The 65,079-nt window shown below is 51.3% G+C and overlaps 1 long non-coding RNA gene across 2 annotated transcripts; it reads right to left on the bottom strand.

Moving 5' to 3' along the window:
• Positions 1-4,469: 4,469 nt before the first annotated feature.
• LOC141046593 (uncharacterized) lies at positions 4,470-29,754 on the bottom strand. 2 transcript variants are annotated; one of them, XR_012219616.1, is made up of 5 exons: positions 29,494-29,754; positions 15,685-15,737; positions 14,457-14,551; positions 14,257-14,375; positions 4,470-4,841 (listed from the first exon to the last, which is right to left on the bottom strand). It is a non-coding gene; the product is annotated as an uncharacterized lncRNA (long non-coding RNA). The 2 variants fall into 2 exon arrangements; XR_012219615.1 differs by lacking the exon at positions 15,685-15,737 and having other exon boundaries at positions 29,494-29,718.
• Positions 29,755-65,079: the final 35,325 nt, after the last annotated feature.

Below are 65,079 nucleotides of genomic sequence, written 5' to 3'. Positions count from 1 at the left end.
AAGTCTATGGGTGCACAAAAAATACGGATTACACACGGACCACACCTGTGACCTGCGAGAAATACGCACCCGGTGTCCTTTAGCAAAGCCGGCAATTCAGTGCGCTATACAGTAAACTCACATTGACAGGTTTAATAAAGAAACGAAAGAATAGATATATACACATAGAATATATATACATTCTATGTGTCTATATCTATTCTTTGGTTTCTGTTAGAAACCCTGTCATAGGCATCCATTATATGTCCATTTTGCAAGCCTGCGAGAAAATCTCGCCATACGGATTACATACGGATGCTGACATGCGCAAAATACGCGACCACACCTTGATTACGGATGACATACGGAGCACTGTTTAGGGGCCATTCATCCGTATTACGCCTGTAACATACTGACCGTATTTTGCGCAGGTTAGTGTGACTCCGGCCTTAGAGCTTAAATAGAGCAAGAAGAGGGCGTTCAAAAGACGTTTGCAAAATAGTACATACGATTGGAATATGCTTAGCTGTCAGCAGTCCTTATCTACGTTACCAGAGAAGCAAAGATATGACATTTTATTTGCACGTAAGACAAGGAAAGCCAGCTAGCGTTCACAAAAGTAACACCCAAAGGTAACCTCCATATGTTCACAATACGTCAGCTGAAAAGTTTCTAAGCAAAATAACGGCATATATGCAATCGTGTGTGTGTGTATATATATACAGTGTGTGTGTATATATATATATATATATATACACATACACTCACACACATACACATATATATAAATACACATAAAAGAAAGGACTTTATTACAATTATTATAACATTCCCTCATCTTGTAATAAAATCATTTATCTGTACACATTGGAGACAGATTTCTTTTTGTCAGATTTCACAGAAGATCTTCATATAATCTAGAGGGAGAGTAATATGTTCAGTATATTTATCATTAAGTCCCAACATTTTCATTCTTTCATTGGATTCCAAAAGTCTGGAGAGACCCCATGTTTGGACTCCAGGTAAGAAGAGGTTGTTACTGATGACATGAACTTAGATCTTCGGTTCCGTTCTGCGTGTGGCTTCTGCTGCGGCTGGCTACCTGCTATGTTCTAGTTCCCCTGCACAGTACTTGGCTAGGATTGTCTTTGTGGAGGTCGCATTTGTAAAGGAGCCAAGCGCTGCTCCCACAATCTGAAAGTGATTGGATATTGTAGCTGCCCCACAGAAATAATTATGACCTCTCCATAAACATGAACTTACAGAACCAGACATGGTAACATACCATAATTACAGCAAAATACATATAAAAAGGACATAGTGACCACTATAAATAAATAATCATACAAAAATGATAAGGATAATAATAATAAAGTGCATAATATATATGGGCTGAAAAATCAGCTACTCATAAAGTGCATAAAAAATGCATAAAAAATATTTAATATATAAATCCAAATCATATATACCCGTAATGTGTCCAGGCTCCAGGAAACAGTGGAGTCGGTATAAAATGGACCGACTCCGACTCCTAAAATATATAAATTGGGTACAGTAGTTCAATGCAGAATGTGCTGAATATTTTTTCATAGGAATTTGGGAAAGTTATGAAATGTCCTATAAATGACTGTTCTATTCCTGATCTAAGGCTACATTCACACACAGCGTTTTTCCTGCGTTTTTTGAGGATACATTTTTCAGTTGCAAAAGCAGATCACCTTTTTAAAAACTGCATCACCTGAAAGGTTTTTGAGCTCATAGATAATGTTTTCAATAGCAAAAGCAGATTAGAAATCTGCTCTATCTATCCATTTATCAATATCTGTCTATCCATATCATATCTGTACCAAAAAGAATGAAAGCCGGCCCGGAGAGCACACAGACTAACACAACTTTTTTAAGCACCAGTCAGGTACACCTCATAGCTTCCCAAAAGGCCGCCCAGGACAGGCATTGCTCGTCTTCAGTAACACATCAACATCAACTGATAGTTGGAATAAATAGACTGCATTCATCACCACATCTTCTTAAGGTGCTGGCTTTATTTTCAAGTGTAGGGGTGTGAAGTATGAGGTTCTGCAGCAGCTGAGGTGTGCAGTATGAAATTCTGCGCAACAGTATGAGATTCTGCCCCCCCCCCCTAGGTTTGATCCTGGCTACGCCCATAGTGTGAATGTAGCCTGAGGATCTAGGCTTTATCTTAGCCGAGATAAGTCAGTGTGTGAGTGTGTGTGTGTGTATATATATATATATATATATATATATATATATATATATATATATATACACACATACATACACACACAGTACAGACCAAAAGTTTGGACACACCTTCTCAAACAAACCGTTTTCATGACTATGAAAATTGTAGATTCACTCTGAAGGCATCAAAACAATGCATTAACACATGTGGAATTATATAATTAGCAAAAAAGTGTGAAACAACTGAAAATACTGTATGTCTTATATTCTAGGTTCTTCAAAGTAGCCACCTTTTGCTTTGATTTCTGCTTTGCACACTCTTGGCATTCTTTTGATGAGCTTCAAGAGGTAGTCACCGGTTTTCACTTCACAGGTGTGCCCTGTCAGGTTTAATAAGTGGGATTTCTTGCCTTATAAATGGTGTTGGGACCATCAGTTGTGTTGTGCAGAAGTCTGGTGGATACACAGGTGATAGTCCTACTGAATAGACTGTTAGAATTTGTATTATGGCAAGAAAAAAGCAGCTGAGTAAAGAAAAACGAGTGGCCATCATTACTTTAAGAAATGAAGGTTAGTCAGTCCGAAAAATTGGGAAAACTTTGAAAGTGTGCCCAAGTGCATTGCCAAAAACCATCAAGCGCTACAAAGAAACTGGCTCACATGAGGACCACCCCAGGAAAGGAAGACCAAGAGTCACCTCTGCTGCGGAGGATAAGTTCATCCGAGTCACCAGCCTCAGAAATCGCAGGTTAACAGCAGCTCAGATTAGAGACCAGGTCAATGCCACACAGAGTTCTAGCAGCAGACGCATCTCTACAACAACTGTTAAGAGGAGACGTTGTGCAGTAGGCCTTCATGGTAAAATAGCTGCTAGGAAACCACTGCTAAGGACAGGCCACAAGCAGAAGAGACTTGCTTGGGCTAGAGAACACAAGGAATGGACATTAGACCAGTGGAAATCTGTGATTTGGTCTGATGACTCCAAATTTGAGATCTTTGGTTCCAACCACCATGTCTTTGTGCGACGCAGAAAAGGTGAACGGATGGACTCTACATGCCTGGTTCCCACCGTGAAGCATGGAGGAGGTGTGATGGTGTGGGGGTGCTTTGCTGGTGACACTGTTGGGAATTCATTCAAAATTGAAGGCATACTGAATCAGCATGGCTACCACAGCATCTTGCAGCGGCATGCTATTCGATCCGGTTTGTGTTTAGTTGGACCATCATTTATTTTTCAACAGGACAAAGGCCTCAAACACACCTCCAGGCTGTGTAAGGGCTATTTGACCAAGAAGGAGAGTGATGGGGTGCTACGCCAGAAGACCTGGCCTCCACAGTCACCAGACCTGAACCCAATCGAGATGGTTTGGGGTGAGCTGGACCGCAGAGTGAAGGCAAAAGGGCCAACAAGTGCTAAGCATCTCTGGGAACTCCTTCAAGACTGTTGGAAGACCATTTTTGGTGACTACCACTTGAAGCTCATCAAGAGAATGCCAAGAGTGTGCAAAGCAGTAATCAAAGGAAAAGGTGGCTACTTTGAAGAATCTAGAATATAAGACATATTTTCAGTTGTTTCACACTTTAATTATATAATTCCACATGTGTTAATTCATTGTTTTGATGCCTTCAGAATGAATCTACAATTTTCATAGTCATGAAAATAAAGAAAACTCTTTGAATGAGAAGGTGTGTCCAAACTTTGGTCTGTACCGTATACATGTACATGTATACAGTGTATTACAGATTTACAATTTATTAGTTTTTTGTGTTCTAAAGTTGTATTCCAATAAATAGATATTATGTTCTATCTAAATATCTTGATTATTGGATCATAGAAATGATTAAATGTCTGATGTTCACATTGTACTACAATAAATGTTTCACTTAAATATAAGCAAAATATGTAGGAGTCGGAGTTGGAGTCGGTGTAAGGGAAATTGAGGAGTCGGAGTCGCAGGTTTGGCTTACCGACTCCACAGCCCTGCTTTCTAAGGTCGTAATGTGGCCGGACAGATCGGAACCACTTTTATTGAAATGCTTAGGAAAACAATAAGAAATGAATAAGAGCAGAGGAAGCCTCATCTTTTCTTCCTGCGAATTTTGGTCTTTATATTTTTCTTCAGCATTGTGGTCTTCAGTTTCTTCAGTTTGGGACGCTTGGCCGTCTTTATTTCCTTTAGACTTTTCCGCTTCCTTTCTTGTTTTGCTGGTTTCGCTTGCTTATACTCTTCTGACTTTGTCACATTTTTATCTTCTCTTTTGGAGGTCCCTTCAGTTGTCTTCTGAAGTTTCTCTGTCTTTCGTGTTGATTTATTGTCTTTTTTCGATGTCTCGCCATCTTCTTTCTTCTTGTGGTCACCTTTATCTTTTTTTAATGGATCTGACATGTCGGAACTTCTGTTCTGTTTTCAGTTTTTCCTTAACCTCCGTCATATTCCGATCTTTGCCCAGCTTTCCTAGGTCTCCATCATCCACCTGCCTGTCATCTTTGTCGTCATCTCTCATTTTTGCTCTCGTCTTCCTCCCCAATATGTTGGCCAGGCCTTGAAATGTCTTTTTACTCCGAGTATAGCTGTCATCATCCTCGCTGTTATCACTATCCTCATCCTCTTTTTGTGTTCTCCAAAATGTTCTTAGTGGTGCTCTTCTGAAAGCAACTGCTATATAAAGTACAGTGGTTAGTTTTACAGGTATATGTAAAGCAGAGCCCCCACCTTTGTTTTAAAGGGTTGGACCATAATCACAACTTAAAGGGAATCTGTCACCCCTTTTTAGTGATATCATGTAAAGATATTACCCAATTGTGCGTCCCATAAGGATTCTATTAGGATTTTTTATTCCCCCCGACCCCGCACCTTTTGATGCAAAAATACCTTTGTTATCTTGGTGGAGATGTATGCAAATCGCCTCGGTCCGGTCCGATGGGCGTGGCTTAGTCGGCTTCTTTCCCCCCTCCTCGGCTTGCTGAGCGTAATCTTCATCTGTGAATATCACAGATGGCGTTGTTGCGCATTCAAAAAGGCCTCCGGCACCTGCGCAGTATGCTTTGCCCAACTGTGGGCGAAGCATATAAGCGGTACTGCGCATGCTCCGGTATTTTTCAGTGGTCTATGCCCCGGAAGTCTTCACATGCAGGACACACTCCTGGGCATAGACCGCGCTGGACAAAGCATACAATCGTTACTGCGCATGCGCCAGTATTTTTCAGCGCCGTCTATGTTCGGCTTCCGTCAGGGTACGCAGGGCTTTACTAGGCAGCCGACGTCCTGCATGTGAAGACTTCTGGGGCACAGACAGCACTGAATAAATACCGGCGCATGCGCAGTAACGATTTTATGCTTTGCCCACAGTTTGGCAAAGCGTACTGCGCAAGCGCCGGAGGCCTTTGCAATGCGCAAGCGCTGAAACAATATGTAAACGCAGGAAGAAGAAAGAAGAAATGCGTAGAGCAAGACAGGGAGGGGGGGAACAGGAGAATATGCCCCGCCCATCGGACCGGACCGCGGCAATTTACATACATCTGAACCAATATAAAAAAGGTATTCATGCATGAAAGGTGCGGGGTCAGGGGGAAGCAAAAGTACTAAGAGAATCCTTATGTGACACACAATTGAATGATATCATTATAGGATATCTCAAAAAAGGGTGACAGATTCCCTTTAAGGGCAATGGTACCAAATACTAATGAAGTGTATGTAAACTTTTGACTTTGCAGTATGAAAAATGCCTTAAAACATTCTATTTCTCATTATTCTGGCATTTGGCAAATAATAATTATGGTAATCCTAATTGACCTAAAATGGGAAAGGTTGGGGGGCGTGGCCTGAGCGGCATGTGAGGAAGACGTGTGCCCGCTGAGCTCCCGCATATACCTGCTTAATTCAGCCGTTTCATCCCCACTGCACGGCTAGTATAACCCCTGGAGGCTGCACCGGAGACGGTAGACACCGCGGGGCACCGGAGATCGCTGCTTCACCCCAGGATATGGGGAAAAGAGGTCAGAGAAGGGTGGCAGGAGAGGCCGGAGCGGGGAGCTAAGATGGCGCCGCCGCCGCAGCGCGCGCCTTAGAGGAGGCCGCAGAAGACAGCGCGGCTAGGAACAGGCAGTGGCGGCCAGGCTGCAGCGCTTTGCCCGCACGGCCGAGGCAGAGCAGGAGTCTCTCCAGGACTCTGATATGGACCAGGAGACTGTGGCAGAGGACATGAGCCCGGGAATGGGGGAGGAGGAGGAGGCTGCCCATGCCAGAGTGCAGGGGGGGAAGGGAGCTGAGCCTAGCTGGAGTGATCTGGTGGAAAGAAATAAACAGCACCTCACAGCCTTGCAACTACAAGTTCCAGACGAGCCCACCAACAAAGATGTAATGCTGGCAGTGGTGCACTGTGGGACTGCGATCTCACATGTCCTGACACAACCGGGCTTTCTGCAGGAGTCCATGCAGACTGTGCGACATGAACTGCACAGTGTTAGAGACAGAACAAGCCAGCTGGAAAAACGTATGGGTGCTGTGGAGAATTCGGCCTCTGACTCAGGACAGCATTGTACAGAGCTCAAGAAGGACATGGCAGCTGTCTGGGCTAAAACTGACGACCTTGAAAATAGATCCAGAAGGAATAATGTTCGTATTGTGGGCATGCCAGAGCGCTGTGAGGGAAAGGATCCTACTGCCTTCATTGAAACATGGCTTAAGGAAAAAGTAGGTGAGGACAATCTAACACACCTATATGCAGTGGAAAGAGCACACAGAGTCCCGACTCGGCCCCCCCACCCCTGGTCATCCACCAAGACCTGTGCTGGCTAAAATCCTCCATTATAGAGATAGAGACGTTATCCTTAGATACTCAAGAGAACACCCTGACCTTACAATAGAAGGATCCAGAGTCTCCTTTTACCCGGACTTTTCGCCGGAAGTTCAGAAGATGAGAGCGAAGTTCACAGACATCAAGAAGCGTCTGAGAGCCTGTGGCGTCAAGTACTCCATGTTTTTCCCGGCTAAACTGCGTGTTGAGGCCTGGAATAAAATCCACTTTTTTCTGGACCCCAGGGAAGCCGTGGACTGGTTGGACCTTAACGAGCGACAGTTGAGGAAAGAGGGGAAGGAGCAGGAATGTGGCTGATGGTATCTTGGCTCGCTCAGTTATTATGGAGCCTTGCGGTTGAAGTCTGCGGTCCTGAGGCAATGGACTGCCTAAGAAGTTATATTTTTGTTTATTCTTATATTACTCTGTTATATGCTGTTTTTTTAAGAATTTGTGGTCCTTATGGGGCCTTAGTCTGAGTACGGATAAGGGAAAATGTAAAGTGCTGCGGGGTTATATCCTGTCAAATGCGGGTAGTGAAAAGGAACTGAAGCGCCTGCTGAATGGGGTGGAAGGGTTCGACAGCACCCTTACTTGTTGCACCCTTGGTTCAGCCCAAGGAATTGTTGGAGGGTGTTCTTTGGGGGGAGGGGGGAGGGATTAGGTTCAAAATGTCCTTTGGCATACTTGTACATTTCAATATTGGCTATGGTACGGCTGGGGGGGAGATGGTAGGCAATATGCTATGGTACGATAATGGCTGACTTTAAGATACTTAGTTGGAATATCAGGGGGTTAAAGTCGCCGGTAAAACGACAGGCCATATTCTCCTTCATAACGGACCAGAAGCCGGCGGTTATTTGTTTGCAGGAGACGCATCTCACACAGGAGACGCTGGGAATCCTGGATAAGAGATGGGTACAGGCGGGCTTTCACTCTACTCATTCCCAATACTCTAGGGGGGTTAGTATACTGATTCACTCCAGGACTCAATTTAAGTGTCACCGGGTGGTGGTGGACACAGAGGGGCAATTTGTTCTTTTATCTTGTACAATCTTTTCTACCCCACTGGTGTTGATATCTATATATATATATATATATATACCTCCGCCATATAGCAGTAGAGTTATCTATAAGGTTCTTGCCATTCTGAGAGATTTTCCGGGGGTTCCGCATATGGTGGTGGGAGATTTTAATAATATTCTGGCTTCACACTGGGACAGGGGTAGCCATGAACCTTTGAGGCTGGGAGGTAATCTTACGCCATTTGGGGTGTTCGTGCGGGAGATAGCTTTGACCGACTTGTGGAGATGCCGTAACCCTGGTGTCCGTCAATTCTCGTGCTTCTCCTCTACTCACTCCTCCCTGTCTCGCATCGATCTGGCCCTGGGTGATGATCTTATGCTGGGAAAAACTTTAGAGGTTAAATATCTGGCGCGAACGGTATCTGATCATTCGCCTGTTTCAGTCATGCTTGGGGGGGGGGGGGGCGGGAACAGGAGGAGTGATAGACCTCTCTGGCGCCTCAACCCGTTTTGGCTGCAGCTAATCGATAAGAATAACGGCTTTATCCCTGAGTTGCAGGAATATCTTAGTTTTAATAGAGGCTCGACTTCTAGTGGGATCGTCTGGGAGGCCTTAAAGGCGTACTTAAGGGGAATGTACATACGAGAGATTTCTAAAATAAAGACCGCCTCCAGGGCAAAATCACAACTTGTATTCAGGGAACTGGAAGATGCGGAAAGGGCCCTTGCAACACAGAGCACACCTGCCACTCGGAAGCGGTTGGGGGAGGCGCAGTCAAAGGTGACCAAACAGACATTAGAGGCGGCGGCGCAAAAACGGCTGTTTCAATCTACTCAATATTTTGAGAGTGGGGAAAGTGTGGGGCATTTGCTTTCTGTCGTGACATCGGCACAGAGAGGGTCTGCGACTATAGAGGGTCTTCAGGATGTGAATGGGCGACTACTCACTGACGCACCGGGGATTTTAAAAATTCTGGAGACTTTTTATGCTGACTTATATTCCTCACATGCTAGGGCCCCGACAGAGGATGTTGTTGCCTTTTTGGAGGCTGCCAATCTCCCAAGGCTGACTCCTGAGGACAGACAATTTCTAGATAGACCTCTAAGTCTGGACGAGTTGGAGGAGGCTCTGGAAACCATGTCCAATGGTAAGGCACCTGGGGTAGATGGGTTGCCAGCTGAGGTGTACAAACGGTATAGAACGGTGTTGCTCCCTGCTCTGTTGACAGTGTTTAATGATAGTTTGGAACGGGGTGTTCTCCCACCGTCTATGCGAGAAGCTGTCATTGCCGTGCTGTTGAAGAAGGATAAGGATCCAACTTTGCCCGCGTCGTATAGGCCCATCTCCCTGTTGACGCTAGACATTAAACTTTTAGCGAAGGTCCTGGCCATTCGACTCTCAAAAGTAGTAGCTGTGTTAATACACCCCGATCAGACGGGGTTTATGCCCAACAAATCGACGGCTATGAATATTAGGAGATTATGCCTGAATATGCAGGTGAGGGCTGATAATGCCGGGAAGAGGGTGGTTCTGTCCCTAGACGCCGCTAAGGCATTTGATAGTGTGGAGTGGGACTATTTATGGGCGACGCTTCACTGTATGGGCTTTGGCCCGGGCTTTATTGGCTGGGTCAAGCTCTTGTACTCTGAGCCGAGTGCTCGGCTGAGGGCTAATGGTCAGTTGTCTGACCCTTTTTCACTTCATAGAGGAACAAGGCAGGGATGCCCTTTATCCCCGCTGCTGTTTGCTCTCGCGGTGGAGCCATTGGCCTCGAGGATAAGATCGGATGCTGGCATAGAGGGATTCCGGTATGGGGAGCATGAGGAGAAGGTAGCATTATATGCGGATGACCTGTTATTATTTTTAGCGGACGCGGACAGATCATTACAAAACACGATGACACTTCTTGGGGCGTTTGGGGAGGTCTCGGGTCTGGTTATTAACTGGGAGAAGTCTGCGCTCCTCCCACTGGACTCAAGCTCCTGCAGTGTGGTAGGTGTGCCGGTTGCAACGTCCCTCCAATATTTGGGCATAAGAATATCCAATAAGCTGACAGACTATGAGAGCCTAAATCTTGTTCCGCTGTTGGACAGGATCAAACAGAAGGTTAAGGCCTGGGCAAAGTTACACCTCTCTGTTGTGGGAAGAGTGAATCTGTTGAAGATGGTAGTTATGCCGCAACTCTTATATGTCCTCCATAACTCCCCTGTCTGGCTTCCCCAGAACAGGTTTCATAAAATTAATATGATTTTTAGAGAGCTCATCTGGCAGAAACAAGGCGCGAGAATTAAACTTGAACACTTGCAAAAACCTAAAGAAGAGGGGGGACTTGCGTTGCCCAACCCATGGCTTTATTTTCTGTCTTCCCAATGCCAGCATGTAGCGGGAGGAATGGAGGGCGAGTTGGTGGATTTGGTGGGAGGTCAGAAGATCCTTCAATTCCTAGTGGGGCGGGGATCACTGGTGTCGAGTCTGGAGTCGGGTAGATTTCGATCCCTTGCACCCAGGTTCCCTACGGTGCTTCTAATGGTTAGGGTATGGGATAAGCTGAGGCAGCTGAGAGGAATACGTGGTCTTACAAAGTGCTCCCCCATATGGGACAATCAGCATTTGCCATGCATGAAAACGCTCAGAGGCTTTGCTCACTGGAGGCGGATTGGCATATGGTGGGTGTCGCACCTGGTGGAGGGGAGGGTCTTTAAAACTTTTGAGCAATTGGGACGGGAATTTCCCCTCCAACGTTCTATGTTTTATCAATATTTGCAGCTGCGTCAAGCATATATGGTGCAGAGCAAAAAAGTTGACCTAACCGTACACCACGACGTCATTGTCCATAGGCTTGGTATGCAGGGGTCCACCAGGGGACTGATTTCGATGGTGTATGGTGGCTTACTTGGACAGGTCCTGTCAAGGCATCCTATTGGTGCACTGACAAAGTGGGAACAACAGCTGGGTACGATATCAGCGGAACAGTGGGACTCGATTCTACAGATGATTCCCAGATTGTCTCTTAGTGAGCCTGGCCGCCTGTCTCAGCTATATATCCTCTATAGGACATACAGGTCTCCCGAATGGTTGTTCAGTAGAGGGTTACGGTTGGATTCGAGGTGCCCCAGGTGCACGATGGATAATGCGGACATTTTACATATGATGTGGACATGCTCTTGCCTGCAAATATTCTGGATCGTGGTCCTTAGCCTTATACACTTGGTCACGGGACAGGATATTCCCAGGGACCCCACGATTTGTGTTTTGGGTTATGTTGATGAGGTGGGAGGGGATCAATACCTTAAAAGTGCTGTGGCCAGAATGCTATTTGTGGCCCGAAAAGCTGATAGCTTATCACTGGATTTCTGCCAAAATCCCCTCAAGAAAAGAATACATTAATAGGTTGAACCAAATATTATATAGGGAAAAGTTTGTGTACCTCAGGAGGGGTGTGCCGCATATTTTTGGGAAAATATGGGAGGGATGGTTGAAGGTTCCCGGCCTGGCTGCCTCAAATCTCCTAGATTAATGAGTGGGCCCTGGAGGTGGTCTCCTGTCGGTTGCTAATCGTCATTTCTCATATGATATGGTTGTGTGATGGAATTGGGTTTATTCGCTATGTACCAGTCCATATGCCATCGGACAAAGGGAGGGGGGTGTTATGGGGGAAGGGAATGTTTGACAACATGTTGTAAGTTGTACATGCCTGTCATTTCTAAAACTTTTAATAAAAACTATCTGATTAAAAAAAAATGGGAAAGGTTTAGTCTGATTTCATGTCAGATATTGAGAAAAACATGCAGATGTGTATTTTTATATAGTGTATGTAGACTTCTGGTTCCAACTGTATCTCTCTACATTGGACACAGATCATAATATGTCTTGACCTTTTATCAGCACCTGAATTACATCCTTCCCCAGTGATGACATCCCGTGGGCTGGGTTGTCAGATGTTCTCAGCCCTTCATGATTTTATGAAATTCCCAACTTATGCGATCACTTCACTTCTTATGATTGCACGCCCATCCTTTTGTTTTCAGCGTAGATTAGCCGCTACCAGAGGAGTCTGTTGACAGCTCTCTCCATTGAAATAACAAGATTGCTAAGCCGAGTGCTTATGTGTATGGAGGAATCAGGAGAGGTATCTCTCAAACTAACAATTAACTAATAATACAATGTAATTATTTCAAAATAATTAATAGAACAAGTGGTTTCTCCAAAATTCAGTATAAATAGCCACTTTTACTGACTACTCCATTCTCAGGATTATTCTCCCCTTTAGTAGCAGAGCCCCTCTGGCTGTTATAACCTGCGGCAGACACGTTACAAGTGCTTCTCGATAAATTAGAATATCATCAAAAAGTTAAATTCAGATCTTCAATTCAAAAAGTGAAACTCATATTATGTAGTCATTACAGAGTGATCGATTTCAAGTGTTTATTTCTGTTACTGTTGATGATTATGGCTTACAGCCAATGAAAACCCAAAAGTCATTATCTCTGTAAATTAGAATACTTTTATAACACCAGCTTGAAAAATTATTTTAAAATCCAAAATGTTGGCCTACTGAAATGCATGTTGAGTAAATGCACTCAATACTTGGTCGGGGCTCCTTTTGCAGCATTTACTGCATCAATTCGGCGTGGCATGGGGGTGATCAGCATGTGGCACTGCTGAGGTGTTATGGAAGCCCAGATTGCTTTGATAGTGTCTCTCATCTTCCTCTTGACGATAGGGTTAAGGTCAGGTGAGTTTACTGGCCAATCAAGAACAGTAATACGGTTTGATTTTAAACCAGGTAGTGGTACTGTTGTTTGTAAACCAGGCATTGGTACTGTTGGCAGTGTGAACAGGTGCCAAATCCTGCTGGAGAATGAAATTTCCATCTCCAAAAGGCTTGTCGGCAGGGGGAATCATGAAGTGCTCTAAAATTTCCTGGTAGACTGCTGTGCTGACTTTGGTCCTGATAACACACAGTGGACCTACACCAGCAGATGACATGGCTCCCCAAACCATCACTGATTGTGGAAAGTTCACAATAGACCTCAAGCAACATGGATTGTGTGCCTCTCATCTCTTCCTCCAGACTCTGGGACCTTGATTTCCATATGGAATTCAAAATTTACTTTCATCTGAAAACAACACCTCGGACCACTGAGCCACAGTCCAGTTCTTTTTCTCCTTGGCCCAGGTAAGAGGCTTCTGGCGTAGTCTATTGGTCATGAGTGGCTTGACACAAGGAATGTGATACTTGTAGCCCATGTCCTGGATACATCTGTATGTGGTGGCTCTTGAAGCAATGACCCCAGCAGCAGTCCACTCCTTGTGAATCTCCCCCAGGTCTTTGAATGGCCTTTTCTTAACAATCCTTTCAAGGCTGCGGTTATCCCAGTTGCTTGTGCACCTTCTTCCACTCAACTTTCCATTAATATGCTTGGATACAGCACTCTGTGAACAGCCAGCTTCTTTAGCAATGACCTTTTGTGGCTTACCCTCCTTGTGGAGTGTGTCAATGACTACCTTCTGGACATCTGTCAAGTCAGCAGTCTTCCCCATGATTGTGGAGCCTACTGAAACAGACTAAGAGGCCTTTTTAAACGTTTAGGAATCCTTTGTAGTTTTTTTTTTTTAGTTATTTATTCTAATATACTGAGATAATGACTTTTGGGTTTTCATTGGCTGTAAGTCATAATCATCAACATTAACAGAAATAAACACATGAAATAGATCACTGTTTGTAATGACTATATATAATGAGTTTCACTTTTTGTGTTGAAGAAGTGAAATAAATTAACTTTTTGATGATATTCTAATTTAGTGAGAAGCACGTGTACATAGCAAGACACCGGCTTCTGGCAGCGTTCCAGAGGAATCTAATTCCTCACAGGCAATGGCCTCCTGATTGTTATATCTACTGTGGCTTTTCATCTTTCATCACTGTCAGTTAATCGGGTTCAGCTTGATTCTTTTTAAATGAAAGATCGAGCTGCTTGTACTGCACTGATGTGGCGGTGACCAGTGTCCCACCATGTCCCCTCCTCCCTTTACAGACAGAAGAATAATCCATTCTATGACCATCCCGAGCCCAAAAGCCTTACCGTTCCCGTTCTATATATTGTTGCCGCATCTACTGGGTGCGAGCAAAAGTAGAATTGTGCAAAATAAAATTGAATCAAATTAATTTGCTTAATCACCCAGTCCTATATGGATTTTTTTTTCTAATTTCACACAACCGTTTTGAGAACCATGGTGACCTAATGTTACCTGGAGTTGTCTTGTATGTAGGTAAACCAGCCTCCACATCTTCTAACTGTGGCTTAAAACATCGTCTTCGTGACAACAGACCTTCTTCGAGATCGGTATATTCATCCTTGTGTCTGCAACTAAATTGTAAAAGTGGTGAGATGCCCCGTCATAAAGCGTGATGACTATTGCCATCAGACACTGCACTGAGAAGAACTTACTAGATATAAAAGAAACAGTCCAGCAATCACAGCCGCCAATATGAAGAACGTTCCTGCAACAACCACTCGGGACAAGGTTGGATGTCCAGGGATCACTGCAAGAGAAAAACCGTGTAATTGGGGATAGAGAAGCAGAATCCATGACCTGGAAAAGTCTTTCATGAATTCTACATGGGGTATATACAAAAATCAGACTAACCCCAAGCTTTGCGAAATGTGCATTGGGTGTGGTGGACAAACTGGACTCCTGGTCACCAGCATCATTATTGGTATATCAGTCTCTTACCTTTTTCCTTTTGTTTTTTTTTCAACGAGGACCTGTCACCAGGTCAAAAATGGCCACTTTTTGTTTTTATTTTATTCCCACTGTTCCCCTTGGTATATCGTTGATTCTTTTTCTGTAAATCTAACATATGGTCTTTTTTATAGTCTTTACAGAGGAAAAGAGTTTTACATGGTCCTCAGGGGCGTGTCTTTAGGCTGCTCTGCATTATTACCCTGTGAACCACGCCCCCTTGAAAGACCATAAAAATTAGTATTAAAATTAAAAAGAGCCCATATAAACTTATGCATTTAGAGATACCAAATATCCTAAACTAATTTTTATTTTTAAGATTTTATCTGTTTTATGTAAAAAATGGCTATATATGAACTTTTCAATATTTTTCTTTTCACATTATTATTGGTCCTCCTTGGGGAATTCAACCTGTGATCACTTTCACTTGTGCTGTAATATTGCAGTGTATTGTAAAATCACCAAACTACTATAAAGCCTAGACACAAGCTAGGCAGACATGGTTGTACAAACATGGCAGACATACCATAGATGTCTTCAGTGCCATCTGCACTCCACAATCACCTTCCCACCATTTCCAACTTCTTAAATACATTTGTCACAATTGTCTAAAAGTTTAAACTGCAATGATCAGAGCTTGCTGCAATCCCAGCAGTACGACTCAGGAGCTGGCTGTAAAACACAGCCGACAGCTGTCCGGATACACATGCATGTCGGATGCTGCAAACTGAGACTTGGGGGAGACGGAGCTGCCCAGGCGCAGTGGCCCCAGCACTTGCCTGAGGTTGCCAGGTGCTGCCCTGGTCTATAACTTCCCTAAGCTGGGCCAGGAAGTTTCAACCATAGTCAGACATACTGGATGCAATGACATAATAAACCGTTGAGTATATGGCACTATAAAAAGACGGAGATTGCAGACAAAAAAAAAATAACCTTATTCCAGCATCGCTTGACCAGTTTGTGATAATAGGAAGTTGCTGTAGATCCTTTGAAAATACAGAAATATTAAAGGGATTGTGCAGGATTACAAAAACATAGTTGGGTTTTTTTCTTCTAGCTACAGCGCCATCCCTCTCCAGGGGTTGTTTGTGGTATTGCTAAACAACGGATAAACAACAAATGCTGATGAGGGGTATCGCGATGGGTACTTCCTGTGCACCAACATTTGCCTATTTATTTTTAGGGTGGTGGGAGGATGGGCACGTTTTTTGTGAGGATTTGATTTTTTACACCAGTCACATTTTATTTTGGGGAAGATATATTGATGATGTTTTAATTTTGTGGGATGGTGGTTCACAATTATTTTCTGATTTTGTATCAATTATTAATAACAATAAGATAGGAATGCACTTCATTATGGAGATTGGACATAAAGAAATTAACTGTCACGCTCGTGCCTAGGCTGATAGGCGCGAGCCGGGGGGTTGTGGCCCCACTGTGCCACAAACCAGACTACCCTGGAAGGGGCGTGACTGACAGCTACCTCGGTCTTCACTGGAGCCTCTGATGGTGAGGTCAGGCTTGTGCGGCAGGTAGCTGCCGGGTGCCACTCCAGGGTGGTGTCTGGCTGTGGCTGCTGATCCCACTCGGGAACAGGACACCTGGACAGGTGCGAGTGACAAGCAGGCTGAGACACAGGGCAGGCGGGCACGGCTTGAGACACAGGGCAGGCGGGCACGGTGTTGTGCGTTCATTTTTTCCTTCACGGTTGAGGTCTGATGAACTCCCTCCTCTGGTGAAGGAAGGTAGTGAGGCTGATTACCAAACACCTGGCCAGCTAGATGATGACTGGGTGGCTGGAATTGAGGACTGGATATAAGGCAGCCGACGCCCTTCTGACTTGCTGGTGATCCTGCTGGATTCTTGGAGACCAGTCTGATTCCTGCGTCTCAAAGCTAAGTTTTTCTACTCTGCTTTGTACACTTCAGTTTTGTTTTTGTTTTGCCTTGGTTTTTGGGAGTTCTGCCATTCCCGGCCGGGGGTGAGCTGTATTCCATTTTTGTCTCTGATCTTTTGATCTTTGCTCTGTCTTCAGAATATACCTGAGTGCTGATATAGTCTTTTGAAGCCTAGCGACTTCAGGGCCTGTTTTTCCTATCAGTCGGTTGGCACATTTTGGATAGGGTTTTTGCGGATGGCAGACAGCAGCTTTCCTATCCTGTCCTATTTTAGTTAGCTTGGGCCCCATCATTTGCTCAACCTATCTTTCTATCTGTGTTAGTGCTTTCATCTTGCTTCACCGTCATTATATGTTGGGGGCTGCCTATTGCTTTGGGGTTTGCTCTGGGGCAGTTTAGTTTTTCCCCTTTCTGTCTTTAGGCTATGTAGTTCTCCGGCTGTGATCGAAGGGTCTAGGGCACCGTAAGAACCCCCCACGGCTACTGCTAGTTGTTGTGGATAGGTTCAGGGGTCTGCAATCCAATAGCTGCCAGCCTCTTTTTTCTGGACTTAGCTAGTATTTTGTTTTTTCCTCCTTCGGTGACTCATCATAACAGCACGGCTTGAGACACAGGGCAGGTAGGTGTGGTGTGCGAAGGAACAGGTAGGGTCCTGTTCACACAGCAGGAGCGGGTACTGGCTGGAAGGAATGGAATATGGAGGAACAGGTAGGGTCCTGTTCAAATAGGAGGTGCGGGTACGGATAGGAGAGTGGAATATGACAAAAGCAGGAGTGCGGAGTAGGTGGAGCCGCAGGAGTGCGGAGTAGGTGGAGCCGCAGGAGTGCGGAGTAGGTGGAGCCGCAGGAGTGCGGAGTAGGTGGAGCCGCAGGAGTGCGGAGTAGGTGGAGCCGCAGGAGTGCGGAGTAGGTGGAGCCTGCTAGAGTGCAAAGTAGGCGGAGCTTGCAAGAGTGCAAAGTACAGACAGGGCGGACACAGGGAGAGACACAGCAGGGAAAGGAACCACAGACAAGGAGACTGACCGACAGAGGTGAGACAGAGTTCAGACAGGGAAACAGTACGAGACCATGAACAGGAACTGAAGGATACAGGGACCAGGATATTCAGCCTCCTGGAGGGCGAGCAGAGAAGTACCAAGCAAGTACTCAGACAAGGCTAGGACAAGACAAGAACCAGGATATAAGCCTCCTGGTGGGCACACAGAGTGTACAAGAAAAGCTAGGAGAAAAGCCTCTCAAGGAAGGCAAGACAAAGGACAGGGCCTGGCTTCCTCAATAGCCAGGAGCTAACTGAGTAGAGACATTGCACAGGCAAGGGTTAGTGGGTATGGTGACCCTATATAGTAAAGGGCTCCAGGTGATTGGTCGGGGACAGCTTAGACTGGTGCACCCTGACTGCATAAGAAGCAGAGAGTTCAGGCGCCCCCCCCCCCCTATACACACAGTCAGGGAACATGAAAAGAGAAAGCAGGAAAACAAGAGGCATAGCGCATGGAGCTGGCAGCAGACAGAAATCACCGCATAACCTGGAGCTGTGAGTAAGTTGGTGTGCGGGGATGGGAGGCCATGCAGTGATGCCAGCAAGGGTTGTTACATTAACTTTCTGGATTTGACCATTTCAATGAGGGAGGGACTATTCACACTGATATTTTAGGAAGCCTACTTTCACTAATAATTTTTTACATTGGGAAAGCTGGTACCCTCCTTCCTTGAAAGCTCGGATACCAGTTGGGCAATACCTTAAGGCAAGGCGTAATTGCTCTAATGATGTTTTGTTTGGCAAGGAAAGTCACATTTTTTTTCAGAGATTTTCTTCAGGGGGGGTACCCTAAGAAAGTCTTACATAAGGCCTTTAACCGCTTTCTGACATCAGACATAATATTCCATCCATGTGCCCTGGGCCAATTTGACCATGGACGTAATATTACGTCGCCACGATCGGCCGCGTTCACAGCTGACATCCGGCACGAGGTGCCTGGAGCAGTCACAGACCGCTCCCGCCACTTTAACCCTGGAAATACTGAGATCAAAAAAGATCGCAACATTCTGGGAGTCGGCACAGGGCTGACAGACCCTCTGCCTTTGGATCGGAGACCCCGTGGTGTGACGCGGGTCCCGATCGTTGCCATGGTGAGCGGATGTCATCATGACCACATTCAGCTCACCAGAGCTATTAAACTTACTGATCATGCGCAGTGCATGATCAGCAAGTCTCCCTGTCAGTGCAGCACTGACAGCAACTAGGGCATGCAGATGCCGCTTCATCTGCATGCTATAGAAGCGATCAACCTGCAAAAAAATGATTGTCCCATAATGGGACAAAGTGTAAAAGTTAGAAAAAAAGTAAAAAAATTTTTAAATAATTGTAAAAATAAAAAAATCAATACATATTCCATAACTAAATAAATATTTGAATGAAAAAAATCTAAACAATAAAAGTACACATATTTGGTATTGCCGAGTCTGCAACGACCCGACCTATAAAACTTTCCCACTAGTTAACCCCTTTAGTGAACACCATTAAATAAAAAAGCAAAAAACAATGCTTTATCATCATACAAAAAGTGGGATAACATGCCATCAAAAAGATGGATATAAATAAACATGGTATCGCTGAAAACATCATCTGTCCCGCAAAAAAAAAGCTGCCATACAGCATCATCAGTGAAAAAATAAAAAAGATATAGGTCTCAGAATAAAGCGATGCAAAAATACTTTTTTTCTATAAAATAGTTTTTATTATATAAAAGCGACAAAACATAACAAAAATTATATAGATGAGGTATTGCTGTAATCGTTCTAACCCAAAGAATAAAACTCCCTTATCAATTTTACCACACGCGGAATGGTATAACCCCCCCCCCCCAAAAAAAAAAAAAAGAAATTCATGAATTGCTAGTACTTGCTCATTCTGTCTCCCAAAAATCAGAATAGAAAGTGCTCAAAAACCGTAATGTGCCCAAAAATGGTACAAATAAAAACGTCAGCTCATCCTGCAAAAAAACAAGACCTCATATGACTGTGTGGGACAAAATATGGAAAAAATTATAGCTCTCAAAATGTGGTGATAAAAACAATTTTTTTGCAATAAAAAGTGTCTATTATCCTGTGACAACAGACAAACATAAAAACCCGATATAAGGCCTCTTTCACAGGTCCTGATATTTCCGGTACCAGAGGTGTCAGTGTCCGTGTGTGTAATACTTGTGGCACACATGTGCCGCATCAGTACCACAAGGACGAGCGCCAGGGAAGAAGCGTTACAGTAAGCGCTGTTCCCCAGCGTCGAGTGCTGAACACGGCTCTCCTTGTTCTTTCCTGCTCTGCCGGCGATCAGCGAGAGCAAGGGAGAATGATGAGAGTTACATTTAAGTAGTAAAAGAGACAGCAGGCAGCGGCTGATGGAACTATTACTCCCATTAGCCGACCCCTGCTGCTGCTAATAGAAGTGACAGCAGGAGCGGCGGATGGGAGTATTCATCTTCATACGGTAATCAAAAGAAAAAACGACTTGGGATCCCCGCTATTTTTGATAACCAGCCAGACAAAACTCAGAGCTGCGACCGTCCTGGCTGAAACCCACTGGTGAATGAGATGATGGGGAATGCAGCATCAGTAACTGGAGGTGACAAAATAGAGGTTACCTCCGGTCACTTTCCTTTCCCAGTCGGGCCGAGCTGCGATCAGATCCCTGCTAGCACAGTGAGCGCTCACGGTGCTAGCGGGGATCTTACCAAAGTCTCTGCACCTCAGCCCGGCAGGGAACGCAGCGTCTGTAACCAAGGGTCATGTCATAGAGGTTACCTTATTACCCCAATTTCCACAGCTATACGGCAAGTGGGAAGAGCCGGGCAAAGCACCAGAATTGGTGCTTCTAATTATTATTATTTATTTATATAGCACCATTGGTTCCATGGTGCTGTACATGAGAAGGGGGTACGTACAAATTACAGATATCGCTTACAGTAAACAAGCTAACAATGACAGACTGATACAGAGGGGAGAGAGGACCTTGCCCTTTCGGGCTTACATGCTACAGGATGGTGGGGAAAGAGACATTAGGTGTCATGATCCAAGGTGGATCTGACAAGTAAATGGATAAAGTGAACTTTTTTTTTCCTTTGGCTTGGTGTCAAAATGGGTTGATTGCCCCCGGTGGCCATTAGAATTATTACACGTGGTGTCGTTTGTTCTAAGTTGGCCCGGTGGTGGTGAGCGGTAGTGCACTCTAGTTTCTTTGGTTTAATGTGCACGTAATTATAAAACAGGTGTGATGCTCTATAAAACAGTGTCAGGTGTGTTTGGTCACGGTTCGTCATTCACAAGGAAGCCTGGGTGATGAAGGAGCTGAATGAGATTCCTGGGCAGCCCAGCCAGAGGGGTTGAGTCAGCTATGGAGTCTGCAGGGAGTGCTGGCATGGATTGGTGGAGACCAACGATGTGGTCTGGAAGAAGGGTTGGCATAGCGTGGTGGAGTCGCAGTTTATGGTGTCAGCAGGAGGTGCTTGCATGGCTTGGTGGAGTGGCGACTATGGTGAGAATTGCACTCAGCATGCTGGGCTTGGTTGCTGAAAACTGGACTCAAGCATGCTCGACTTTTTGGCAGAAGCTGGACTCATCTTTGGGACTGTTTACTGGGCAGCTGCAACTGGTGGTGGACTCTGCTCCCAGGCTGCACTATGGTGATGGATCTGGCTGGAGAAGATGCACGCAGGTGGTGGGCTCTGTTGCTAGGAGTGTACGCAACAGAGCAAAGCTAAGTGGTGTTCCCCCTGTATTGTCATTTTTCCTTATGTGTGTTTAGTGCAGTTGTGGGATTAGTTTCCGCACCGACCAAATCCCTAGTGAGGGTTTAGGGTCAGGGCGCGTCAGGGTTTTAAGGTTCCTGTGCATCGCCCGGTGCGTAATCGGCATAAGGAACGTTAGGAGTGCAGGGACTCTGGCTCAGGGGAGTGCAGGAGGTCTCCACGTCCCTATTTCCTATCGCAGGGCCCACCATTGTTAATGTTACCCAGGTTCCCCTTTATTATTTAAATTTGCCTTACTGGAGGCGGGGTTTCCAGACTATTGTATAAATATGTGTAATACCTAAAGTCGCCAGTTGGAGGCGGTGTATCCAGCTGCACGTCTTATTATTTAAATTCGCCCAACTGGAGGCGGTGTATCCAGAGTCACGTGTGTCATATGGGTTCACCTTGTGGTACTCGCTGCGTCCAGACACACGGGACCGTGACAGTAGGTTGGTGGGTTGCAACAGTTCCGGTGTTGGTTGAGGTGATATCACCGGTAGTGGTGAAAGAGGAGGTAGCGGGGTCATTGCAGGCTGTAGGCTTTCTTGAAGAGGTGAGTTTTCAGGTTCCGTCTGAAGAATACAAATGTGGTTGATAGTCGGACTTGTTGGGGCAAAGAATTCCAGAGAATAGGTGCAATTCAGGAGAAGTCTTGGAGGCGGTTGAGTGAGGAGAGAATAAGTGTGGAGAGAAGGAGGTCTTGGGAGGACCAGAGATTACGTGAGGGAAGGTATCGGGAGATTAGTTCAGAGACATATGGGGGAGACAGGCTATAGATGGCTTTGTAGGTCAGTATTAGTAATTTGAACTGGATATGCTGAGGGAATAGGAGCCAGTGAAGACATTTGCAGAGGGGAGAAGCGGAGAAGTAGCGAGGAGAGAGATGAATTAGTCGGGCAGCAGAGTTAAGGATGGACTGGAGAGGTGCGAGGGTGTTAGCAGAGAGACCATAGAAAAGGATGTTGCAGTAGTCGAGGTGGGAGATGATGAGGGCATGCACAAGCATTTTAGTAGATTGAGGGTTGAGGAAAGGACAGATTCTGGAAATCTTTTTGAGCTGGAGGCGACAGGAGGTAGAAAGAGCTTGGATGTGCGGTTTGAAGGACAGGGCTTCTAATAGATGTGCCTTTTCTGAGCAGCTGCGGGCTGCTATTTTTAGGCTGGGGGGGTCAATATCCAAGGCCCCTTACAAGCCTGAGAATAGCAGACCCCAGTTATCTGCTTTAGCAAGGCTGGTTGTCAAAAATAGGGGGGACCCTATGCTGTTTTTTAAATTATTACAAAACAGAGTGGAGACCCCTCTATTCTTGATAACCAGCCTTGCTGACAGCTGAGTGTTGCAGCCCCTAGCGGTGAGTTTTGTCTTATTGGTTATCAAAAATAGGGAGGAACCCACGCAAAAAAAAAGATCATTTTTGTGAAAAAAAATTATGGTTTTGTATTTTTACGGCTCTATGTTATAAACTTCTGTGAAGCACTTGTGTGGTGAGCACTTTGAACCCCCATCTAGATAAGTTCCTTAGGGAGTCGTTTCCAAAATGGTCACACTTAGGGGGGATTCCACTGTTTAGGCACATCAGGGGCTCTCCAAACGCGACATGGCGTCCGATCTCAATTCCAGCCAATTTTGCGTTGAAAAAGTAAAACATTGCTCCTTCCCTTCCAAGCTCTGCCATGCACCCAAACAGTGGTTTACCCCCATATATGGGGTATCGGCATACCCAGGACAAATTGCACAACTCTTGGGGTCCAATTTCGCCTGTTACCCTTGGGAAAAGAGAAAAAAATTGGATCTGAAGTAAAAATTTTTTGTGGAAAAACGTTAAATGTTCATTTTTTTTTTTTTTAAAAACATTCCAAAAATTCATGTGAAACACCTGAAGGGTTAATAAACTTCTTGAATGTGGTTTTGAGCATCTTCTTGGATGCAGTTTTTAGGATGGTGTCACTTTTGGGTATGTTCTATCATATAGACCCCTCAAAGTGACTTCAAATCTGATGTGGTCCCTTAAAAGAAAAATGGTGTTGTAAAAATGAGAAATCGCTGTTTAACTTTTAACCCTTATAACTTCCTAACCAAAAAAAATTTGGCTTCCAAAATTGTGCTGATGTAAAGTAAACATGTGGGAAATGTTAATTATTAAGAATTTTATGTGATATATCTCTTTGATTAAAGGGCATGAAAATTCAAAGTTGGAAAACTGCGAAATGTTCACAACAAATTTCCTTTTTTTTTCACAAATAAACGCAAGTCATATCAAAGAAATTTTACACCTATCATGAAGTACAATATGTCACGAGAAAACAGTGTCAGAATCATCGGGTTCCATGGAAGCATTCCAGAGTTATTACCTCATAAAGGGACAGTGGTCAGAATTGTAAAAATTGGCCCGGGCATTAACATGCAAACCACCCTTGGGGGTAAAGGGGTTAATAAGGCTAAAATAGCAAATAGAGACAGGCTGCTGAATGTGGCACCTGGAGGGGCAAAAGAGTCCATAGTGAGATACATAGGGACCTATGATGAGAAAGCCACCAAGGCTTCTAATATTTTACGTAGGTATTGGCCTATTTTGAGAGCTGATTTAAAGGATGTAGTTGGAGGCTATCCTTCTATTACCTATACTCAGTTTCTTCCTGAAAATGATTGCAAACACAAATTCTTTGGTATTATCTTCATTTAATTTGTCTTAAATGAAAAATCACAAAAGAGAATGAAGCAAAACATTGATCATTTCACACAAAACTCCAAAAATGTGCCAGAGAAAAGTATTGGCACCCTCAGCCTAATACTTGGTTGCACAACCTTTAGCCATAATAACTGCGACCAATTGCTTCCCGTAACCATCAATGAGTTTCTGACAATGCTCTGCTGGAATTTTAGACCATTCTTCTTTGGCAAACTGCTCCAGGTCCCTGATATTTGAAGGGTGCCTTCTCCAAACTGCCATTTTTAGATCTCTCCACAGGTGTTCTATGGGATTCAGGTCTGGACTCATTGCTGGCCACCTTAGAAGTCTCCAGTGCTTTCTCTCAAACCATTTTCTAGTGCTTTTTGAAGTGTGTTTTGGGTCATTGTCCTGCTGGAAGACCCATGACCTCTGAGGGAGACCCAGCTTTCTCACACTGGGCCCTACATTATGCTGCAAAATTTGTTGGTAGTCTTCTGACTTCATAATGCCATGCACACGGTCAAGCAGTCCAGTGCCAGAGGCAGCAAAGCAACCCCAAAACATCAGGGAACCTCCGCCATGTTTAACTGTAGGGACCGTGTTCTTTTCTTTGAATGCCTCTTTTTTTTCTCCTGTAAACTCTATGTTGATGCCTTTGCCCAAAAAGCTCTACTTTTGTCTCATCTGACCAGAGAGCATTCTTCCAAAACGTTTTAGGCTTTCTCAGGTAAGTTTTGGCAAACTCCAGCCTGGCTTTTTTATGTCTCGGAGTAAGAAGTGGGGTCTTCCTGGGTCTCCTACCATACAGTCCCTTTTCATTCAGACACCGACGGATAGTACGCGTTGAGACTGTTGTACCCTCGGACTGCAGGGCAGCTTGAACTTGTTAGGATGTTAGTCGAGGTTCTTTTTCCAACATCCGCACAATCTTGCGTTGAAATCTCTTGTCAATTTTTCTTTTCCGTCCACATCTAGGGAGGTTAACCCCAGTGCCATAGGCTTTAAACTTCTTGATGACCCTGCGCACGGTAGACACAGGAACATTCTGGTCTTTGGAGATGGACTTGTAGCCTTGAGATTGCTCATGCTTCATCACAATTTGGTTTCTCAAGTCCTCAGACAGTTCTTTGGTCTTCTTTCTTTTCTCCATGCTCAATGTGGTACACAGAAGGACACAGGACAGAGATTGAGTCAACTTTAATCCATGTCAACTGGCTGCAAGTGTGATTTAGTTATTGCCAACACCTGTTAGGTGCCACAGGTAAGTTACAGGTGCTGTTAATTACACAAAAGAGAAGCATCACATGATTTTTCGCACAGTGCCAATACTTTTGTCCACCCTCTTTTTTATGTTTGGTGTGGAATTATATCCAATTTGGCTTTAGGACAATTCTTTTTGTGTTTTTTCATTTAAGCCAAATTAAATGAAGATAATAATACCAAAGAATTTGTGTTTGCAATCATTTTCAGGAAGAAACTGAGTATTATCTGACAGAATTGCAGGGGTGTCAATACTTTTGGCCACAACTGTAGGAGAGAAAGGGAGGGATCCCACACTTGTGGGTCCTGTACCTGTAATTTTTGTAAATACTTTCCAAATATCAAATAATTTCATAACCTCGTTGATAATAAGGATTATTATATTAGGGACAATATAAGCTGTAAGACCAAGGGGGCTGTTTATGTAATTATGTGCCCTTGTCCCAAACTCTATATAGGAATAACAATACAGGAGCAGAGGAGGAGAATATCTAAGCATATTAGTTCCATCAATACTAAGACTGAGACACCTTTATCGTCACATATGAGGAACATGCATACTGGAAATCCTCTACAGTTGAAAGTTTGGGGATTTAGACATCTGTTTTTGGGCCCTCGAAAGGGAAATCTTGCTAGGTTGCTCCTCCAAGAGGAGTTTAGATGGATTTTCAGGTTAAAAAGTCGTAGTCCTCATGGTCTAATAAAGGATTTTCATTCTCTGCATTTCTCCAAGATTGAAGCTTGTTGTATTATTATTTTTGATTTGATCTCCTAGATTGAGGTTTGTTGAATTACTTTGGATTTGATGTACCAATAGAGGTGCCCTGTGATTGTATACCCTCCTAAATGAATATGATGAGTTTTTGATAATTTATGATAAATTAAAAATGTTCTCTCCTGCCTTTAATCTATAATCGCTATATGAGGATTTTATAGTACATGGTTTACTTTAATCTATAGATTTAGAGTCCTATCTAATATTCTTTGGGTTTGGGAGTGAAAGCCAGCCCTAATGTCAAGAGGTAATAAAATAAATACGGATAAAAATGTCTTGGATATTTTTGTATTTAATTCATTTTGTTGGTTATAGTTATGTATGACTTCAATATTTATACGTTCTGAGACATATTCTTACCCTCTGATATACTTACTGAGAGAATAGAACACCTAATACATTCTGTTCACTGAGGTTGGATATCGCATTGATGGAATTGATTGTCTCTATAAGCTGATATACATTATAAACCGTGAGATGAGACTATTACCTACTGTTCGTAGCGCTTTACTATTATGCCCTTCTGTGCTATTGCGAGGTCGCTAATATGACATGCACAGTTTATATTTCTTTTATCTTCACTGTTCAGCAGTGAAGGCGTATGCGCGCTAGCGTCAGGAGACCCCTCCGGAAGTCATAGGTATCGAATGGACCTTATTGCTCATCGCATACAACGAAGAAAGTGGTGATTGGTGGATAGTGTACCCAGAACTGACGGAGAGACGGTGTACAGGCATTCTTGTTCCCTGTACATGAAATATGTGACATGTGCTTTCACTATAAGAAATAACCTGAGATAAATGGCTACAGTTCCTATGATGACTTGTGTGCGCTTCTGACAATCAGGGCTGCCATTAGGAATTTCACGGCCCCATACTGTAAAAATGTTTGGGCCCCCTTGAGACTCCGTCCAGGCTCCACCCCAGCCGTGCCTCCACCCCTCAAATCTTCCAGAGTCCCACTGCCCACTCTTGGAAAAACTCCACTTCTGCACCACGTCCTCACCAATCACACATTAACATTTCCCAGATCATACATATAGCCAGCAGCTTTTGTTCTGGCCAAAAGAATTTTAAGCCGCCACCACAACAAGGTAGACTCTTTTGGATGAGCTCTACTCTACTGTAACTTATTAATCATTTGTTAAAATACCCAATACTCTGTTTAGGTAGATTTTTATTTTCCTTTAAGGAAATGAGTCACATACTTTTTTTTTTTAAATAATTGAAACCAGATTGTGACTTTTTTATAATCTGTATTTCTGATTGTGGATTATTGTATTGTTTTCTGTACATGTATGAAGCTGTCGGTGGATATCGATCTGCGTTCGGACCGCAGTGCATGGACGGGCCGCGGGTCTCCTGACTAGAACTCAGCAGCCTCACAGCATGTATGAGGATGCAGGCCAGGAGATCGGCGCCCAGTCCATGCACCGCAGTGCGAGCGCAGAACAATTTCCCAAATAAAGATGTTTCCCAATCATATATACCCACTTTTTATTTTTCCATCAATATGTGAGGGCTTGTTTTTTGCAGGACGAGTTGTACTTTTGAATGACATGATTGGCTTTACCAAATAGCGTACTGGAAAATGGGAAAAAAATTCAAAGTGCGGTGAAATTGAAAAAAGTGGAATTCTAGAATTTTTTTGGTCGTCTCAGCAGCCTCCCATCTCCGCACGTCAGCAGCCTCCCATCTCCACACGTCAGCAGCCTCCCATCTCATCAGCAGACTCCCATCTCCACACGTCAGCAGCCTCCCATCTCATCAGCAGCCTCCCATCTCCACACGTCAGCAGCCTCCCATCTCATCAGCAGCCTAACATCTCCACACGTCAGCAGCCTCCATCTCCTCAGCAGCCTCCCATCTCCTCACCTCAGCAGCCTCCCATCTCCACACGTCAGCAGCCTCCCATCTCCACACGTCAGCAGCCTCCCATCTCCACACGTCAGCAGCCTCCCATCTCCACACGTCAGCAGCCTCCCATCTCCACACGTCAGCAGCCTCCCATCTCCTCACGTCAGCAGCCTCCCATCTCCTCTCCTCAGCAGCCTCCCATCTCCTCTCCTCAGCAGCCTCCCATCTCCTCAGCAGCCTCCCATCTCCTCAGCAGCCTCCCATCTCCTCACCTCAGCAGCCTCCCATCTCCTCACCTCAGCAGCCTCCCATCTCCTCACCTCAGCAGCCTCCCATCTCCTCACCTCAGCAGCCTCCCATCTCCTCACCTCAGCAGCCTCCCATCTCCTCTCCTCAGCAGCCTCCCATCTCCTCTCCTCAGCAGCCTCCCATCTCCTCACCTCAGCAGCCTCCCATCTCCTCACCTCAGCAGCCTCCCATCTCCTCTCCTCAGCAGCCTCCCATCTCCTCTCCTCAGCAGCCTCCCATCTCCTCACCTCAGCAGCCTCCCATCTCCTCTCCTCAGCAGCCTCCCATCTCCTCTCCTCAGCAGCCTCCCATCTCCTCTCCTCAGCAGCCTCCCATCTCCTCAGCAGCCTCCCATCTCCTCACCTCAGCAGCCTCCCATCTCCTCACCTCAGCAGCCTCCCATCTCCTCACCTCAGCAGCCTCCCATCTCCTCACCTCAGCAGCCTCCCATCTCCTCACCTCAGCAGCCTCCCATCTCCACACGTCAGCAGCCTCCCATCTCCACACGTCAGCAGCCTCCCATCTCCACACGTCAGCAGCCTCCCATCTCCACACGTCAGCAGCCTCCCATCTCCACACGTCAGCAGCCTCCCATCTCCTCAGCAGCCTCCCATCTCCTCACCTCAGCAGCCTCCCATCTCCTCACCTCAGCAGCCTCCCATCTCCTCACCTCAGCAGCCTCCCATCTCCTCACCTCAGCAGCCTCCCATCTCCTCACCTCAGCAGCCTCCCATCTCCTCACCTCAGCAGCCTCCCATCTCCACACGTCAGCAGCCTCCCATCTCCACACGTCAGCAGCCTCCCATCTCCTCTCCTCAGCAGCCTCCCATCTCGCAGCCTCCCATCTCCACACCTCAGCAGCCTCCCATCTCCTCACCTCAGCAGCCTCCCATCTCCTCACCTCAGCAGCCTCCCATCTCCTCACCTCAGCAGCCTCCCATCTCCTCACCTCAGCAGCCTCCCATCTCCTCACCTCAGCAGCCTCCCATCTCCTCACCTCAGCAGCCTCCCATCTCCACACGTCAGCAGCCTCCCATCTCCTCTCCTCAGCAGCCTCCCATCTCGCAGCCTCCCATCTCCACACCTCAGCAGCCTCCCATCTCCTCTCCTCAGCAGCCTCCCATCTCCTCACCTCAGCAGCCTCCCATCTCCTCACCTCAGCAGCCTCCCATCTACTCACCTCAGCAGCCTCCCATCTCCTCACCTCTCTCCCTTCTGCAACTTCCTGCAAGTCCTCACACACTGCCCGCCTCCTCTGCCGATTTCAGCATCTTCTGTCTCCCAGAAACGTGACATGTTGCTGCTCTGCTCGAGAATGAAGAGCGCACAGTGTGTCACATGACGGTAGATGCTAGACTGTATGGGCTCCTTCTAGGTGTGATGTCATTTCTGGGGGCGTGTCATACGGAGGGGGCGTGTTCTGACAGCAAAGGCAGGAAGAGAAGACGTCATTGTCTCTGCTGTCTGGTGCAGGGAGAGAAGCCTCCGTTACACATGTGTCTCAGCTGTCTCTCTGGTGCCTGGGTCAGTGAGCAGTGAGGTCAGTGACAGGCAGGAGTGTTTGTCTCTGCTGGTTGGGTCAGGGAGAGAAGCCTCCGTTACACATGCGTCTCAGCTGTCTCTCTGGTGCCTGGGTCTGTGAGCAGTGAGGTCAGTGACAGGCAGGAGTGTTTGTCTCTGCTGTCTGGTGCAGGGAGAGAAGCCTCCGTTACACATGTGTCTCAGCTGTCTCTCTGGTGCCTGGGTCTGTGAGCAGTGAGGTCAGTGACAGGCAGGAGTGTTTGTCTCTGCTGTCTGGTGCAGGGAGAGAAGCCTCCGTTACACATGTGTCTCAGCTGTCTCTCTGGTGCCTGGGTCAGTGAGCAGTGAGGTCAGTGACAGGCAGGAGTGTTTGTCTCTGCTGTCTGGTGCAGGGAGAGAAGCCTCCGTTACACATGTGTCTCAGCTGTCTCTCTGGTGTCTGGGTCTGTGAGTAGTGAGGTCAGTGACAGGCAGGAGTGTTTGTCTCTGCTGTCTGGTGCAGGGAGAGAAGCCTCCGTTACACATGTGTCTCATCTGTCTCTCTGGTGCCTGGGTCAGTGAGCAGTGAGGTCAGTGACAGGCAGGAGTGTTTGTCTCTGCTGTCTGGTGCAGGGAGAGAAGCCTCCGTTACACATGTGTCTCATCTGTCTCTCTGGTGTCTGGGTCTGTGAGTAGTGAGGTCAGTGACAGGCAGGAGTGTTTGTCTCTGCTGTCTGGTGCAGGGAGAGAAGCCTCCGTTACACATGTGTCTCATCTGTCTCTCTGGTGCCTGGGTCAGTGAGCAGTGAGGTCAGTGACAGGCAGGAGTGTTTGTCTCTGCTGTCTGGTGCAGGGAGAGAAGCCTCCGTTACACATGTGTCTCAGCTGTCTCTCTGGTGCCTGGGTCTGTGAGCAGTGGGGAGTGAGGTCAGTGACAGGCAGGAGTGTTTGTCTCTGCTGTCTGGTGCAGGGAGAGAAGCCTCCGTTACACATGTGTCTCAGCTGTCTCTCTGGTGCCTGGGTCAGTGAGCAGTGAGGTCAGTGACAGGCAGGAGTGTTTGTCTCTGCTGTCTGGTGCAGGGAGAGAAGCCTCCGTTACACGTGTGTCTCAGCTGTCTCTCTGGTGCCTGGGTCTGTGAGCAGTGTGGAGTGAGGTCAGTGACAGGCAGGAGTGTTTGTCTCTGCTGTCTGGTGCAGGGAGAGAAGCCTCCGTTACACATGTGTCTCAGCTGTCTCTCTGGTGCCTGGGTCTGTGAGCAGTGAGGTCAGTCACAGGCAGGAGTGTTTGACTCTGCTGTCTGGTGCAGGGAGAGAAGCCTCCGTTACACATGTGTCTCAGCTGTCTCTCTGGTGCCTGGGTCAGTGAGCAGTGGGGAGTGAGGTCAGTGACAGGCAGGAGTGTTTGTCTCTGCTGTCTGGTGCAGGGAGAGAAGCCTCCGTTACACATGTGTCTCAGCTGTCTCTCTGGTGCCTGGGTCTGTGAGCAGTGAGGTCAGTGACAGGCAGGAGTGTTTGTCTCTGCTGTCTGGTGCAGGGAGAGAAGCCTCCGTTACACATGTGTCTCAGCTGTCTCTCTGGTGCCTGGGTCAGTGAGCAGTGGGGAGTGAGGTCAGTGACAGGCAGGAGTGTTTGTCTCTGCTGTCTGGTGCAGGGAGAGAAGCCTCCGTTACACATGTGTCTCAGCTGTCTCTCTGGTGCCTGGGTCAGTGAGCAGTAAGGTCAGTGACAGGCAGGAGTGTTTGTCTCTGCTGTCTGGTGCAGGGAGAGAAGCCTCCGTTACACATGTGTCTCAGCTGTCTCTCTGGTGCCTGGGTCAGTGAGCAGTGAGGTCAGTGACAGGCAGGAGTGTTTGTCTCTGCTGTCTGGTGCAGGGAGAGAAGCCTCCGTTACACATGTGTCTCAGCTGTCTCTCTGGTGCCTGGGTCAGTGAGCAGTGAGGTCAGTGACAGGCAGGAGTGTTTGTCTCTGCTGGTTGGGTCAGGGAGAGAAGCCTCCGTTACACATGTGTCTCAGCTGTCTCTCTGGTGCCTGGGTCTGTGAGCAGTGAGGTCAGTGACAGGCAGGAGTGTTTGTCTCTGCTGTCTGGTGCAGGGAGAGAAGCCTCCGTTACACATGTGTCTCAGCTGTCTCTCTGGTGCCTGGGTCAGTGAGCAGTGAGGTCAGTGACAGGCAGGAGTGTTTGTCTCTGCTGTCTGGTGCAGGGAGAGAAGCCTCCGTTACACGTGTGTCTCAGCTGTCTCTCTGGTGCCTGGGTCTGTGAGCAGTGTGGAGTGAGGTCAGTGACAGGCAGGAGTGTTTGTCTCTGCTGTCTGGTGCAGGGAGAGAAGCCTCCGTTACACATGTGTCTCAGCTGTCTCTCTGGTGCCTGGGTCTGTGAGCAGTGAGGTCAGTCACAGGCAGGAGTGTTTGACTCTGCTGTCTGGTGCAGGGAGAGAAGCCTCCGTTACACATGTGTCTCAGCTGTCTCTCTGGTGCCTGGGTCAGTGAGCAGTGGGGAGTGAGGTCAGTGACAGGCAGGAGTGTTTGTCTCTGCTGTCTGGTGCAGGGAGAGAAGCCTCCGTTACACATGTGTCTCAGCTGTCTCTCTGGTGCCTGGGTCAGTGAGCAGTGGGGAGTGAGGTCAGTGACAGGCAGGAGTGTTTGTCTCTGCTGTCTGGTGCAGGGAGAGAAGCCTCCGTTACACATGTGTCTCAGCTGTCTCTCTGGTGCCTGGGTCAGTGAGCAGTAAGGTCAGTGACAGGCAGGAGTGTTTGTCTCTGCTGTCTGGTGCAGGGAGAGAAGCCTCCGTTACACATGTGTCTCAGCTGTCTCTCTGGTGCCTGGGTCAGTGAGCAGTGAGGTCAGTGACAGGCAGGAGTGTTTGTCTCTGCTGTCTGGTGCAGGGAGAGAAGCCTCCGTTACACATGTGTCTCAGCTGTCTCTCTGGTGCCTGGGTCAGTGAGCAGTGAGGTCAGTGACAGGCAGGAGTGTTTGTCTCTGCTGTCTGGTGCAGGGAGAGAAGCCTCCGTTACACATGTGTCTCAGCTGTCTCTCTGGTGCCTGGGTCTGTGAGCAGTGAGGTCAGTGACAGGCAGGAGTGTTTGTCTTTGCTGTCTGGTACAGGGAGAGAAGCCTCCGTTACACATGTGTCTCAGCTGTCTCTCTGGTGCCTGGGTCTGTGAGCAGTGAGGTCAGTGACAGGCAGGAGTGTTTGTCTCTGCTGTCTGGTGCAGGGAGAGAAGCCTCCGTTACACATGTGTCTCAGCTGTCTCTCTGGTGCCTGGGTCTGTGAGCAGTGGGGAGTGAGGTCAGTGACAGGCAGGAGTGTTTGTCTCTGCTGTCTGGTGCAGGGAGAGAAGCCTCCGTTACACATGTGTCTCAGCTGTCTCTCTGGTGCCTGGGTCTGTGAGCAGTGTGGAGTGAGGTCAGTGACAGGCAGGAGTGTTTGTCTCTGCCATCTGGTGCAGGGAGAGAAGCCTCCGTTACACATGTGTCTCAGCTGTCTCTCTGGTGCCTGGGTCTGTGAGCAGTGGGGAGTGAGGTCAGTGACAGGCAGGAGTGTTTGTCTCTGCCATCTGGTGCAGGGAGAGAAGCCTCCGTTACACATGTGTCTCAGCTGTCTCTCTGGTGTCTGGGTCTGTGAGCAGTGAGGTCAGTGACAGGCAGGAGTGTTTGTCTTTGCTGTCTGGTACAGGGAGAGAAGCCTCCGTTACACATGTCTCAGCTGTCTCTCTGGTGCCTGGGTCTGTGAGCAGTGTGGTCAGTGACAGGCAGGAGTGTTTGTCTTTGCTGTCTGGTGCAGGGAGAGAAGCCTCCCTTACACATGTGTCTCAGCTGTCTCTCTGGTGTCTGGGTCTGTGAGCAGTGTGGTCAGTGACAGGCAGGAGTGTTTGTCTTTGCTGTCTGGTACAGGGAGAGAAGCCTCCGTTACACGTGTGTCTCAGCTGTCTCTCTGGTGCCTGGGTCTGTGAGCAGTGAGGTCAGTGACAGGCAGGAGTGTTTGACTCTGCTGTCTGGTGCAGGGAGAGAAGCCTCCCTTACACATGTGTCTCAGCTGTCTCTCTGGTGTCTGGGTCTGTGAGCAGTGTGGTCAGTGACAGGCAGGAGTGTTTGTCTCTGCCGTCTGGTGCAGGGAGAGAAGCCTCCGTTACACATGTGTCTCAGCTGTCTCTCTGGTGCCTGGGTCTGTGAGCAGTGTGGAGTGAGGTCAGTGACAGGCAGGAGTGTTTGTCTCTGCCATCTGGTGCAGGGAGAGAAGCCTCCGTTACACATGTGTCTCAGCTGTCTCTCTGGTGTCTGGGTCTGTGAGCAGTGAGGTCAGTGACAGGCAGGAGTGTTTGTCTTTGCTGTCTGGTACAGGGAGAGAAGCCTCCGTTACACATGTGTCTCAGCTGTCTCTCTGGTGCCTGGGTCTGTGAGCAGTGAGGTCAGTGACAGGCAGGAGTGTTTGACTCTGCTGTCTAGTGCAGGGAGAGAAGCCTCCCTTACACATGTGTCTCAGCTGTCTCTCTGGTGCCTGGGTCAGTGAGCAGTGTGGAGTGAGGTCAGTGACAGGCAGGAGTGTTTGTCTCTGCTGTCTGGTGCAGGGAGAGAAGCCTCCGTTACACATGTGTCTCAGCTGTCTCTCTGGTGCCTGGGTCTGTGAGCAGTGAGGTCAGTGACAGGCAGGAGTGTTTGACTCTGCTGTCTAGTGCAGGGAGAGAAGCCTCCCTTACACATGTGTCTCAGCTGTCTCTCTGGTGTCTGGGTCTGTGAGCAGTGTGGTCAGTGACAGGCAGGAGTGTTTGTCTCTGCTGTCTGGTGCAGGGAGAGAAGCCTCCGTTACACATGTGTCTCAGCTGTCTCTCTGGTGCCTGGGTCTGTGAGCAGTGTGGTCAGTGACAGGCAGGAGTGTTTGTCTCTGCTGTCTGGTGCAGGGAGAGAAGCCTCCGTTACACATGTGTCTCAGCTGTCTCTCTGGTGCCTGGGTCTGTGAGCAGTGTGGTCAGTGACAGGCAGGAGTGTTTGTCTCTGCTGTCTGGTGCAGGGAGAGAAGCCTCCGTTACACATGTGTCTCAGCTGTCTCTCTGGTGCCTGGGTCAGTGAGCAGTGAGGTCAGTGACAGGCAGGAGTGTTTGTCTCTGCTGTCTGGTGCAGGGAGAGAAGCCTCCGTTACACATGTGTCTCAGCTGTCTCTCTGGTGCCTGGGTCAGTGAGCAGTGTGGAGTGAGGTCAGTGACAGGCAGGAGTGTTTGTCTCTGCTGTCTGGTGCAGGGAGAGAAGCCTCCGTTACACATGTGTCTCAGCTGTCTCTCTGGTGCCTGGGTCAGTGAGCAGTGTGGAGTGAGGTCAGTGACAGGCAGGAGTGTTTGTCTCTGCTGTCTGGTGCAGGGAGAGAAGCCTCCCTTACACATGTGTCTCAGCTGTCTCTCTGGTGCCTGGGTCAGTGAGCAGTGAGGTCAGTGACAGGCAGGAGTGTTTGTCTCTGCCATCTGGTGCAGGGAGAGAAGCCTCCGTTACACATGTGTCTCAGCTGTCTCTCTGGTGTCTGGGTCTGTGAGCAGTGGGGAGTGAGGTCAGTGACAGGCAGGAGTGTTTGTCTTTGCTGTCTGGTACAGGGAGAGAAGCCTCCGTTACACATGTGTCTCAGCTGTCTCTCTGGTGCCTGGGTCTGTGAGCAGTGAGGTCAGTGACAGGCAGGAGTGTTTGACTCTGCTGTCTGGTGCAGGGAGAGAAGCCTCCGTTACACATGTGTCTCAGCTGTCTCTCTGGTGCCTGGGTCTGTGAGCAGTGTGGAGTGAGGTCAGTGACAGGCAGGAGTGTTTGTCTCTGCCATCTGGTGCAGGGAGAGAAGCCTCCCTTACACATGTGTCTCATCTGTCTCTCTGGTGCCTGGGTCTGTGAGCAGTGTGGAGTGAGGTCAGTGACAGGCAGGAGTGTTTGTCTCTGCCATCTGGTGCAGGGAGAGAAGCCTCCGTTACACATGTGTCTCAGCTGTCTCTCTGGTGTCTGGGTCTGTGAGCAGTGGGGAGTGAGGTCAGTGACAGGCAGGAGTGTTTGTCTCTGCTGTCTGGTACAGGGAGAGAAGCCTCCGTTACACATGTGTCTCAGCTGTCTCTCTGGTGCCTGGGTCTGTGAGCAGTGAGGTCAGTGACAGGCAGGAGTGTTTGACTCTGCTGTCTGGTGCAGGGAGAGAAGCCTCCGTTACACATGTGTCTCAGCTGTCTCTCTGGTGCCTGGGTCTGTGAGCAGTGTGGAGTGAGGTCAGTGACAGGCAGGAGTGTTTGTCTCTGCCGTCTGGTGCAGGGAGAGAAGCCTCCGTTACACATGTGTCTCAGCTGTCTCTCTGGTGCCTGGGTCTGTGAGCAGTGTGGAGTGAGGTCAGTGACAGGCAGGAGTGTTTGTCTCTGCCATCTGGTGCAGGGAGAGAAGCCTCCGTTACACATGTGTCTCATCTGTCTCTCTGGTGCCTGGGTCTGTGAGCAGTGTGGAGTGAGGTCAGTGACAGGCAGGAGTGTTTGTCTCTGCTGTCTGGTGCAGGGAGAGAAGCCTCCCTTACACATGTGTCTCAGCTGTCTCTCTGGTGCCGGCGTCTGTGAGCAGTGTGGAGTGAGGTCAGTGACAGGCAGGAGTGTTTGTCTCTGCTGTCTGGTGCAGGGAGAGAAGCCTCCGTTACACATGTGTCTCAGCTGTCTCTCTGGTGTCTGGGTCTGTGAGCAGTGGGGAGTGAGGTCAGTGACAGGCAGGAGTGTTTGTCTCTGCTGTCTGGTGCAGGGAGAGAAGCCTCCGTTACACATGTGTCTCATCTGTCTCTCTGGTGCCGGCGTCTGTGAGCAGTGTGGAGTGAGGTCAGTGACAGGCAGGAGTGTTTGTCTCTGCTGTCTGGTACAGGGAGAGAAGCCTCCGTTACACATGTGTCTCAGCTGTCTCTCTGGTGCCTGGGTCTGTGAGCAGTGTGGAGTGAGGTCAGTGACAGGTAGGAGTGTTTGTCTCTGCTGTCTGGTGCAGGGAGAGAAGCCTCCGTTACACACTGTCTCAGCTGTCTCTCTGGTGCCTGGGTCTGTGAGCAGTGAGGTCAGTGACAGGCAGGAGTGTTTGTCTCTGCTGTCTGGTACAGGGAGAGAAGCCTCCGTTACACATGTGTCTCAGCTGTCTCTCTGGTGCCTGGGTCTGTGAGCAGTGGGGAGTGAGGTCAGTGACAGGCAGGAGTGTTTGTCTCTGCTGTCTGGTGCAGGGAGAGAAGCCTCCGTTACACATGTGTCTCAGCTGTCTCTCTGGTGCCTGGGTCTGTGAGCAGTGAGGTCAGTGACAGGCAGGAGTGTTTGTCTCTGCTGTCTGGTACAGGGAGAGAAGCCTCCGTTACACATGTGTCTCAGCTGTCTCTCTGGTGCCTGGGTCTGTGAGCAGTGGGGAGTGAGGTCAGTGACAGGCAGGAGTGTTTGTCTCTGCTGTCTGGTGCAGGGAGAGAAGCCTCCCTTACACATGTGTCTCAGCTGTCTCTCTGGTGTCTGGGTCTGTGAGCAGTGAGGTCAGTGACAGGCAGGAGTGTTTGTCTCTGCCATCTGGTGCAGGGAGAGAAGCCTCCGTTACACATGTGTCTCAGCTGTCTCTCTGGTGCCTGGGTCTGTGAGCAGTGTGGTCAGTGACAGGCAGGAGTGTTTGTCTCTGCTGTCTGGTGCAGGGAGAGAAGCCTCCGTTACACATGTGTCTCAGCTGTCTCTCTGGTGCCTGGGTCAGTGAGCAGTGTGGAGTGAGGTCAGTGACAGGCAGGAGTGTTTGTCTCTGCTGTCTGGTGCAGGGAGAGAAGCCTCCCTTACACATGTGTCTCAGCTGTCTCTCTGGTGCCTGGGTCAGTGAGCAGTGAGGTCAGTGACAGGCAGGAGTGTTTGTCTCTGCTGTCTGGTGCAGGGAGAGAAGCCTCCGTTACACATGTGTCTCAGCTGTCTCTCTGGTGCCTGGGTCTGTGAGCAGTGAGCAGTGAGGTCAGTGACAGGCAGGAGTGTTTGTCTCTGCTGTCTGGTGCAGGGAGAGAAGCCTCCGTTACACATGTGTCTCAGCTGTCTCTCTGGTGTCTGGGTCTGTGAGCAGTGGGGAGTGAGGTCAGTGACAGGCAGGAGTGTTTGTCTCTGCTGTCTGGTACAGGGAGAGAAGCCTCCGTTACACATGTGTCTCAGCTGTCTCTCTGGTGCCTGGGTCTGTGAGCAGTGAGGTCAGTGACAGGCAGGAGTTTTTGACTCTGCTGTCTGGTGCAGGGAGAGAAGCCTCCGTTACACATGTGTCTCAGCTGTCTCTCTGGTGCCTGGGTCTGTGAGCAGTGTGGAGTGAGGTCAGTGACAGGCAGGAGTGTTTGTCTCTGCCATCTGGTGCAGGGAGAGAAGCCTCCCTTACACATGTGTCTCATCTGTCTCTCTGGTGCCTGGGTCTGTGAGCAGTGTGGAGTGAGGTCAGTGACAGGCAGGAGTGTTTGTCTCTGCTGGTTGGGTCAGGGAGAGAAGCCTCCGTTACACATGTGTCTCAGCTGTCTCTCTGGTGCCTGGGTCAGTGAGCAGTGTGGAGTGAGGTCAGTGACAGGCAGGAGTGTTTGTCTCTGCTGTCTGGTGCAGGGAGAGAAGCCTCCGTTACACATGTGTCTCAGCTGTCTCTCTGGTGCCTGGGTCTGTGAACAGTGGGGAGTGAGGTCAGTGACAGGCAGGAGTGTTTGTCTCTGCTGTCTGGTGCAGGGAGAGAAGCCTCCCTTACACATGTGTCTCAGCTGTCTCTCTGGTGTCTGGGTCTGTGAGCAGTGAGGTCAGTGACAGGCAGGAGTGTTTGTCTCTGCCATCTGGTGCAGGGAGAGAAGCCTCCGTTACACATGTGTCTCAGCTGTCTCTCTGGTGCCTGGGTCTGTGAGCAGTGTGGTCAGTGACAGGCAGGAGTGTTTGTCTCTGCTGTCTGGTGCAGGGAGAGAAGCCTCCCTTACACATGTGTCTCAGCTGTCTCTCTGGTGCCTGGGTCAGTGAGCAGTGAGGTCAGTGACAGGCAGGAGTGTTTGTCTCTGCTGTCTGGTGCAGGGAGAGAAGCCTCCCTTACACATGTGTCTCAGCTGTCTCTCTGGTGCCTGGGTCAGTGAGCAGTGAGGTCAGTGACAGGCAGGAGTGTTTGTCTCTGCTGTCTGGTGCAGGGAGAGAAGCCTCCCTTACACATGTGTCTCAGCTGTCTCTCTGGTGCCTGGGTCAGTGAGCAGTGAGGTCAGTGACAGGCAGGAGTGTTTGTCTCTGCTGTCTGGTGCAGGGAGAGAAGCCTCCGTTACACATGTGTCTCAGCTGTCTCTCTGGTGCCTGGGTCTGTGAGCAGTGGGGAGTGAGGTCAGTGACAGGCAGGAGTGTTTGTCTCTGCTGTCTGGTGCAGGGAGAGAAGCCTCCGTTACACATGTGTCTCAGCTGTCTCTCTGGTGCCTGGGTCTGTGAGCAGTGGGGAGTGAGGTCAGTGACAGGCAGGAGTGTTTGTCTCTGCTGTCTGATACAGGGAGAGAAGCCTCCGTTACACATGTGTCTCAGCTGTCTCTCTGGTGCCTGGGTCTGTGAGCAGTGAGGTCAGTGACAGGCAGGAGTGTTTGACTCTGCTGTCTGGTGCAGGGAGAGAAGCCTCCGTTACACATGTGTCTCAGCTGTCTCTCTGGTGCCTGGGTCTGTGAGCAGTGTGGAGTGAGGTCAGTGACAGGCAGGAGTGTTTGTCTCTGCCATCTGGTGCAGGGAGAGAAGCCTCCCTTACACATGTGTCTCATCTGTCTCTCTGGTGTCTGGGTCTGTGAGCAGTGTGGAGTGAGGTCAGTGACAGGCAGGAGTGTTTGTCTCTGCTGTCTGGTGCAGGGAGAGAAGCCTCCCTTACACATGTGTCTCAGCTGTCTCTCTGGTGCCGGCGTCTGTGAGCAGTGTGGAGTGAGGTCAGTGACAGGCAGGAGTGTTTGTCTCTGCTGTCTGGTGCAGGGAGAGAAGCCTCCGTTACACATGTGTCTCAGCTGTCTCTCTGGTGTCTGGGTCTGTGAGCAGTGGGGAGTGAGGTCAGTGACAGGTAGGAGTGTTTGTCTCTGCTGTCTGGTGCAGGGAGAGAAGCCTCCGTTACACATGTGTCTCAGCTGTCTCTCTGGTGCCTGGGTCTGTGAGCAGTGAGGTCAGTGACAGGCAGGAGTGTTTGTCTCTGCTGTCTGGTACAGGGAGAGAAGCCTCCGTTACACATGTGTCTCAGCTGTCTCTCTGGTGCCTGGGTCTGTGAGCAGTGGGGAGTGAGGTCAGTGACAGGCAGGAGTGTTTGTCTCTGCTGTCTGGTGCAGGGAGAGAAGCCTCCGTTACACATGTGTCTCAGCTGTCTCTCTGGTGTCTGGGTCTGTGAGCAGTGGGGAGTGAGGTCAGTGACAGGCAGGAGTGTTTGTCTCTGCTGTCTGGTGCAGGGAGAGAAGCCTCCGTTACACATGTGTCTCAGCTGTCTCTCTGGTGCCTGGGTCTGTGAGCAGTGAGGTCAGTGACAGGCAGGAGTGTTTGTCTCTGCTGTCTGGTGCAGGGAGAGAAGCCTCCGTTACACATGTGTCTCAGCTGTCTCTCTGGTGCCTGGGTCTGTGAGCAGTGGGGAGTGAGGTCAGTGACAGGCAGGAGTGTTTGTCTCTGCTGTCTGGTGCAGGGAGAGAAGCCTCCGTTACACATGTGTCTCAGCTGTCTCTCTGGTGCCGGCGTCTGTGAGCAGTGGGGAGTGAGGTCAGTGACAGGCAGGAGTGTTTGTCTCTGCTGTCTGGTACAGGGAGAGAAGCCTCCGTTACACATGTGTCTCAGCTGTCTCTCTGGTGCCTGGGTCTGTGAGCAGTGAGGTCAGTGACAGGCAGGAGTGTTTGTCTCTGCTGTCTGGTGCAGGGAGAGAAGCCTCCGTTACACATGTGTCTCAGCTGTCTCTCTGGTGTCTGGGTCTGTGAGCAGTGAGGTCAGTGACAGGCAGGAGTGTTTGTCTCTGCCATCTGGTGCAGGGAGAGAAGCCTCCCTTACACATGTGTCTCATCTGTCTCTCTGGTGCCTGGGTCTGTGAGCAGTGTGGAGTGAGGTCAGTGACAGGCAGGAGTGTTTGTCTCTGCTGTCTGGTGCAGGGAGAGAAGCCTCCGTTACACATGTGTCTCAGCTGTCTCTCTGGTGCCTGGGTCTGTGAACAGTAGGGAGTGAGGTCAGTGACAGGCAGGAGTGTTTGTCTCTGCTGTCTGGTGCAGGGAGAGAAGCCTCCGTTACACATGTGTCTCAGCTGTCTCTCTGGTGCCTGGGTCTGTGAGCAGTGAGGTCAGTGACAGGCAGGAGTGTTTGTCTCTGCTGTCTGGTACAGGGAGAGAAGCCTCCGTTACACATGTGTCTCAGCTGTCTCTCTGGTGCCTGGGTCTGTGAGCAGTGGGGAGTGAGGTCAGTGACAGGCAGGAGTGTTTGTCTCTGCTGTCTGGTGCAGGGAGAGAAGCCTCCCTTACACATGTGTCTCAGCTGTCTCTCTGGTGTCTGGGTCTGTGAGCAGTGAGGTCAGTGACAGGCAGGAGTGTTTGTCTCTGCCATCTGGTGCAGGGAGAGAAGCCTCCGTTACACATGTGTCTCAGCTGTCTCTCTGGTGCCTGGGTCTGTGAGCAGTGTGGTCAGTGACAGGCAGGAGTGTTTGTCTCTGCTGTCTGGTGCAGGGAGAGAAGCCTCCGTTACACATGTGTCTCAGCTGTCTCTCTGGTGCCTGGGTCTGTGAGCAGTGTGGAGTGAGGTCAGTGACAGGCAGGAGTGTTTGTCTCTGCTGTCTGGTGCAGGGAGAGAAGCCTCCCTTACACATGTGTCTCAGCTGTCTCTCTGGTGCCTGGGTCAGTGAGCAGTGAGGTCAGTGACAGGCAGGAGTGTTTGTCTCTGCTGTCTGGTGCAGGGAGAGAAGCCTCCGTTACACATGTGTCTCAGCTGTCTCTCTGGTGCCTGGGTCAGTGAGCAGTGTGGAGTGAGGTCAGTGACAGGCAGGAGTGTTTGTCTCTGCTGTCTGGTGCAGGGAGAGAAGCCTCCGTTACACATGTGTCTCAGCTGTCTCTCTGGTGTCTGGGTCTGTGAGCAGTGGGGAGTGAGGTCAGTGACAGGCAGGAGTGTTTGTCTCTGCTGTCTGGTACAGGGAGAGAAGCCTCCGTTACACATGTGTCTCAGCTGTCTCTCTGGTGCCTGGGTCTGTGAGCAGTGAGGTCAGTGACAGGCAGGAGTGTTTGACTCTGCTGTCTGGTGCAGGGAGAGAAGCCTCCGTTACACATGTGTCTCAGCTGTCTCTCTGGTGCCTGGGTCTGTGAGCAGTGTGGAGTGAGGTCAGTGACAGGCAGGAGTGTTTGTCTCTGCCATCTGGTGCAGGGAGAGAAGCCTCCCTTACACATGTGTCTCAGCTGTCTCTCTGGTGCCTGGGTCTGTGAGCAGTGTGGAGTGAGGTCAGTGACAGGCAGGAGTGTTTGTCTCTGCTGTCTGATGCAGGGAGAGAAGCCTCCCTTACACATGTGTCTCAGCTGTCTCTCTGGTGCCGGCGTCTGTGAGCAGTGTGGAGTGAGGTCAGTGACAGGCAGGAGTGTTTGTCTCTGCTGTCTGGTGCAGGGAGAGAAGCCTCCGTTACACATGTGTCTCAGCTGTCTCTCTGGTGTCTGGGTCTGTGAGCAGTGGGGAGTGAGGTCAGTGACAGGTAGGAGTGTTTGTCTCTGCTGTCTGGTGCAGGGAGAGAAGCCTCCGTTACACATGTGTCTCAGCTGTCTCTCTGGTGCCTGGGTCTGTGAGCAGTGAGGTCAGTGACAGGCAGGAGTGTTTGTCTCTGCTGTCTGGTACAGGGAGAGAAGCCTCCGTTACACATGTGTCTCAGCTGTCTCTCTGGTGTCTGGGTCTGTGAGCAGTGGGGAGTGAGGTCAGTGACAGGCAGGAGTGTTTGTCTCTGCTGTCTGGTGCAGGGAGAGAAGCCTCCGTTACACATGTGTCTCAGCTGTCTCTCTGGTGTCTGGGTCTGTGAGCAGTGGGGAGTGAGGTCAGTGACAGGCAGGAGTGTTTGTCTCTGCTGTCTGGTGCAGGGAGAGAAGCCTCCGTTACACATGTGTCTCAGCTGTCTCTCTGGTGCCTGGGTCTGTGAGCAGTGGGGAGTGAGGTCAGTGACAGGCAGGAGTGTTTTTCTCTGCTGTCTGGTGCAGGGAGAGAAGCCTCCCTTACACATGTGTCTCAGCTGTCTCTCTGGTGTCTGGGTCTGTGAGCAGTGAGGTCAGTGACAGGCAGGAGTGTTTGTCTCTGCCATCTGGTGCAGGGAGAGAAGCCTCCGTTACACATGTGTCTCAGCTGTCTCTCTGGTGCCTGGGTCTGTGAGCAGTGTGGTCAGTGACAGGCAGGAGTGTTTGTCTCTGCTGTCTGGTGCAGGGAGAGAAGCCTCCGTTACACATGTGTCTCAGCTGTCTCTCTGGTGCCTGGGTCAGTGAGCAGTGAGGTCAGTGACAGGCAGGAGTGTTTGTCTCTGCTGTCTGGTGCAGGGAGAGAAGCCTCCGTTACACATGTGTCTCAGCTGTCTCTCTGGTGCCTGGGTCAGTGAGCAGTGAGGTCAGTGACAGGCAGGAGTGTTTGTCTCTGCTGTCTGGTGCAGGGAGAGAAGCCTCCGTTACACATGTGTCTCAGCTGTCTCTCTGATGCCTGGGTCAGTGAGCAGTGTGGAGTGAGGTCAGTGACAGGCAGGAGTGTTTGTCTCTGCTGTCTGGTGCAGGGAGAGAAGCCTCCGTTACACATGTGTCTCAGCTGTCTCTCTGGTGCCTGGGTCTGTGAGCAGTGAGCAGTGAGGTCAGTGACAGGCAGGAGTGTTTGTCTCTGCTGTCTGGTGCAGGGAGAGAAGCCTCCGTTACACATGTGTCTCAGCTGTCTCTCTGGTGTCTGGGTCTGTGAGCAGTGGGGAGTGAGGTCAGTGACAGGCAGGAGTGTTTGTCTCTGCTGTCTGGTACAGGGAGAGAAGCCTCCGTTACACATGTGTCTCAGCTGTCTCTCTGGTGCCTGGGTCTGTGAGCAGTGAGGTCAGTGACAGGCAGGAGTGTTTGACTCTGCTGTCTGGTGCAGGGAGAGAAGCCTCCGTTACACATGTGTCTCAGCTGTCTCTCTGGTGCCTGGGTCTGTGAGCAGTGTGGAGTGAGGTCAGTGACAGGCAGGAGTGTTTGTCTCTGCCATCTGGTGCAGGGAGAGAAGCCTCCCTTACACATGTGTCTCATCTGTCTCTCTGGTGCCTGGGTCTGTGAGCAGTGGGGAGTGAGGTCAGTGACAGGCAGGAGTGTTTGTCTCTGCTGTCTGGTGCAGGGAGAGAAGCCTCCCTTACACATGTGTCTCAGCTGTCTCTCTGGTGCCGCCGTCTGTGAGCAGTGTGGAGTGAGGTCAGTGACAGGCAGGAGTGTTTGTCTCTGCTGTCTGGTGCAGGGAGAGAAGCCTCCGTTACACATGTGTCTCAGCTGTCTCTCTGGTGCCGGCGTCTGTGAGCAGTGTGGAGTGAGGTCAGTGACAGGCAGGAGTGTTTGTCTCTGCTGTCTGGTGCAGGGAGAGAAGCCTCCGTTACACATGTGTCTCAGCTGTCTCTCTGGTGTCTGGGTCTGTGAGCAGTGGGGAGTGAGGTCAGTGACAGGCAGGAGTGTTTGTCTCTGCTGTCTGGTGCAGGGAGAGAAGCCTCCGTTACACATGTGTCTCAGCTGTCTCTCTGGTGCCTGGGTCTGTGAGCAGTGATGTCAGTGACAGGCAGGAGTGTTTGTCTCTGCTGTCTGGTGCAGGGAGAGAAGCCTCCGTTACACATGTGTCTCAGCTGTCTCTCTGGTGCCTGGGTCTGTGAGCAGTGGGGAGTGAGGTCAGTGACAGGCAGGAGTGTTTGTCTCTGCTGTCTGGTGCAGGGAGAGAAGCCTCCGTTACACATGTGTCTCAGCTGTCTCTCTGGTGCCTGGGTCTGTGAGCAGTGGGGAGTGAGGTCAGTGACAGGCAGGAGTGTTTGTCTCTGCTGTCTGGTGCAGGGAGAGAAGCCTCCCTTACACATGTGTCTCAGCTGTCTCTCTGGTGTCTGGGTCTGTGAGCAGTGAGGTCAGTGACAGGCAGGAGTGTTTGTCTCTGCCATCTGGTGCAGGGAGAGAAGCCTCCGTTACACATGTGTCTCAGCTGTCTCTCTGGTGCCTGGGTCTGTGAGCAGTGGGGAGTGAGGTCAGTGACAGGCAGAAGTGTTTGTCTCTGCTGTCTGGTGCAGGGAGAGAAGCCTCCCTTACACATGTGTCTCAGCTGTCTCTCTGGTGCCTGGGTCAGTGAGCAGTGTGGAGTGAGGTCAGTGACAGGCAGGAGTGTTTGTCTCTGCCGTCTGGTGCAGGGAGAGAAGCCTCCGTTACACATGTGTCTCAGCTGTCTCTCTGGTGCCTGGGTCTGTGAGCAGTGGGGAGTGAGGTCAGTGACAGGCAGGAGTGTTTGTCTCTGCTGTCTGGTGCAGGGAGAGAAGCCTCCGTTACACATGTGTCTCAGCTGTCTCTCTGGTGCCTGGGTCTGTGAGCAGTGGGGAGTGAGGTCAGTGACAGGCAGGAGTGTTTGTCTCTGCCATCTGGTGCAGGGAGAGAAGCCTCCCTTACACATGTGTCTCAGCTGTCTCTCTGGTGCCTGGGTCTGTGAGCAGTGGGGAGTGAGGTCAGTGACAGGCAGGAGTGTTTGTCTCTGCTGTCTGGTGCAGGGAGAGAAGCCTCCGTTACACATGTGTCTCAGCTGTCTCTCTGGTGTCTGGGTCAGTGAGCAGTGAGGTCAGTGACAGGCAGGAGTGTTTGTCTCTGCTGTCTGGTGCAGGGAGAGAAGCCTCCGTTACACATGTGTCTCAGCTGTCTCTCTGGTGCCTGGGTCTGTGAGCAGTGGGGAGTGAGGTCAGTGACAGGCAGGAGTGTTTGTCTCTGCTGTCTGGTGCAGGTAGAGAAGCCTCCGTTACACACTGTCTCAGCTGTCTCTCTGGTGCCTGGGTCTGTGAGCAGTGGGGAGTGAGGTCAGTGACAGGCAGGAGTGTTTGTCTCTGCTGTCTGGTGCAGGGAGAGAAGCCTCCGTTACACATGTGTCTCAGCTGTCTCTCTGGTGCCTGGGTCTGTGAGCAGTGGGGAGTGAGGTCAGTGACAGGCAGGAGTGTTTGTCTCTGCTGTCTGGTGCAGGGAGAGAAGCCTCCGTTACACATGTGTCTCAGCTGTCTCTCTGGTGCCTGGGTCTGTGAGCAGTGAGGTCAGTGACAGGCAGGAGTGTTTGTCTCTGCCATCTGGTGCAGGGAGAGAAGCCTCCGTTACACATGTGTCTCAGCTGTCTCTCTGGTGTCTGGGTCTGTGAGCAGTGGGGAGTGAGGTCAGTGACAGGCAGGAGTGTTTGTCTTTGCTGTCTGGTACAGGGAGAGAAGCCTCCGTTACACATGTGTCTCAGCTGTCTCTCTGGTGCCTGGGTCTGTGAGCAGTGAGGTCAGTGACAGGCAGGAGTGTTTGACTCTGCTGTCTGGTGCAGGGAGAGAAGCCTCCGTTACACATGTGTCTCAGCTGTCTCTCTGGTGCCTGGGTCTGTGAGCAGTGTGGTCAGTGACAGGCAGGAGTGTTTGTCTCTGCTGTCTGGTGCAGGGAGAGAAGCCTCCGTTACACATGTGTCTCAGCTGTCTCTCTGGTGCCTGGGTCAGTGAGCAGTGTGGAGTGAGGTCAGTGACAGGCAGGAGTGTTTGTCTCTGCTGTCTGGTGCAGGGAGAGAAGCCTCCGTTACACATGTGTCTCAGCTGTCTCTCTGGTGCCTGGGTCTGTGAGCAGTGAGCAGTGAGGTCAGTGACAGGCAGGAGTGTTTGTCTCTGCCATCTGGTGCAGGGAGAGAAGCCTCCGTTACACATGTGTCTCAGCTGTCTCTCTGGTGCCTGGGTCTGTGAGCAGTGAGGTCAGTGACAGGCAGGAGTGTTTGACTCTGCTGTCTGGTGCAGGGAGAGAAGCCTCCGTTACACATGTGTCTCAGCTGTCTCTCTGGTGCCTGGGTCTGTGAGCAGTGTGGAGTGAGGTCAGTGACAGGCAGGAGTGTTTGTCTCTGCCATCTGGTGCAGGGAGAGAAGCCTCCGTTACACATGTGTCTCAGCTGTCTCTCTGGTGTCTGGGTCAGTGAGCAGTGGGGAGTGAGGTCAGTGACAGGCAGGAGTGTTTGTCTCTGCTGGCTGGTGCAGGGAGAGAAGCCTCCGTTACACATGTGTCTCAGCTGTCTCTCTGGTGTCTGGGTCAGTGAGCAGTGGGGAGTGAGGTCAGTGACAGGCAGGAGTGTTTGTCTCTGCTGTCTGGTGCAGGGAGAGAAGCCTCCCTTACACATGTGTCTCATCTGTCTCTCTGGTGCCTGGGTCTGTGAGCAGTGTGGAGTGAGGTCAGTGACAGGCAGGAGTGTTTGTCTCTGCCATCTGGTGCAGGGAGAGAAGCCTCCGTTACACATGTGTCTCAGCTGTCTCTCTGGTGCCTGGGTCTGTGAGCAGTGAGCAGTGAGGTCAGTGACAGGCAGGAGTGTTTGTCTCTGCTGTCTGGTGCAGGGAGAGAAGCCTCCGTTACACATGTGTCTCAGCTGTCTCTCTGGTGTCTGGGTCTGTGAGCAGTGGGGAGTGAGGTCAGTGACAGGCAGGAGTGTTTGTCTCTGCTGTCTGGTACAGGGAGAGAAGCCTCCGTTACACATGTGTCTCAGCTGTCTCTCTGGTGCCTGGGTCTGTGAGCAGTGAGGTCAGTGACAGGCAGGAGTGTTTGACTCTGCTGTCTGGTGCAGGGAGAGAAGCCTCCGTTACACATGTGTCTCAGCTGTCTCTCTGGTGCCTGGGTCTGTGAGCAGTGTGGAGTGAGGTCAGTGACAGGCAGGAGTGTTTGTCTCTGCCATCTGGTGCAGGGAGAGAAGCCTCCCTTACACATGTGTCTCATCTGTCTCTCTGGTGCCTGGGTCTGTGAGCAGTGGGGAGTGAGGTCAGTGACAGGCAGGAGTGTTTGTCTCTGCTGTCTGGTGCAGGGAGAGAAGCCTCCCTTACACATGTGTCTCAGCTGTCTCTCTGGTGCCGCCGTCTGTGAGCAGTGTGGAGTGAGGTCAGTGACAGGCAGGAGTGTTTGTCTCTGCTGTCTGGTGCAGGGAGAGAAGCCTCCGTTACACATGTGTCTCAGCTGTCTCTCTGGTGCCGGCGTCTGTGAGCAGTGTGGAGTGAGGTCAGTGACAGGCAGGAGTGTTTGTCTCTGCTGTCTGGTGCAGGGAGAGAAGCCTCCGTTACACATGAGTCTCAGCTGTCTCTCTGGTGTCTGGGTCTGTGAGCAGTGGGGAGTGAGGTCAGTGACAGGCAGGAGTGTTTGTCTCTGCTGTCTGGTGCAGGGAGAGAAGCCTCCGTTACACATGTGTCTCAGCTGTCTCTCTGGTGCCTGGGTCTGTGAGCAGTGATGTCAGTGACAGGCAGGAGTGTTTGTCTCTGCTGTCTGGTGCAGGGAGAGAAGCCTCCGTTACACATGTGTCTCAGCTGTCTCTCTGGTGCCTGGGTCTGTGAGCAGTGGGGAGTGAGGTCAGTGACAGGCAGGAGTGTTTGTCTCTGCTGTCTGGTGCAGGGAGAGAAGCCTCCGTTACACATGTGTCTCAGCTGTCTCTCTGGTGCCTGGGTCTGTGAGCAGTGGGGAGTGAGGTCAGTGACAGGCAGGAGTGTTTGTCTCTGCTGTCTGGTGCAGGGAGAGAAGCCTCCCTTACACATGTGTCTCAGCTGTCTCTCTGGTGTCTGGGTCTGTGAGCAGTGAGGTCAGTGACAGGCAGGAGTGTTTGTCTCTGCCATCTGGTGCAGGGAGAGAAGCCTCCGTTACACATGTGTCTCAGCTGTCTCTCTGGTGCCTGGGTCTGTGAGCAGTGGGGAGTGAGGTCAGTGACAGGCAGAAGTGTTTGTCTCTGCTGTCTGGTGCAGGGAGAGAAGCCTCCCTTACACATGTGTCTCAGCTGTCTCTCTGGTGCCTGGGTCAGTGAGCAGTGTGGAGTGAGGTCAGTGACAGGCAGGAGTGTTTGTCTCTGCCGTCTGGTGCAGGGAGAGAAGCCTCCGTTACACATGTGTCTCAGCTGTCTCTCTGGTGCCTGGGTCTGTGAGCAGTGGGGAGTGAGGTCAGTGACAGGCAGGAGTGTTTGTCTCTGCTGTCTGGTGCAGGGAGAGAAGCCTCCGTTACACATGTGTCTCAGCTGTCTCTCTGGTGCCTGGGTCTGTGAGCAGTGGGGAGTGAGGTCAGTGACAGGCAGGAGTGTTTGTCTCTGCCATCTGGTGCAGGGAGAGAAGCCTCCCTTACACATGTGTCTCAGCTGTCTGTCTGGTGCCTGGGTCTGTGAGCAGTGGGGAGTGAGGTCAGTGACAGGCAGGAGTGTTTGTCTCTGCTGTCTGGTGCAGGGAGAGAAGCCTCCGTTACACATGTGTCTCAGCTGTCTCTCTGGTGTCTGGGTCAGTGAGCAGTGAGGTCAGTGACAGGCAGGAGTGTTTGTCTCTGCTGTCTGGTGCAGGGAGAGAAGCCTCCGTTACACATGTGTCTCAGCTGTCTCTCTGGTGCCTGGGTCTGTGAGCAGTGAGGTCAGTGACAGGCAGGAGTGTTTGTCTCTGCTGTCTGGTACAGGGAGAGAAGCCTCCGTTACACATGTGTCTCAGCTGTCTCTCTGGTGCCTGGGTCTGTGAGCAGTGGGGAGTGAGGTCAGTGACAGGCAGGAGTGTTTGTCTCTGCTGTCTGGTGCAGGGAGAGAAGCCTCCCTTACACATGTGTCTCAGCTGTCTCTCTGGTGTCTGGGTCTGTGAGCAGTGAGGTCAGTGACAGGCAGGAGTGTTTGTCTCTGCCATCTGGTGCAGGGAGAGAAGCCTCCGTTACACATGTGTCTCAGCTGTCTCTCTGGTGCCTGGGTCTGTGAGCAGTGGGGAGTGAGGTCAGTGACAGGCAGGAGTGTTTGTCTCTGCTGTCTGGTGCAGGGAGAGAAGCCTCCCTTACACATGTGTCTCAGCTGTCTCTCTGGTGCCTGGGTCTGTGAGCAGTGGGGAGTGAGGTCAGTGACAGGCAGGAGTGTTTGTCTCTGCCGTCTGGTGCAGGGAGAGAAGCCTCCGTTACACGTGTCTCAGCTGTCTCTCTGGTGCCTGGGTCTGTGAGCAGTGGGGAGTGAGGTCAGTGACAGGCAGGAGTGTTTGTCTCTGCTGTCTGGTGCAGGGAGAGAAGCCTCCCTTACACATGTGTCTCAGCTGTCTCTCTGGTGTCTGGGTCTGTGAGCAGTGAGGTCAGTGACAGGCAGGAGTGTTTGTCTCTGCCATCTGGTGCAGGGAGAGAAGCCTCCGTTACACATGTGTCTCAGCTGTCTCTCTGGTGTCTGGGTCTGTGAGCAGTGTGGAGTGAGGTCAGTGACAGGCAGGAGTGTTTGTCTCTGCCATCTGGTGCAGGGAGAGAAGCCTCCCTTTCACATGTGTCTCAGCTGTCTCTCTGGTGCCTGGGTCTGTGAGCAGTGGGGAGTGAGGTCAGTGACAGGCAGGAGTGTTTGTCTCTGCTGTCTGGTGCAGGTAGAGAAGCCTCCGTTACACACTGTCTCAGCTGTCTCTCTGGTGCCTGGGTCTGTGAGCAGTGGGGAGTGAGGTCAGTGACAGGCAGGAGTGTTTGTCTCTGCTGTCTGGTGCAGGGAGAGAAGCCTCCGTTACACATGTGTCTCAGCTGTCTCTCTGGTGCCTGGGTCTGTGAGCAGTGGGGAGTGAGGTCAGTGACAGGCAGGAGTGTTTGTCTCTGCTGTCTGGTGCAGGGAGAGAAGCCTCCGTTACACATGTGTCTCAGCTGTCTCTCTGGTGCCTGGGTCTGTGAGCAGTGAGGTCAGTGACAGGCAGGAGTGTTTGTCTCTGCCATCTGGTGCAGGGAGAGAAGCCTCCGTTACACATGTGTCTCAGCTGTCTCTCTGGTGTCTGGGTCTGTGAGCAGTGGGGAGTGAGGTCAGTGACAGGCAGGAGTGTTTGTCTTTGCTGTCTGGTACAGGGAGAGAAGCCTCCGTTACACATGTGTCTCAGCTGTCTCTCTGGTGCCTGGGTCTGTGAGCAGTGAGGTCAGTGACAGGCAGGAGTGTTTGACTCTGCTGTCTGGTGCAGGGAGAGAAGCCTCCGTTACACATGTGTCTCAGCTGTCTCTCTGGTGCCTGGGTCAGTGAGCAGTGGGGAGTGAGGTCAGTGACAGGCAGGAGTGTTTGTCTCTGCTGTCTGGTGCAGGGAGAGAAGCCTCCGTTACACATGTGTCTCAGCTGTCTCTCTGGTGCCTGGGTCAGTGAGCAGTGAGGTCAGTGACAGGCAGGAGTGTTTGTCTCTGCTGTCTGGTGCAGGGAGAGAAGCCTCCGTTACACATGTGTCTCAGCTGTCTCTCTGGTGCCTGGGTCAGTGAGCAGTGTGGAGTGAGGTCAGTGACAGGCAGGAGTGTTTGTCTCTGCTGTCTGGTGCAGGGAGAGAAGCCTCCGTTACACATGTGTCTCAGCTGTCTCTCTGGTGCCTGGGTCTGTGAGCAGTGAGGTCAGTGACAGGCAGGAGTGTTTGTCTCTGCCATCTGGTGCAGGGAGAGAAGCCTCCGTTACACATGTGTCTCAGCTGTCTCTCTGGTGCCTGGGTCTGTGAGCAGTGAGGTCAGTGACAGGCAGGAGTGTTTGACTCTGCTGTCTGGTGCAGGGAGAGAAGCCTCCGTTACACATGTGTCTCAGCTGTCTCTCTGGTGCCTGGGTCTGTGAGCAGTGTGGAGTGAGGTCAGTGACAGGCAGGAGTGTTTGTCTCTGCCATCTGGTGCAGGGAGAGAAGCCTCCGTTACACATGTGTCTCAGCTGTCTCTCTGGTGTCTGGGTCAGTGAGCAGTGGGGAGTGAGGTCAGTGACAGGCAGGAGTGTTTGTCTCTGCTGGCTGGTGCAGGGAGAGAAGCCTCCGTTACACATGTGTCTCAGCTGTCTCTCTGGTGTCTGGGTCAGTGAGCAGTGGGGAGTGAGGTCAGTGACAGGCAGGAGTGTTTGTCTCTGCTGTCTGGTGCAGGGAGAGAAGCCTCCCTTACACATGTGTCTCATCTGTCTCTCTGGTGCCTGGGTCTGTGAGCAGTGAGCAGTGAGGTCAGTGACAGGCAGGAGTGTTTGTCTCTGCTGTCTGGTGCAGGGAGAGAAGCCTCCGTTACACATGTGTCTCAGCTGTCTCTCTGGTGTCTGGGTCTGTGAGCAGTGGGGAGTGAGGTCAGTGACAGGCAGGAGTGTTTGTCTCTGCTGTCTGGTACAGGGAGAGAAGCCTCCGTTACACATGTGTCTCAGCTGTCTCTCTGGTGCCTGGGTCTGTGAGCAGTGAGGTCAGTGACAGGCAGGAGTGTTTGACTCTGCTGTCTGGTGCAGGGAGAGAAGCCTCCGTTACACATGTGTCTCAGCTGTCTCTCTGGTGCCTGGGTCTGTGAGCAGTGTGGAGTGAGGTCAGTGACAGGCAGGAGTGTTTGTCTCTGCCATCTGGTGCAGGGAGAGAAGCCTCCCTTACACATGTGTCTCATCTGTCTCTCTGGTGCCTGGGTCTGTGAGCAGTGGGGAGTGAGGTCAGTGACAGGCAGGAGTGTTTGTCTCTGCTGTCTGGTGCAGGGAGAGAAGCCTCCCTTACACATGTGTCTCAGCTGTCTCTCTGGTGCCGCCGTCTGTGAGCAGTGTGGAGTGAGGTCAGTGACAGGCAGGAGTGTTTGTCTCTGCTGTCTGGTGCAGGGAGAGAAGCCTCCGTTACACATGTGTCTCAGCTGTCTCTCTGGTGCCGGCGTCTGTGAGCAGTGTGGAGTGAGGTCAGTGACAGGCAGGAGTGTTTGTCTCTGCTGTCTGGTGCAGGGAGAGAAGCCTCCGTTACACATGTGTCTCAGCTGTCTCTCTGGTGTCTGGGTCTGTGAGCAGTGGGGAGTGAGGTCAGTGACAGGCAGGAGTGTTTGTCTCTGCTGTCTGGTGCAGGGAGAGAAGCCTCCGTTACACATGTGTCTCAGCTGTCTCTCTGGTGCCTGGGTCTGTGAGCAGTGATGTCAGTGACAGGCAGGAGTGTTTGTCTCTGCTGTCTGGTGCAGGGAGAGAAGCCTCCGTTACACATGTGTCTCAGCTGTCTCTCTGGTGCCTGGGTCTGTGAGCAGTGGGGAGTGAGGTCAGTGACAGGCAGGAGTGTTTGTCTCTGCTGTCTGGTGCAGGGAGAGAAGCCTCCGTTACACATGTGTCTCAGCTGTCTCTCTGGTGCCTGGGTCTGTGAGCAGTGGGGAGTGAGGTCAGTGACAGGCAGGAGTGTTTGTCTCTGCTGTCTGGTGCAGGGAGAGAAGCCTCCCTTACACATGTGTCTCAGCTGTCTCTCTGGTGTCTGGGTCTGTGAGCAGTGAGGTCAGTGACAGGCAGGAGTGTTTGTCTCTGCCATCTGGTGCAGGGAGAGAAGCCTCCGTTACACATGTGTCTCAGCTGTCTCTCTGGTGCCTGGGTCTGTGAGCAGTGGGGAGTGAGGTCAGTGACAGGCAGAAGTGTTTGTCTCTGCTGTCTGGTGCAGGGAGAGAAGCCTCCCTTACACATGTGTCTCAGCTGTCTCTCTGGTGCCTGGGTCAGTGAGCAGTGTGGAGTGAGGTCAGTGACAGGCAGGAGTGTTTGTCTCTGCCGTCTGGTGCAGGGAGAGAAGCCTCCGTTACACATGTGTCTCAGCTGTCTCTCTGGTGCCTGGGTCTGTGAGCAGTGGGGAGTGAGGTCAGTGACAGGCAGGAGTGTTTGTCTCTGCTGTCTGGTGCAGGGAGAGAAGCCTCCGTTACACATGTGTCTCAGCTGTCTCTCTGGTGCCTGGGTCTGTGAGCAGTGGGGAGTGAGGTCAGTGACAGGCAGGAGTGTTTGTCTCTGCCATCTGGTGCAGGGAGAGAAGCCTCCCTTACACATGTGTCTCAGCTGTCTCTCTGGTGCCTGGGTCTGTGAGCAGTGGGGAGTGAGGTCAGTGACAGGCAGGAGTGTTTGTCTCTGCTGTCTGGTGCAGGGAGAGAAGCCTCCGTTACACATGTGTCTCAGCTGTCTCTCTGGTGTCTGGGTCAGTGAGCAGTGAGGTCAGTGACAGGCAGGAGTGTTTGTCTCTGCTGTCTGGTGCAGGGAGAGAAGCCTCCGTTACACATGTGTCTCAGCTGTCTCTCTGGTGCCTGGGTCTGTGAGCAGTGAGGTCAGTGACAGGCAGGAGTGTTTGTCTCTGCTGTCTGTTACAGGGAGAGAAGCCTCCGTTACACATGTGTCTCAGCTGTCTTTCTGGTGCCTGGGTCTGTGAGCAGTGGGGAGTGAGGTCAGTGACAGGCAGGAGTGTTTGTCTCTGCTGTCTGGTGCAGGGAGAGAAGCCTCCCTTACACATGTGTCTCAGCTGTCTCTCTGGTGTCTGGGTCTGTGAGCAGTGAGGTCAGTGACAGGCAGGAGTGTTTGTCTCTGCCATCTGGTGCAGGGAGAGAAGCCTCCGTTACACATGTGTCTCAGCTGTCTCTCTGGTGCCTGGGTCTGTGAGCAGTGGGGAGTGAGGTCAGTGACAGGCAGGAGTGTTTGTCTCTGCTGTCTGGTGCAGGGAGAGAAGCCTCCCTTACACATGTGTCTCAGCTGTCTCTCTGGTGCCTGGGTCTGTGAGCAGTGGGGAGTGAGGTCAGTGACAGGCAGGAGTGTTTGTCTCTGCCGTCTGGTGCAGGGAGAGAAGCCTCCGTTACACGTGTCTCAGCTGTCTCTCTGGTGCCTGGGTCTGTGAGCAGTGGGGAGTGAGGTCAGTGACAGGCAGGAGTGTTTGTCTCTGCTGTCTGGTGCAGGGAGAGAAGCCTCCCTTACACATGTGTCTCAGCTGTCTCTCTGGTGTCTGGGTCTGTGAGCAGTGAGGTCAGTGACAGGCAGGAGTGTTTGTCTCTGCCATCTGGTGCAGGGAGAGAAGCCTCCGTTACACATGTGTCTCAGCTGTCTCTCTGGTGTCTGGGTCTGTGAGCAGTGTGGAGTGAGGTCAGTGACAGGCAGGAGTGTTTGTCTCTGCCATCTGGTGCAGGGAGAGAAGCCTCCCTTTCACATGTGTCTCAGCTGTCTCTCTGGTGCCTGGGTCTGTGAGCAGTGGGGAGTGAGGTCAGTGACAGGCAGGAGTGTTTGTCTCTGCTGTCTGGTGCAGGTAGAGAAGCCTCCGTTACACACTGTCTCAGCTGTCTCTCTGGTGCCTGGGTCTGTGAGCAGTGGGGAGTGAGGTCAGTGACAGGCAGGAGTGTTTGTCTCTGCTGTCTGGTGCAGGGAGAGAAGCCTCCGTTACACATGTGTCTCAGCTGTCTCTCTGGTGCCTGGGTCTGTGAGCAGTGGGGAGTGAGGTCAGTGACAGGCAGGAGTGTTTGTCTCTGCTGTCTGGTGCAGGGAGAGAAGCCTCCGTTACACATGTGTCTCAGCTGTCTCTCTGGTGCCTGGGTCTGTGAGCAGTGAGGTCAGTGACAGGCAGGAGTGTTTGTCTCTGCCATCTGGTGCAGGGAGAGAAGCCTCCGTTACACATGTGTCTCAGCTGTCTCTCTGGTGTCTGGGTCTGTGAGCAGTGGGGAGTGAGGTCAGTGACAGGCAGGAGTGTTTGTCTTTGCTGTCTGGTACAGGGAGAGAAGCCTCCGTTACACATGTGTCTCAGCTGTCTCTCTGGTGCCTGGGTCTGTGAGCAGTGAGGTCAGTGACAGGCAGGAGTGTTTGACTCTGCTGTCTGGTGCAGGGAGAGAAGCCTCCGTTACACATGTGTCTCAGCTGTCTCTCTGGTGCCTGGGTCTGTGAGCAGTGTGGTCAGTGACAGGCAGGAGTGTTTGTCTCTGCTGTCTGGTGCAGGGAGAGAAGCCTCCGTTACACATGTGTCTCAGCTGTCTCTCTGGTGCCTGGGTCAGTGAGCAGTGAGGTCAGTGACAGGCAGGAGTGTTTGTCTCTGCTGTCTGGTGCAGGGAGAGAAGCCTCCGTTACACATGTGTCTCAGCTGTCTCTCTGGTGCCTGGGTCAGTGAGCAGTGTGGAGTGAGGTCAGTGACAGGCAGGAGTGTTTGTCTCTGCTGTCTGGTGCAGGGAGAGAAGCCTCCGTTACACATGTGTCTCAGCTGTCTCTCTGGTGCCTGGGTCTGTGAGCAGTGAGCAGTGAGGTCAGTGACAGGCAGGAGTGTTTGTCTCTGCCATCTGGTGCAGGGAGAGAAGCCTCCGTTACACATGTGTCTCAGCTGTCTCTCTGGTGCCTGGGTCTGTGAGCAGTGAGGTCAGTGACAGGCAGGAGTGTTTGACTCTGCTGTCTGGTGCAGGGAGAGAAGCCTCCGTTACACGTGTGTCTCAGCTGTCTCTCTGGTGCCTGGGTCTGTGAGCAGTGTGGAGTGAGGTCAGTGACAGGCAGGAGTGTTTGTCTCTGCCATCTGGTGCAGGGAGAGAAGCCTCCGTTACACATGTGTCTCAGCTGTCTCTCTGGTGTCTGGGTCAGTGAGCAGTGGGGAGTGAGGTCAGTGACAGGCAGGAGTGTTTGTCTCTGCTGGCTGGTGCAGGGAGAGAAGCCTCCGTTACACATGTGTCTCAGCTGTCTCTCTGGTGTCTGGGTCAGTGAGCAGTGAGGTCAGTGACAGGCAGGAGTGTTTGTCTCTGCCATCTGGTGCAGGGAGAGAAGCCTCCGTTACACATGTGTCTCAGCTGTCTCTCTGGTGTCTGGGTCAGTGAGCAGTGGGGAGTGAGGTCAGTGACAGGCAGGAGTGTTTGTCTCTGCTGTCTGGTGCAGGGAGAGAAGCCTCCCTTACACATGTGTCTCATCTGTCTCTCTGGTGCCTGGGTCTGTGAGCAGTGTGGAGTGAGGTCAGTGACAGGCAGGAGTGTTTGTCTCTGCCATCTGGTGCAGGGAGAGAAGCCTCCGTTACACATGTGTCTCAGCTGTCTCTCTGGTGCCTGGGTCAGTGAGCAGTGAGGTCAGTGACAGGCAGGAGTGTTTGTCTCTGCTGTCTGGTGCAGGGAGAGAAGCCTCCCTTACACATGTGTCTCAGCTGTCTCTCTGGTGTCTGGGTCTGTGAGCAGTGGGGAGTGAGGTCAGTGACAGGCAGGAGTGTTTGTCTCTGCTGTCTGGTGCAGGGAGAGAAGCCTCCGTTACACATGTGTCTCAGCTGTCTCTCTGGTGCCTGGGTCAGTGAGCAGTGAGGTCAGTGACAGGCAGGAGTGTTTGTCTCTGCTGTCTGGTGCAGGGAGAGAAGCCTCCGTTACACATGTGTCTCAGCTGTCTCTCTGGTGCCTGGGTCAGTGAGCAGTGTGGAGTGAGGTCAGTGACAGGCAGGAGTGTTTGTCTCTGCTGTCTGGTGCAGGGAGAGAAGCCTCCGTTACACATGTGTCTCAGCTGTCTCTCTGGTGCCTGGGTCTGTGAGCAGTGAGGTCAGTGACAGGCAGGAGTGTTTGTCTCTGCTGTCTGGTACAGGGAGAGAAGCCTCCGTTACACATGTGTCTCAGCTGTCTCTCTGGTGCCTGGGTCTGTGAGCAGTGGGGAGTGAGGTCAGTGACAGGCAGGAGTGTTTGTCTCTGCTGTCTGGTGCAGGGAGAGAAGCCTCCCTTACACATGTGTCTCAGCTGTCTCTCTGGTGTCTGGGTCTGTGAGCAGTGAGGTCAGTGACAGGCAGGAGTGTTTGTCTCTGCCATCTGGTGCAGGGAGAGAAGCCTCCGTTACACATGTGTCTCAGCTGTCTCTCTGGTGCCTGGGTCTGTGAGCAGTGTGGTCAGTGACAGGCAGGAGTGTTTGTCTCTGCTGTCTGGTGCAGGGAGAGAAGCCTCCGTTACACATGTGTCTCAGCTGTCTCTCTGGTGCCTGGGTCAGTGAGCAGTGAGGTCAGTGACAGGCAGGAGTGTTTGTCTCTGCTGTCTGGTGCAGGGAGAGAAGCCTCCGTTACACATGTGTCTCAGCTGTCTCTCTGGTGCCTGGGTCAGTGAGCAGTGAGGTCAGTGACAGGCAGGAGTGTTTGTCTCTGCTGTCTGGTGCAGGGAGAGAAGCCTCCGTTACACATGTGTCTCAGCTGTCTCTCTGATGCCTGGGTCAGTGAGCAGTGTGGAGTGAGGTCAGTGACAGGCAGGAGTGTTTGTCTCTGCTGTCTGGTGCAGGGAGAGAAGCCTCCGTTACACATGTGTCTCAGCTGTCTCTCTGGTGCCTGGGTCTGTGAGCAGTGAGCAGTGAGGTCAGTGACAGGCAGGAGTGTTTGTCTCTGCTGTCTGGTGCAGGGAGAGAAGCCTCCGTTACACATGTGTCTCAGCTGTCTCTCTGGTGTCTGGGTCTGTGAGCAGTGGGGAGTGAGGTCAGTGACAGGCAGGAGTGTTTGTCTCTGCTGTCTGGTACAGGGAGAGAAGCCTCCGTTACACATGTGTCTCAGCTGTCTCTCTGGTGCCTGGGTCTGTGAGCAGTGAGGTCAGTGACAGGCAGGAGTGTTTGTCTCTGCCATCTGGTGCAGGGAGAGAAGCCTCCGTTACACATGTGTCTCAGCTGTCTCTCTGGTGCCTGGGTCTGTGAGCAGTGAGGTCAGTGACAGGCAGGAGTGTTTGTCTCTGCTGTCTGGTGCAGGGAGAGAAGCCTCCGTTACACATGTGTCTCAGCTGTCTCTCTGGTGCCTGGGTCTGTGAGCAGTGGGGAGTGAGGTCAGTGACAGGCAGGAGTGTTTGTCTCTGCTGTCTGGTGCAGGGAGAGAAGCCTCCGTTACACATGTGTCTCAGCTGTCTCTCTGGTGCCTGGGTCTGTGAGCAGTGAGGTCAGTGACAGGCAGGAGTGTTTGTCTCTGCTGTCTGGTACAGGGAGAGAAGCCTCCGTTACACATGTGTCTCAGCTGTCTCTCTGGTGCCTGGGTCTGTGAGCAGTGGGGAGTGAGGTCAGTGACAGGCAGGAGTGTTTGTCTCTGCTGTCTGGTGCAGGGAGAGAAGCCTCCCTTACACATGTGTCTCAGCTGTCTCTCTGGTGTCTGGGTCTGTGAGCAGTGAGGTCAGTGACAGGCAGGAGTGTTTGTCTCTGCCATCTGGTGCAGAGAGAGAAGCCTCCGTTACACATGTGTCTCAGCTGTCTCTCTGGTGCCTGGGTCTGTGAGCAGTGGGGAGTGAGGTCAGTGACAGGCAGAAGTGTTTGTCTCTGCTGTCTGGTGCAGGGAGAGAAGCCTCCCTTACACATGTGTCTCAGCTGTCTCTCTGGTGCCTGGGTCAGTGAGCAGTGTGGAGTGAGGTCAGTGACAGGCAGGAGTGTTTGTCTCTGCCGTCTGGTGCAGGGAGAGAAGCCTCCGTTACACATGTGTCTCAGCTGTCTCTCTGGTGCCTGGGTCTGTGAGCAGTGGGGAGTGAGGTCAGTGACAGGCAGGAGTGTTTGTCTCTGCTGTCTGGTGCAGGGAGAGAAGCCTCCCTTACACATGTGTCTCAGCTGTCTCTCTGGTGTCTGGGTCTGTGAGCAGTGAGGTCAGTGACAGGCAGGAGTGTTTGTCTCTGCCATCTGGTGCAGGGAGAGAAGCCTCCGTTACACATGTGTCTCAGCTGTCTCTCTGGTGCCTGGGTCTGTGAGCAGTGGGGAGTGAGGTCAGTGACAGGCAGGAGTGTTTGTCTCTGCCATCTGGTGCAGGGAGAGAAGCCTCCCTTACACATGTGTCTCAGCTGTCTCTCTGGTGCCTGGGTCTGTGAGCAGTGTGGAGTGAGGTCAGTGACAGGCAGGAGTGTTTGTCTCTGCCGTCTGGTGCAGGGAGAGAAGCCTCCGTTACACATGTGTCTCAGCTGTCTCTCTGGTGCCTGGGTCTGTGAGCAGTGGGGAGTGAGGTCAGTGACAGGCAGGAGTGTTTGTCTCTGCTGTCTGGTGCAGGGAGAGAAGCCTCCGTTACACATGTGTCTCAGCTGTCTCTCTGGTGTCTGGGTCAGTGAGCAGTGAGGTCAGTGACAGGCAGGAGTGTTTGTCTCTGCTGTCTGGTGCAGGGAGAGAAGCCTCCGTTACACATGTGTCTCAGCTGTCTCTCTGGTGCCTGGGTCTGTGAGCAGTGAGGTCAGTGACAGGCAGGAGTGTTTGTCTCTGCTGTCTGGTACAGGGAGAGAAGCCTCCGTTACACATGTGTCTCAGCTGTCTCTCTGGTGCCTGGGTCTGTGAGCAGTGGGGAGTGAGGTCAGTGACAGGCAGGAGTGTTTGTCTCTGCTGTCTGGTGCAGGGAGAGAAGCCTCCCTTACACATGTGTCTCAGCTGTCTCTCTGGTGTCTGGGTCTGTGAGCAGTGAGGTCAGTGACAGGCAGGAGTGTTTGTCTCTGCCATCTGGTGCAGGGAGAGAAGCCTCCGTTACACATGTGTCTCAGCTGTCTCTCTGGTGCCTGGGTCTGTGAGCAGTGGGGAGTGAGGTCAGTGACAGGCAGGAGTGTTTGTCTCTGCTGTCTGGTGCAGGGAGAGAAGCCTCCCTTACACATGTGTCTCAGCTGTCTCTCTGGTGCCTGGGTCTGTGAGCAGTGGGGAGTGAGGTCAGTGACAGGCAGGAGTGTTTGTCTCTGCCGTCTGGTGCAGGGAGAGAAGCCTCCGTTACACGTGTCTCAGCTGTCTCTCTGGTGCCTGGGTCTGTGAGCAGTGGGGAGTGAGGTCAGTGACAGGCAGGAGTGTTTGTCTCTGCTGTCTGGTGCAGGGAGAGAAGCCTCCCTTACACATGTGTCTCAGCTGTGTCTCTGGTGTCTGGGTCTGTGAGCAGTGAGGTCAGTGACAGGCAGGAGTGTTTGTCTCTGCCATCTGGTGCAGGGAGAGAAGCCTCCGTTACACATGTGTCTCAGCTGTCTCTCTGGTGTCTGGGTCTGTGAGCAGTGTGGAGTGAGGTCAGTGACAGGCAGGAGTGTTTGTCTCTGCCATCTGGTGCAGGGAGAGAAGCCTCCCTTTCACATGTGTCTCAGCTGTCTCTCTGGTGCCTGGGTCTGTGAGCAGTGGGGAGTGAGGTCAGTGACAGGCAGGAGTGTTTGTCTCTGCTGTCTGGTGCAGGTAGAGAAGCCTCCGTTACACACTGTCTCAGCTGTCTCTCTGGTGCCTGGGTCTGTGAGCAGTGGGAAGTGAGGTCAGTGACAGGCAGGAGTGTTTGTCTCTGCTGTCTGGTGCAGGGAGAGAAGCCTCCGTTACACATGTGTCTCAGCTGTCTCTCTGGTGCCTGGGTCTGTGAGCAGTGGGGAGTGAGGTCAGTGACAGGCAGGAGTGTTTGTCTCTGCTGTCTGGTGCAGGGAGAGAAGCCTCCGTTACACATGTGTCTCAGCTGTCTCTCTGGTGCCTGGGTCTGTGAGCAGTGAGGTCAGTGACAGGCAGGAGTGTTTGTCTCTGCCATCTGGTGCAGGGAGAGAAGCCTCCGTTACACATGTGTCTCAGCTGTCTCTCTGGTGTCTGGGTCTGTGAGCAGTGGGGAGTGAGGTCAGTGACAGGCAGGAGTGTTTGTCTTTGCTGTCTGGTACAGGGAGAGAAGCCTCCGTTACACATGTGTCTCAGCTGTCTCTCTGGTGCCTGGGTCTGTGAGCAGTGAGGTCAGTGACAGGCAGGAGTGTTTGACTCTGCTGTCTGGTGCAGGGAGAGAAGCCTCCGTTACACATGTGTCTCAGCTGTCTCTCTGGTGCCTGGGTCTGTGAGCAGTGTGGTCAGTGACAGGCAGGAGTGTTTGTCTCTGCTGTCTGGTGCAGGGAGAGAAGCCTCCGTTACACATGTGTCTCAGCTGTCTCTCTGGTGCCTGGGTCAGTGAGCAGTGAGGTCAGTGACAGGCAGGAGTGTTTGTCTCTGCTGTCTGGTGCAGGGAGAGAAGCCTCCGTTACACATGTGTCTCAGCTGTCTCTCTGGTGCCTGGGTCAGTGGAGCAGTGTGGAGTGAGGTCAGTGACAGGCAGGAGTGTTTGTCTCTGCTGTCTGGTGCAGGGAGAGAAGCCTCCGTTACACATGTGTCTCAGCTGTCTCTCTGGTGCCTGGGTCTGTGAGCAGTGAGGTCAGTGACAGGCAGGAGTGTTTGTCTCTGCCATCTGGTGCAGGGAGAGAAGCCTCCGTTACACATGTGTCTCAGCTGTCTCTCTGGTGCCTGGGTCTGTGAGCAGTGAGGTCAGTGACAGGCAGGAGTGTTTGACTCTGCTGTCTGGTGCAGGGAGAGAAGCCTCCGTTACACATGTGTCTCAGCTGTCTCTCTGGTGCCTGGGTCTGTGAGCAGTGTGGAGTGAGGTCAGTGACAGGCAGGAGTGTTTGTCTCTGCCATCTGGTGCAGGGAGAGAAGCCTCCGTTACACATGTGTCTCAGCTGTCTCTCTGGTGTCTGGGTCAGTGAGCAGTGGGGAGTGAGGTCAGTGACAGGCAGGAGTGTTTGTCTCTGCTGGCTGGTGCAGGGAGAGAAGCCTCCGTTACACATGTGTCTCAGCTGTCTCTCTGGTGTCTGGGTCAGTGAGCAGTGTGGAGTGAGGTCAGTGACAGGCAGGAGTGTTTGTCTCTGCTGTCTGGTGCAGGGAGAGAAGCCTCCCTTACACATGTGTCTCATCTGTCTCTCTGGTGCCTGGGTCTGTGAGCAGTGTGGAGTGAGGTCAGTGACAGGCAGGAGTGTTTGTCTCTGCCATCTGGTGCAGGGAGAGAAGCCTCCGTTACACATGTGTCTCAGCTGTCTCTCTGGTGCCTGGGTCAGTGAGCAGTGGGGAGTGAGGTCAGTGACAGGCAGGAGTGTTTGTCTCTGCTGTCTGGTGCAGGGAGAGAAGCCTCCGTTACACATGTGTCTCAGCTGTCTCTCTGGTGCCTGGGTCAGTGAGCAGTGAGGTCAGTGACAGGCAGGAGTGTTTGTCTCTGCTGTCTGGTGCAGGGAGAGAAGCCTCCCTTACACATGTGTCTCAGCTGTCTCTCTGGTGTCTGGGTCTGTGAGCAGTGGGGAGTGAGGTCAGTGACAGGCAGGAGTGTTTGTCTCTGCTGTCTGGTACAGGGAGAGAAGCCTCCGTTACACATGTGTCTCAGCTGTCTCTCTGGTGCCTGGGTCAGTGAGCAGTGAGGTCAGTGACAGGCAGGAGTGTTTGTCTCTGCTGTCTGGTGCAGGGAGAGAAGCCTCCGTTACACATGTGTCTCAGCTGTCTCTCTGGTGTCTGGGTCTGTGAGCAGTGGGGAGTGAGGTCAGTGACAGGCAGGAGTGTTTGTCTCTGCTGTCTGGTACAGGGAGAGAAGCCTCCGTTACACATGTGTCTCAGCTGTCTCTCTGGTGCCTGGGTCTGTGAGCAGTGAGGTCAGTGACAGGCAGGAGTGTTTGACTCTGCTGTCTGGTGCAGGGAGAGAAGCCTCCCTTACACATGTGTCTCAGCTGTCTCTCTGGTGTCTGGGTCTGTGAGCAGTGGGGAGTGAGGTCAGTGACAGGCAGGAGTGTTTGTCTCTGCTGTCTGGTACAGGGAGAGAAGCCTCCGTTACACATGTGTCTCAGCTGTCTCTCTGGTGCCTGGGTCAGTGAGCAGTGAGGTCAGTGACAGGCAGGAGATTTTGTCTCTGCTGTCTGGTGCAGGGAGAGAAGCCTCCCTTACACATGTGTCTCAGCTGTCTCTCTGGTGTCTGGGTCTGTGAGCAGTGGGGAGTGAGGTCAGTGACAGGCAGGAGTGTTTGTCTCTGCTGTCTGGTGCAGGGAGAGAAGCCTCCGTTACACATGTGTCTCAGCTGTCTCTCTGGTGCCTGGGTCAGTGAGCAGTGAGGTCAGTGACAGGCAGGAGTGTTTGTCTCTGCTGTCTGGTGCAGGGAGAGAAGCCTCCCTTACACATGTGTCTCAGCTGTCTCTCTGGTGTCTGGGTCTGTGAGCAGTGGGGAGTGAGGTCAGTGACAGGCAGGAGTGTTTGTCTCTGCTGTCTGGTACAGGGAGAGAAGCCTCCGTTACACATGTGTCTCAGCTGTCTCTCTGGTGCCTGGGTCTGTGAGCAGTGAGGTCAGTGACAGGCAGGAGTGTTTGACTCTGCTGTCTGGTGCAGGGAGAGAAGCCTCCGTTACACATGTGTCTCAGCTGTCTCTCTGGTGCCTGGGTCTGTGAGCAGTGTGGAGTGAGGTCAGTGACAGGCAGGAGTGTTTGTCTCTGCCATCTGGTGCAGGGAGAGAAGCCTCCCTTACACATGTGTCTCATCTGTCTCTCTGGTGCCTGGGTCTGTGAGCAGTGTGGAGTGAGGTCAGTGACAGGCAGGAGTGTTTGTCTCTGCTGTCTGGTGCAGGGAGAGAAGCCTCCCTTACACATGTGTCTCATCTGTCTCTCTGGTGCCTGGGTCAGTGAGCAGTGAGGTCAGTGACAGGCAGGAGTGTTTGTCTCTGCTGTCTGGTGCAGGGAGAGAAGCCTCCGTTACACATGTGTCTCAGCTGTCTCTCTGGTGTCTGGGTCTGTGAGCAGTGTGGAGTGAGGTCAGTGACAGGCAGGAGTGTTTGTCTCTGCCGTCTGGTGCAGGGAGAGAAGCCTCCGTTACACATGTGTCTCAGCTGTCTCTCTGGTGCCTGGGTCTGTGAGCAGTGTGGAGTGAGGTCAGTGACAGGCAGGAGTGTTTGTCTCTGCTGTCTGGTGCAGGGAGAGAAGCCTCTGTTACACACTGTCTCAGCTGTCTCTCTGGTGCCTGGGTCTGTGAGCAGTGAGGTCAGTGACAGGCAGGAGTGTTTGTCTCTGCTGTCTGGTACAGGGAGAGAAGCCTCCGTTACACATGTGTCTCAGCTGTCTCTCTGGTGCCTGGGTCTGTGAGCAGTGGGGAGTGAGGTCAGTGACAGGCAGGAGTGTTTGTCTCTGCTGTCTGGTACAGGGAGAGAAGCCTCCGTTACACATGTGTCTCAGCTGTCTCTCTGGTGCCTGGGTCAGTGAGCAGTGAGGTCAGTGACAGGCAGGAGTGTTTGTCTCTGCTGTCTGGTGCAGGGAGAGAAGCCTCCGTTACACATGTGTCTCAGCTGTCTCTCTGGTGCCTGGGTCAGTGAGCAGTGTGGAGTGAGGTCAGTGACAGGCAGGAGTGTTTGTCTCTGCTGTCTGGTGCAGGGAGAGAAGCCTCCGTTACCCATGTGTCTCAGCTGTCTCTCTGGTGCCTGGGTCTGTGAGCAGTGGGGAGTGAGGTCAGTGACAGGCAGGAGTGTTTGTCTCTGCTGTCTGGTGCAGGGAGAGAAGCCTCCGTTATACATGTGTCTCAGCTGTCTCTCTGGTGCCTGGGTCTGTGAGCAGTGAGCAGTGAGGTCAGTGACAGGCAGGAGTGTTTGTCTCTGCTGTCTGGTGCAGGGAGAGAAGCCTCCGTTACACATGTGTCTCAGCTGTCTCTCTGGTGCCTGGGTCTGTGAGCAGTGAGGTCAGTGACAGGCAGGAGTGTTTGTCTCTGCTGTCTGGTGCAGGGAGAGAAGCCTCCGTTACACATGTGTCTCAGCTGTCTCTCTGGTGTCTGGGTCTGTGAGCAGTGGGGAGTGA

This window comes from Dendrobates tinctorius, unplaced genomic scaffold, assembly GCF_039654945.1.
Source record: "Dendrobates tinctorius isolate UK_male_01 unplaced genomic scaffold, ASM3965494v1 ptg000120l, whole genome shotgun sequence".
In the NCBI taxonomy this organism is placed as follows: Eukaryota; Metazoa; Chordata; class Amphibia; order Anura; family Dendrobatidae; genus Dendrobates; species Dendrobates tinctorius.
Note: the sequence above shows the minus strand (reverse complement) of the source record. Positions and strands in the feature narration are given on the sequence as shown.